This window comes from Miscanthus floridulus, chromosome 4 (genome assembly GCF_019320115.1).
Source record: "Miscanthus floridulus cultivar M001 chromosome 4, ASM1932011v1, whole genome shotgun sequence".
Lineage (NCBI taxonomy): Eukaryota > Viridiplantae > Streptophyta > Magnoliopsida > Poales > Poaceae > Miscanthus > Miscanthus floridulus.
Genome location: NC_089583.1, coordinates 78194585 through 78266673, shown reverse-complemented (window position 1 = coordinate 78266673; position 72089 = coordinate 78194585). Strand labels below are relative to the sequence as shown.

The following is a 72089-nucleotide window of genomic DNA, read 5'->3' as shown; positions in this document are numbered from 1 at the left end:
CTCTACTAGTTTACATCACCGCCACCTCTCGCATTATCAGTATGGCTATTGTTGTTGAACGCAAGGAAACTGGACACGCCTACAAGGTGCAATGTCCGGTCTATTTCATCAGCGAGGTACTTAATGAGCCCAAAACTCATTATCCTTAGGTGCAAAAGCTGTTATATGCAATTTTGATTACCTCGCGCAAGCTCCGACATTACTTCGAATACTACAAGATCGCCATGGTCACAGAGTTCCCTCTGGGGGATATTCTCCGCAATAAAGAGGCCAATGGTCGTATCATCAAGTGGGCTATTGAGCTCGGCACTTACTCCATTGACTTCAGAAGCAGACTGACCATTAAGTCACAGGCGCTTGCTGATTTCATCGCTGAGTGGACCGAGATCCAAGAACCCATTGCCGCCACTTGCCCCAAGCACTGGGTGATGTACTTTGATGGCGCCCTTAACATCAATGGTGCTGGTGCGGGCATTTTGTTCATCACGCCGACAAAGGATAAACTCTGATATGTGTGGCAGAACCTCCTAAGGAATTGGGCCCACATGCACCTATCATTGTCTTAACAGACCTTGGATAGCATTTATGAGTTCCCAACAACTCAATAGGTCTATCAGGTGTCCTCGGGAAACCCAAATCATCCACGATTCTCTTTTTCAAATAGGATCCCAATTACAGACATTGCAGATTACAATAGTTTATTCAAATATATACATTAGAGTAAAAGATAGCAGAAGTCTTAAGGTAACATAGGTTACAAACCAGTTGTTTTCAAACTTACAATACCATAAGTGTTATACAACCATAGTAGCGAGATAATATTACATTAACTTTATTTATCATACAAACTAGTGCCTTGTCCAAAGGCCATTCATCACTCCTCATCGTCATTGACTTCAAACATAGACATGCAGTAGGGATAATGTTCTTCATGCTTCTTGAGTTATCTAGAAGCGTATGCTATGACTCTGCCTTCTTGCATCACAACACAGCCAATACCAATTCTAGATGCATCACAATAGATATCAAATGGCCTCTCGATATTAGGTTGTGCTAATACTGGTGCAGTTGTCAGCAATTTCTTCAATGTCTGAAAGGCCTTCTCACATTCTATTGACCATACAAACTTAGTTTGATTTTTCAACAGTCCAGTAATTGGCTTTGCAATTCTGGAGAAGTCAGGGATGAACCGACAATAATACCCTGCCAACCCTAGAAAACTATGAACTTGATGAATAGTGGTAGGCGCTTTCCAGTTAAGGACTTCTTCCACTTTGCTCGGATCAACAGCTATACCTTCAGCAGATAACACATGACCTAGAAATTGTACTTCCTCGAACCAAAATGCACATTTACTGAATTTGGCATATAGTTGGTGATCTCTTAATCTTTGTAAAACAATACGGAGATGTTCCGCATGTTCCTCTTTGCTCTTAGAATAGATAAGAATGTCATCAATGAACACCATGACAAACTTATCCAACTCGAGCATGAAAACTGAGTTCATCAGGTACATGAAATGAGCCAGGGCATTGGTCAGCCCAAAAGACATGACTAGATACTCATATAGACCATATCAGGTAGTAAATGTTGTCTTCGGCACATCTTCTTATCTGATCTTAATCTGGTGATAGCCTGATCTCAAGTCTATCTTTGAGAACACCTTAGCTCCCACAAGTTGATCAAAAAGCAAATCAATTTGGGGTAAGGGGTATTTGTTCTTTATGGTGACTTCATTTAACGGCCGATAGTCAACACATAACCTTAAGGTTTGGTCCTTCTTCTTCACGAAGATAGCAGGGCATCCCCAAGGTGATGAACTGGGTTGAATGAAACCCTTGTCTAACAACTCTTCTAGTTGCATTTTTAATTCTGCTAGTTCTTTAGGTGGCATCCTATATGCTCTTCTGGATACTAGTGTTGTTCCTAGTTTCAAATCAATTCTAAACTCTACATCTCAGTCTGGTGGCAGACCAGGCAGATCATCAGGAAAGACATCCGTAAATTCACATACCCCTGGAATTTTCTCGGCTTCTTCAACAATAGTTGCACATACTGTTTCCACTGTACTCTTAGGAAAGGGAAGTTGGATGAGAAGTTGGGTTTTGCTGTCGGGTGCATTTACCCTTATGGTTCTACGCAGGACATCTATGATAGCCCCATGTTGAGTTAACCAATTCATACCAAGGATCACATCTATATCTTGATCCTTTAATATCAGCATATTGGTAGGGAACTCATAACCTCCCAAATCAATAGGTACATGCTAAACTACCTCCCTTGTACAGATTTGTCCCCCGGGCGACTGTATATGATAGGGTTCTTTTGTTTCCCCAATAGCTATCCCATGCTTCACAACAAATGTATGATTGATGAATGTATGGGATGCACCAGAATCAAATAAGGTAATTGCAAGATGCTTAGCAATGGGAAACATACCCATCATTACTGGTTCTCCTTTTAAAATAGATTCCACCTGAGTATAGAAGACCCTTCCAGTTTTCTTCTTAGCCTGACCCTTCTGACTGTTCTGAGCATTGCCCTAGTACTGATTTTGAGGTTGAGTAACAGGGGCTTTAGGTGCATCAGGATTGTTCTTCCTGGGATATGGACATTCTCAAGAAAAGTGTCCGGGTTTACCACAATTATAACATGGATAATTGTGATTCTGGGGAGTAGCATTGCGGTTTGCATTATTTGTATTATTTTGCTGCTGCAGTGCTTGATGAGGATAAGGCGTATTAGTTGCAGGGTGAATAAGGATTTGCTACCTGCCTTGGCCTTGTTGTGGGCGGAATGGTGCACGGCCATGATTCTGAGGATGGTAGACTATCTTTTGGCGCTTTCCACTCAATGATCCAAAAGCAGATATCTTCTTTTTCTTTGCCTCCTTGTGTCGGTGGTAATTCTCCTCTGAAGCGATAGCAATGTTGATCGTCTCGTGATAAGTTGCATTACCACAAGTTGCCACCATGGTCTGAAATTTAGTATTTAGTCCTCTAAGAAAATGATTCTTCTTCTTCCTGTCAGTATTCACATACTCTATAGCATACTGCGACAGGTGATTGAAGCACCCAACATAGTGCATCACCGGGTGCTCCCCTTGCTTAAGAGCCAAGAACTCTTCTAACTTCATGGTCATTACCCCATCTAGAATATAGTGTGCCCTGAAGGCATCCTTAAACTCCCTCCAGGTGATCTGGTGACCTGTGGGCTGTACTGCTACCAAATTTGCCCACCAGGCACCAGCAACTCCTCGGAGTTGCTGTGCCGCAAACCTTGGTTTCTGAACCTCGGTACAGTGAATCAGCTCAAACTTTTGCTCTATTGTTCTAAGCCAATCGTCAGCTTCTAAAGGTTCTTCTACTTTAGAGAACACAGGCGGATGGGTGTCAGTAAAATCCACATAGGTTGACTCATCATTTCCATTATTACGACGGCCATGATTAGGGTATGGTGCCTATTGGTTCTGCGTCAATTCCCTTAACAGCCTAGCATTCTCTGCCGTTGCATTGATAAGTGTGGCTATGGCATCCGCCATAGTCAAAGGCATTGGTGGAGGATTTGGGCACTCATCATCGTCATGCAAGCCACTAGCACCAGTTCGGGTGATAGGACGAGGCATCTGTTAGAGAAACACGTTTACTTACATTATTCTTTATTGAAAGCATTTAAAAGGTTTCATGCTACAAAGGGTTACTTATTTAATTACATGTCTTATATCCCATAAGACAACCCTGGTTTACTAGGAAAGCAGTAAAGGAACTATTACTACTCTGAACTCTCAATCATCGGCATCCATGCCTATATCGGACAAAACCTCATCTTCATCTGAGAAGTACACTAACTCCTCAGGATCCTCCTCCTCTTCATTCTCGACCTCTCCTGGATCTACACTCATTTCTTCATCTGTAACTTCACCATCCCCATGAGGTGGATGAAGTTGAGCGTACAGCATGTGGACATTCTCATGAAGAATGGCATTATCCATCTCCAGGTCTTCTATGTAGAACTCCGACTCATGGACGCATTCATTGGCCGCATCCTCTCTTGTCTAGGCTTCATTCCACAGCTCCATGGTCATGGTGATGCCCCTTTGCATTTCTGCCAGCTCTTCTTGATCTATGGCATGAGCTCGACGAAGAGTGTTGAGCTTCTTGGTAAGGTTCTCGATATTGGTGGGGTTGCTTGAAGATCCTTCATCTCCTAGTTTCTTGGAACTTCCTTCACCAAGCTCGTAGTTTCTTGGTGCCAACTGGTGACAAGGGACTCCATGAGGTCCGGTGGACTTGCGTACGGTCACCTTGGTCTTAGCCATAGCCTATAGGATTTAGGGTAGGACTATAAGAATAGCTTGAGGATAATGGAGGTTAGCAAGAATGGGATTGACATTACTTACCCAACCACTATTAAGGGGAATTATTATGCAAGGTGCTCAAGCATGATGCATGAATCGATCTTACGAATCTAAGTACAAAAGATTTATATAATCATAAGTACTAGATTTTTAGTACATAGGACAAACCTAATGATATTATCCACCACGAACTTTCAAATAAGACAGGATTGAGTCTAGATCAAAGGTAAGTAGAAAGAAATTTGAACTTTAAAATATCAAGTTTACTTTCTTTGATCCAAATCAGTTTTGAAGGTTTTCCAAAGTAACCCACAATAATCTTAGATGGGAACTGCTCTGATACTAGCTATGGCAGAACCTCCTAAGGAATCAGGCCCACGTGCACCTATCGTTGTCTTAACAGACCTCGGATAGCGTTCATGAGTTCCCAACAACTCAATAGGTCTGTCGGGTGTCCTTGGGAAACTCAAATCATCCACGATTCTCTTTTCAAACAGGATCCCAATCATAGACATTGCATATTACAACAGTTTATTCAAATATATACATCAGAGTAAAAGATAGCGGAAGTCTTAAGGTAACATAGGTTACAAACCAGTTGTTTTCAAACTTACAATACCATAAGTGTTATACAACCATAGTAGCGGGATAATATTACATTAACTTTATTTATCATACAAACTAGTGCCTTATCCAAAGGCCATTCATCACTCCTCATCATCATTGACTTCAAACACAGACATGCAGCAGGGACCAAAACAAGCCTGCGCATGCGACTCACCTGCAACAAGGGTTAACAAACCCTGAGTACAAAAGTATTCAACAAGACTAACCCGACATAAAGGGGTGTAAGACTTTTAGAGATGTAGGGGTTGGGGCAAGGTAAGGATGTAACAAAATTCAAAGTCCTTTTGCCAAAAGCTTACTATTCTTATCCTATTTTCAAGTTTTACCCCTAAGTCCTTTTAGTTCATTATCTCAAACTAAATGTACTTTTCCCATATTTCAATCCTTCTCATTCCATTCTTTTTCTTATATTTTAGTAATTCACCAGCCCTGCATTGCTTCTGTAATGAATCAAGTCTCCATATCCGCGAAGCACCAACAATTCAAATTGATTCAAGTCCTAGCTGGGGATTCCTTATCACACGACATATGTAGAACTTAATCTTGCAAATATCAACCTCGCTACTGGATCCTCCTATACTAAGCCGTCTCCATGCCACCCGAGAGCACAGCACACCTCAAATCCGGCCACATTCCAGCCACGAGGGTACACGCTACTCCCACCATCTCTCCACTCCCAGTGCATGGGCATTCATCTTAATATCGCATTAGCCAAAGTAGGCTTACCGGAGTATGTGACCAGTACTACAAAGTGTCTCATTCAGAAGATCCACAATGAGTGGCCTTTAAGCGACATAGTCGGCAACATTACCCAACATACAAGATAAGTCACCCGACTAGTCTCTAGTTCATTCTACCTTCTTTCTTTCTTTGGCCAATATGCCATCTTTGATTGTATTGAAACTTTTACTTTGAAAGCCTACCAATAAGCATACTAAGCATTCTACGCCTTTGTAAAAGAAAACATCTTCAAGGATGGTAAACAATTAACAAGGTAGGCAATGCATCAAGTAGGTAACATTTGAAATAATCAACTTAATGCAATAGGTAACATAGGTGATAAACTTTTCAAAGTAAACAAGGTAATGGTTTAATGCATAAACCGGGGCTTGCCTTCGTTGACGATCTCGGGTTTCGGATCAGTACCACAAATATCGAATCCCGTGACAATCGAGGATTCTTCCACAACTTGCTCAACTAGAATCGTTTCTCTCAGATTCTACACAAAATAATAACATATGCTTCAACATGATGATAATGTAAACATGATGCTTTCATGGTGCATGAAATATAACAACACTTCGAATACAACTGTTTTTCACGGTACAGTTGCAAGCCAACAAACCAACTTGCAAATCTATCATCAAGGATCATACATGTGACTTAACCAAACTAGTCTTGAAACCCTACTAGTCACAAAACATGACCAAAACAAGACCAAATACTAATCAAACACTTAGGGTTTGCTTTTATTTATTTTTGAATTAATTTGGAAATAAGCCCAAAAATGAACTTGTTCCAAATGACCTCAAAATTTTATGTGAGCTTCCTCATGACAAATTAGTGTACCAAAACAACATTCATAATTTTTGGAATTATACAGTGGCCTACAAAAATCATGGAAATTACATTTATCAATTAATGGACTGAATATTTGAACATTAAAAATTTATTCAAATTTCAAGTTTCATATTTTTAAACCATACTAGAACATGTAAAAAAGCTACACACAAATTTTTAGAATTTTTGGAGCTATGATTATTTTCCTACAAATTTCCAAAGATTCAGCACTATTCAAAATCAGAAAATACCAAAATACACTATTCTCTCTCTCTCTCTCTCACTGACAGCCGGCCCCCACATGTCATCCCCAACCTCGGGCATTGACCGTGGCATCGACGGTGCTAACCGGCGCTAACTCGCCGACGGTGAGCCCAACAGCAACGGCCAAGGTACTAACATGTTCACAAGAGCTAGGCGCATCGATTAGTGGTACTTTGGAGGTTGATTACGACATGGAACAAGGCTGACACCGGCCATGGCGGACGCGGTGGCACGGCAACATTACGCCGGCGAAACAAGGCTAGTAACGGTGAAACAGAGAGTTCAGGAAGCATCAGTGGCTCACCCCGAATGTGTTGAAGCAACAAGCGAGACCGGAGAAGCTATGGTGACGTGTTTCGACGATGACCGGGATCACGGCGGAGCAAACCTCATCGACGACAGCGTTCTAGCAACTGTAGTGGGCAAAACAAGCAAGCAAGAGTGGAATAAGCACTACAGCATCGAGATGAAGCCAGAGAGTCAACAAGCAAGGGCAACGGCTCACCGGATGATGCTGGCCATGGTGGATCGGAGTTTCCATTGAGGTCGCCGACCACGAGGAAGATGAATGTGGACAGCGAGCTCTCAGCAAAATCAGGCAGTAGCAACAGCTTGGTCGGATGCACAAGGAGCAGGTGGAACGGGAACATGGCTTTTTCGAGGCTAACTTGCGCTGAGGAGATGAGAGAAGCTCGCCAGAGTTGAGACGGCGACGTCGGGAAAACAGAGGGAAGGAAGAAAAGTGAACGGCGATGTCTGGGTCTTATAGCTCGGCCAGGAGCATGTGGACTCGACACACAGTGTAACACCCCAGGTGTTTGCCTTCCACATTTGCACTTGCATTTCATGGACATGAGCATCATTCATTCATTCACAAGCTTATCTCACATGAAACATGTCTCTAAAACATTGCAAGTATCGTTATGTTTCATGTGTATTGTTTCCTTTATGAAATGAAAAGTGTGCAACACTTAAGTGCAACATGTGCCACTCACTTTAGTGAAACAAAGTTAGTTAATACTATGCAACAAGATCATGAAACGTGTGAAACATGACTACGAAACATTTGTAACATTTCATGTGTTTTCATTGTTTCAGTACATACCTTGCTTGATTCTTGTGTGACCAATGTATGGTGTGGCTAAAAACTCTTTTAAGTAACTTAGTTACACCTAGAATGTCATTTGGGACATTGTTCATGCTGATCACTTTGACTAATTAGGTTCTCAAGTCATGGTTTGACCAAATTTGACCCCTGAACCCTTTTGTTTGACTATTTAAAAAGTGTGGCTTAGGATGTTTGCATGTCTGAGCAACCTAAAACAAAGTTGTAGCAAATTTTATAAGGAACAAACTTTGTTTAGAAGCCAAGTCATGAAAATGTGCACAACATGTTCAAAAAGGACCCACAAGTCAGTTTTGGGGTTGTATTTGACACTTAGAAATTTTCTAAGTATAAGGGCTGGATTTCAGTTTCATGTACCCAACTTATTCATCTTGTAGCTCCCAAATCAAGCCGATTTAGCTCATACTCCAATTGGCAAACTTGTAGTACACACTTGGATCTTGAACTTTGTCAATTACACCATGAACTGGATCATCACGGTTGAGGAGTTGTAACTCGATGAAGGTACGCTATCAGGCTCGATAAGGTTAACTCAAATCAGCGTTTCAGTCAAGCTACAGTGATCTCCGTTTCAGAAAACGCCCACCGCGTGGGTGACACGCGTCACCGGTCGCCTGACTGCGTAGGCCACGTGCCGTGGCTGGCCTAACGCCGTTGCCGGTGTCCTCCACTTGAAGCCACGTCCGCCTGCCTGTCTGCTCACTCTTCCTTCCTCCTTCACTTCTCCACCTCGCAGTAGCAGCAGCCAAAGCGCAGCCGCTCCACCATCGTTGCCACAGAGCTTTACCGTTGTCGAGCTCACGCGCCGATGTGAAAACGCGCGCTACGTCTTCACCATAGCTCCGCAGTGTTCCTTGCGACCTTCTCCACCACTTAGCCGGGCCATTGGAGCTTGGGTAAGGTCGATGTGACCATTCCACCACCGCTCGCCATGGCTGAGCCTTGCTAGACTTGGCGCTCACCGTGGCCAGCGCACCACTGCACCCTTCTTCTACCCCTAGCCCTCGTCTCGTCTTCCCCAGCTCGCGTAGTCACTCCGGTGAAGACGCTACCTCCCAGGCCAGTCCAGTCATGCCGAAACACGGCTGCGCACTGCCATGCACCATGGCAGAGCCACCGTGCGCCATGGCCGGCGTGCTTAGGGGCCGTTAGGGTCTAGACTTAGGGGGTCAATCGACGTGTGGGAACTTGGGGAGCACGCCGGTGCCATCGAATTCGTCGGAGGAGCCGCCGTCGGCGAGCTTCGCCGTGTGCCACGCCGTCGTCGCTGCCTCCCCTGTCTCGTCTCGCTGACCAGTGGGTCCGGCTGACAACCGGGTCCCACACGTCAGTGACTGTGTATTCATATGATGGTTCAAAAATTCCAGTTTTGAATGCTGATTTGAGATTTTTGTATCTTCAAATGTGTAGATCCAAATACCGTGATTCAAATTTTGTTAGACTCACAGTGAGGTATAGTATTTAAGAAAAATATGTCTTGAGCACTTTATGTAGAAATTTTGGATGAATTAAATAGGAACTTGAAAAGTGTTTTTGAATGCATGCAAACTTGTTTAAATCATAACTTGAGTTTTTGTGATCCAAAAATTGTGAAATTTTGTGGGTAAGCTAGTATTGCTTAGTAGAAGCTCTAGTTAAAATTTGAGAGTCATTGCATGTGTAGTTTTTGAGTTATATATTTTCCTTTTATCATTTATGGATACTTGTGTGAATTTTTGTAAATTATCTAGGAATCCTATGGCCATGAAACATGGTAGGTAGTATCTTGGTAACTTAAGGATGCTAGGAAAAATATGAAATCTGTTGCTTGACACTTTTCACTAAGGTTTCCTAATTATGCCATTTTAAGCCATTCTGCCTTACCAATTTTGTGTAGGCTGTTATACTTACTGAAATGGTGTGAAATTTTTATGGTAGTCTACTTAGGGTATGTAGTGTCTACTGTAATTTTTGTAGATTTAATGGTGTAGTTTTCATATATGTTTACTATTTCCTCTAATTAAATAAATAAATTAAGAAAGGTATTAGAGGAAATGTTTTGGTGATGAACACCCTACTTTCTGGTGTCCTTGTGATATGTGTGACATATGAGTAGATTTAGTTTTGTCCAATTGAGTGTTTACATCATAAGTTATTAATTATTCGGTTGCATTATGTCCCTCTGGACAGATCTGGGGACTTTAGAAAGCTCCCCATGATATGTTAGTTTTCTGTGATTGTAATGAATACAAGAGTTGTAGATAATTTATGTATCTAGCTCCTGTCAAAATTTGAGGGCATTTGGCCCAGTAGTTTAGAAACTACAACTGTTTAAAGTTAGGTTCCAGTTTTTGCTTATTCTCTGCCTTGTGAGGATAGAGTTCTGTTGATTGATGAATTCGATCTGATAAAAGTTTGAATCATGCTTTGAGGTCTGAAAATGAATTGTAGACAATTTCATAAGCTTTCCAGATTGTCTTGTTGCATGTCATTTGGATTTATAAATCTCTAGTTATAGCTAGTTTACTATACCACTACATAGTCTTCATGTTGTTGAAATACAAATGCTTGAGTGCATGCTTGTGCTATGTTCTCATTGATTGTTTAGGGGTTAGCCTAACTTGAGGATATGCTTAGGTGTAGGTGCTAGGTCATTAACTGAAGATGACCAATTATACATTAGGTTGTATAAACTTGGTAAGTGATTTGAATAGGGCTTAAGTTGGAATATGCAAACTACAGCGAACATGCGCATTCCCCGAGCATCCCTGACATTCGTTCATGTGCATCCATGATATTTATCTTGTGCATTCATGCAATAGGTGTGCCGGAGGGAGTGACGTTGCTGGAGTTGGAAGGAGCCCAAGGTGTAGGAAGCCGACGAAGCAGCCACCGCGGGGGAATTGCCCGAGTGCCCTGACCACCAGCCGTCCTCGTTCCTGAAAGGCAAGCCCCGGAGCATATTAAGCCTCCCATGTTTTTACGAATACATTGAGTATATTTTATTGTTGATGATGCATTAAGTATAGGAATTTGTTGGAACCAATTGCTGCATTATATATCCTTCCTTGTCTAGATATCGCACTAGAATCCTATTTAAGTTCAGGACGGGTTAAATGCTTAGCCATGCTTAGTGCTGTAGAAGTCAGGTGATTTCCTGTCACCCGTGAGCTTTAGGATGAGGTGGATCACGGTTGGCTATATTTGCTATCATGGAAAAGAAGCATGTGAATAATGAATTAAGACCGGGCGGGGTCTTGTGTAGGTTTGGACATAGTGACTCCATCTGAGTCATTTAAGGACCGATACGTTGTATGTCCTCATGTCATGTTGAACACAGCCTAACACTTAGTTGGCCAGATAAGTCGTTCTGACCGCGAAGCCTAGTAGCTTAGTTCAGGCCAGGGACGCGAGCAGGGGTCCACAATCTGGATGGAAGTAAGGATGTGCATGGAACCATTGGCGTAAGCCCAAGGGTGGGTTAAGTCACCGAGCACTCATGGCAGAGTGGTTCTCTAATTTTGTGGCACTGTTCGGACTCGTGACTTCTGAATTGTACCAATGGTGACTTGTTGCGACCCTAACGGGGGAAGCAGAGTTTGTGTTTAGGAATACCCCTCCAGCTAGATAGGAATTGATTCGAATCACCGTCTCTCCCGGATAGTGAGAACTTGATTGAGCAGCGGTAACATAGATTCACTTAATTTAATGATATGGTTAAATGGATGATGATGATAAGGTTGCCACAATGAATACCTGATATGGTTATTAATGTTTGCACCCTAATAAAATGATTGCTTAGTACAGGTGCTAATATAGATGACAGGATAATGGCTAAAAAGTCACTGCTAGTCAGGATAAGAGTTGATCATACTACTTATGCTTTTCTGCAAAAAGAAAGTGTCAGCCAGCTCCACTACATTAAGCTATGCATAATCCTTGGTGTCATTTGTTTGGTTTCCGATGGGTAAGTCTAGCTGAGTACATTCCCGTACTCAGGGTTTATTCCCTCTTGTTGCAGATGACCTTCTATATCAGGGATTCTATAAGTATTGTCTCCACCCGGTGGGTGATGAAGACTAGATCATGGGCATGATCTCCGTTCTCTTATCTAAATGCTTTTGCGGGCCATGATCAGCAAACCAGTATGTGTATTTAACTCGGTGTGTGAGTTAAACTATTTGCTTCTGCATGTTTTACAAGACTTGTTTTGTAATAATGATGACTCTGTGTTGGTGTAATCTAATTGCGAACATCTGCAAAATGTTGTAACGTACGATATGTTATATTGAATTACTATGATCTTGGTTGTATGCAAGTTGGTTTGAAATCCTTCGAGATTTCGGTTGACTACCGGGTTTATATGGGCTCAAGTTCGAGAATTTGATCGTTTCGGCGATTGTTTTTGTACTTGTGCTCTTATAAATTGGTCGGTTCTGTGACACGCAGCGTGCTCCCCATGCCAACGTGAAGCCAAGGACAGTCGTAGGCGCGCCTAGGAGGCCGGAGAAAGGACATCGGCGGTGAGGCGGTGGCGTCCTGTGGTTATCCTGATTTTTGAGGTATTTATAGATTTGCCACTACGTCTATTTTTCAAATTACTCACAATTTTTCTTAAGAAGTTGAAAATCTCCAAAAATGAAAGTTGCTCAACTTTTCAAACTCTATAACTTTGCTTCAAGGAACATTTTCAAATTCTGCCTCCATTTTGAAATTTGAATTTGGGGTGCATTTGAGTATTTGAATCATTTCAAAATTACTCCAAATTTTATATGTAAACTTGAAAAACTTTGAATACCAAAGTTGATCCTTATAAAATAATCTTCAACTTTGCTTTTTGCCTCCACCCCAAATTCCACATGGATTTTGAATTAGACAAAAGGGGCAAAAAGGACCTTTATGATTTGAATTTTGAATTCAAATTTGATTTGTTTACCTTTTACTTTAACTTTGATTTTTGACCAGTAACATGGCCCATTAGGGTTATTTGAGTCAAATGACACATGACCTCACATGATCACATGAAATTTGACCCTTGTGGTCATGATCTTTATTTAGGGTTTTGAATCACATCACATGAAATAACAACATTATGAAATAAAGCTTATTTATTGAATGCATTCAAAATTTTCTACTTTATGAATGCGTTGCAATGCATATGATGACATGGCAAGTTTTAGTGTTAGGTCAAAACACCAGAGGTGTTACATTATGTTCTTCGCATACATTTTCCGGCCTCCAACAACACCGTGGAATACGAAGCATGTCTCCATGGTCTCCGTATAGCCGTCGAGCTCAGCGTCAAACGTCTCATGGTATATGGGGATTCCACGCTGGTTATCAACCAGCTCAATAAGGATTGGTCCTGTTCCAATGAGAAAATGGACACATACTGCGCCAAAATCAGGAAGCTTGAAGGGAAATTCTACGGTATCGAGTACCACCACATGGTATGGGATCAAAACCAGCCAGCCGACCAGCTATCAAAGATAGGATCTTCTCACGTCGTGGTTCCACCGGGGGTTTTTGTTCAAGACCTCCTAGCACTATCTATTAAAGAAGATAAGGAAGTTGTGGAAGTACCCCCTACTGAGCAGTTGGTACTCATGGTACCTTCACCGGTCACCGATTGGAGGGAACAGTTCATCAAATACCTCTCCAGCGACGAAATACCCGCCAACAAAATCAAATCCGAATGACTAATTCGCCAAAGTAAGCATTATGTGCTGGTAGACGGTAGTCTGATGAGGAAAAGTGCCAAGGAAGGGATACTACAAAAGTGCATCATCCAAGACGACGGTGTGAAGCTACTTTCCAAAATTCACTCTGGTTCCTGTGGCAATCACGCGGCTTCGAGAACACTGGTTGGCAAAGCTTTTCGGGCAGGTTTTTACTGGCCCACGGCCATCTCCGATGCAGAAGATCTTGTTTGACGATGTGAGGGTTGTCAGTTTTTTGCCAAGCAAATACATGTACCAGCACAAGAACTATAGACCATTCTAGCTTCCTGGCCATTCGCATGCTGGGGACTGGATATGATCGAGCCTTTCAAATCAGCACCAGGAGGTTTCCGGTATGTGTATGTCGCCATTGATAAGTTCTCCAAGTGGATTGAGTGCAAACCACTCGTCTCAGCTACTGCAAAGAAAGCAGTCGAGCTCTTTGAAGACATCATACACAGATTCGGTCTCCCAAACAGCATCATCACCGACCTCGGGACAACTTTTACCAGCCATCATTTTTGGGACTTCTGCGAAGACCGGTGCATCTCTATTAAATACGTTTCTATTGCTCATCCTAGAGCTAACGGCCAGGTCGAGCGGGCTAATGGTATGATCCTCGATGCCCTTAGAAAAAGGCTCTATCAGAAAGAAGAAAAGCATCTAGGCAGATGGCTCAAAGAACTACCAGCTATGGTCTGGGGACTGCGCACTCAAGCTAGTCGCAGTACTAGCGTATCTCCATATTTTATGGTCTATGGCTCAGAGGCCATACTCCCAGCGGATATTGCTTTCCGAGCACCTAGAGTAGAAAATTACGATGAAGAGCAAGCCACAGCGGTTCAGACAGAAGACATTGATCGGGCTGAGGAAGAACGTCTGATTACTTGCGTTCACACAGCCAAGTACCTCGAAGGTCTATAGAGGTATTACAACCGCAACGTCAGAGGTCGTTCGTTCATGATCGGTGACCTTGTCTTACGTCGGAAACAAAAAACCGAAGGGCTTCACAAGTTGTCTTCCCCCTGGGAGGGCCCTTACGTCGTCAAAGGTGTTACTCGACCAGGGTCTTATCGCTTTTGTGACTTAGATGGACTCGATGTTCCCAACTCCTGGCACATAGAGCACCTTATACGTTTCTACCCCTAAAACAACATAGATATGTATTCTTTACTTTCATATTAATAAAGTTCTGGTCTCCATAATTTTCCTCCATTTTTTCATCCATTATAAGTTTCACTAACCGCTATCGGGCTATACGCCACTCCATGACGATCTCCAATATGTTCGCCAAGCACGCCAAAATTCACCGAACACGTTAACTCCAAAAATCACCGAACACGTTAACTCCAAAAATCGCTGAACACGTTAACTCCAAAAATCGCTGAACACGTTATCTCCAAATCGCCAAACATGATTCCTCCAAATCGCCAAACACGTTAACTCCAAAAATCGATGAACACGATTTCTCCAAAAATCGCCTACTATGTTTTCTCCGGATCACATAAGTTTTTTCCTCCTAAAAACGACGATGATTTTGCACTCCAAATTTTGTAACATAGCTCGCCGATCGTCGAGCAGCACACGTTTTTCTTTTCTATTTTCTATGGAGAAGACCCAGTCTCTGATTACTTCCTACATGTGCTTAGGGGCTCTGCGCTCTACGTTACGGTTGGTCGACTGCGGTTCCTTGGTCATGCCTATTAATCCTACACGTGTCAGGGTCTCTGCGCTCGACGTTATGGACTGTGGGCTAGTCAAGGCCTAGATTGTAGGCATAAACTAACTGCTCGGATGCCACTTTAACTATTTTTCTCGCCAAGTTATTCAAATTGGCCGCTGGGCAGCATGTGTTTTGCTTTGATAATTATGGAGGACACTAAGGCTCTAACATCTCACCACACGTGCTATGGGCTCCGTGCTCTGCGTGTTGGGCGGTAGGCTACGGTCCTATGATAACGCTTGTTTTCCCAACATGCACACGGGCTACGTGCTCTGCGTTACGAATTACGGGCTAGCTAAAGCATCAGGTTTAGTGCAAACTAACTGATTGAACACTGCTTATATTATGCATAATGGCGTCGAGTTATTAATACAAACGATTCTTCATCGCCAAATAAAGTAAGTGGTACAGGCGATAATATCTGAGCAGTTTGTTAAGCTTCGCCACTAGCTTCTGTTTCGCCAAACAGGTCTATATCGCCGACAAGTGTTTTTGCTACATCTTCAACATCATCCTCCAGTTACTGGGTTTGTGCGTTGCTCAGCCCATCGGCGAACCCACCACATATCGATTGGATATCGATAGATGGATAGTGGGACCAAACCACTGCAAGGGCATGAGTAGCGGCGGTCAAAACGGCGTCGCGGTTGAAATTTTTGAAATTCTCCCACGCTGCCTTGCATCTCTGAATGATGGTGACTGGCCCTTGCTGTCAGCTGTCAAGACGGGGTGCCGGTTCAATGTCAACGCAGTCGAGTACTGGTTTTATTGTGGCGGCTATATTGTTGAAATTGTCTTTCTGGACTTTGGCTTTCTGCACCAGCACATCGAAGGTTTTATGGCGATAATCTACAAAAATTACAATGGTTTGTCAGACCAAAAAAGTACAACAACATTACTTCCGATCAGGGGGTATCTACCTTTTAGTTCTTTGGCCAGTTTGTCTGCTCACTCTGACTCTTTCGTTTTCTTTGGTCGAATTTGGTCGACGGTCTAGCAAAGCTGGCTGAGTTCTACGTCTTGCTCTGCAAGCACAACAGTTATCGAAACAGCGGGTTGGCAAACTATTGCAAAGTACATTATGTGATAAGGCATACCGGATTTCTGCATGGATACATCCTCAAACTGTTGGCACTTCCGATCGAGCTGCTTGGATTTATTTTTGAGTTCTCCGGTTTTCTTGCCCAATTGCTCAGACATATTTTTTAGCTCCTCGGATATAATCGCCAGTTGCTCGGATTTCTTCTTCCACTGCTCGGATGCAGCCGTTAGTTGTGTGGACAGAACCCCCTTCTGATGTTCAAGGTCCCGTGAGTTAGACTCTGCAAGGTCCCGCTCACGCTGGGACCTCTTAATATTCTTTTCCAAAAGATTTAATGCCTCCTGGAGTTTATTGTTTTCCTTGGTGAGGGGCACCATCCTCTTCATCAGTTGGTGCCATTGCTCAGCTGTTCGAGCTATCCCCTGTGGATGAACAATGCTAGAGATAAACCATGGTCTCCAACAACATATATCAGTGTTTTAGGTGCGGTACTCACCTCAATTTGAGTCATAACTCCAGCAATGGTGGATTTTAGCCTCTTTATTTCCCTGGTGGTGTCTTCTTCCTCGACAACTACCACCTCTTCCCTGTGTTTTTGGAGAATCCAGATGGACTGGGGTTTGGGTGCGGCACGCTCGATCTCCACAACCTCATCCTCCTCCGCCGTCGCTTGAGGCACCACTAGGGGACTCCGTGGTCGGACAGCTGCTCCGACCACTCCTAGCATCACTGTGGGTGGTGAAGGTTGCTCCTCAGCCATTGACGGAGTTGCATCCTTAGCCTTCGATGCATCAACAACAGCTGCAGTTTTCGCTTGTCGTGTGCGCCAATGATTCACCGTCACCAGGACCGCTGGCAGCGGTAGCTAGCATGTCCTCTGTTTGCCGAGCACTCAGGGACTCCTAGATGGGGGCAGTTGACAATATTATTACTCCAAGGCAAATATACTTACGGTTTGGTCTTTTGTTTAAATTTCTTAAACCGGCGATGCCTGCCTGATCCCCCAAGCACTGCTGCTTGGTCCGCCTAATGGGAGGACTCCTGCTCCTCTACAATAGGGTGTCGCTCTGCTTGGTGCCCCGGGGCCCCCTCTGTGTGCTGCTCTATGGTTATCCCCTCTTGTTGCTCGGGGACTTTGGTCGTTTGTGCTGCCAGGACTTCCGTTGTTGCCCGCACATAACTCCTCCCTGCTTGCTGCTCGGGAGCTTCAGCATCCATCGATGGCTCCTTCATGCTCGACGGATGCGCTGCTTGGTCCTTGTCATTGTCCGACCACTCCAGCACAGTGGTTCTTCGTGGTCGAGTGGTTCGGTCTTCACCAAGCGAGATGCCACCCGATTTGTGTGTAGTAGAGCCTATGGTTTTTCTCCTTTTTTGGACTGGCTCATCTACTGCCGATCTTTTCCCATGGATCTTCTCCGATACTGGGGATGCACTATCCAACGAGGTGCTCGGCTCCTCTTCTTCGGGCTGTAGCGGCCACTAAATGTCTACTCCTTTCGGCCAATCAGCTCTCGACACATTTGAAAAGTATATTGCCCTATCCTACGAATGGATCGTTACATAAGTACATCAGTTCTTTGCTCAGAAATTGATGCCTGAACAATGCAAAGTGAAAGGGTTACCTGAGGAGGTGGATTGGTACAGTTGAAAGCCTTTGTTCCTTTTGGCTAGCTGAATGAGACATTGGAATTAAATAGGTCCATGGCACGGTCTATTACTTCTTTCTTCGTCAGATGGTCTGTGTTTTCCTAGGTACCGTCGTTGTCACCTTTGTAGTCGAACGTCGGGTGGGCCCTCTCTTTGTAGGGCTGGATGCGCCACACTATGAAGCTAGCTACCACCAGTTCACCCCTAAGCTCCATGCCCTTAATCAAGTCCAGAAGTTCCATTACTTGCTCCATGTCAGCATTATTGGGTCTTTTCGACCAGTTACTATGGTTAACCGGGATGTGGTGGATGTCACATCGAATCATTGGGTGACTTTGTTTGATATAGAACCATCTGGCGTTCCAACCTTTTAGGGAGGTATTTAGTGGTATGCTAATGTATTCGCTGGCCATCCCATCCCTGAGTTGCAGGTACATGTCGCCGACCATCTTGGAACCGCTGCCCCCCTTCTTCTTCAGACAGAACAGGTGCCTGAAGAGGTTGAAGTGCGGAAGAACACCGAGAAAAGCCTCGTAGAAATGGATAAAGATCAACACGTGCAGTATGGTGTTGGGGTGCAAATTACAGAGGCTAATCATCCAAAACTCCATAAGATCCCTCAGAAAGGGGTGGACAGGAAACCCTAATCCTCGCCAGAAATAATCTTCAAATACTACAGCCTCATCAGTATGAGGTGTTGGGAAGGGCTCACCACTAGCCGACCACCATCCAGCAGTGAGGTGGTCTAGGAGAATGCCCAACACCACCATCTTATTGAGATCCGCCGCCCCCGTCTTCGATGGCACCCACTCCTCGTCATGGCTGGCTCCGGTGGCTGCCTTCCTTGGCTTTGTGGCTCCTTTTTTCGGCGCCATTCTCTCCAGATTGGTACTAGATTGGAGGCGAGTGCTCATGTTGGTGCGGAATGTGGAGCGTAGGGATTGCGAAGGAAGGAAGAAAGGTAGATTGAGTGAGGTAGGAGGTGATGTATGTGGTGGTGCAGTTATAAAGCACTTCCCCCACCTTTCCTTGCATCTAAGGGTTTTTGGGAAACCGTTCCCGCGATTAGCGCTGCTTCGACTCCACCAACGTGGTTTAATGGGCCGCAAATTGGGCTATCACGTAACAGTAGCCCACGTCGCTCATTTATCGCCGCCAAATATTCACTGATTTCTCCACAATTTAATGAGGCTTAGTACCCGATACTGCACAGCCGTTATTCTGATTTTTTCTCCATGGTTTGATTTATCCGATATCTACGCCCGAAACACGGGGACTGGCTACTTGCTCGGCTGGTTTACTTTTTTCTGAGCCTAGCACCACGTAACTACGTCACCTACTATTAGGCTCGAGGACTAAGTGGGCACACTTCACCTTGCGGTGAATGTGTTTGTTTTTCATCTCGAGGCTACGCTCGGGGACTGGTTACCTGCTCGGCTGGTTTACTATTTTCTGAGCCTGGCACCACGTGACTACGTCACCTACTGTCAGGCTCGGGGACTAAGTGGGCACACTTCACCTTGCGGTGAATGTGTTTGTTTCTTCTGAAAGACTCTAAGCCTCTAAAAGTTCAAACAAGGTATCTTTAACCTCGTGGTCGAACTCTAAGTGGGCACACTTCATTTTACTGCGCAGGAATTTTCAATTTTGGACTTGAGCTCCTTACACCCTTATGTCAAGCCGTGCTCAGAACACACTGCTTGGTGATGTTGCACGCTACTCGGTAGCTGCTCACAACTGTTCGGCGATTCATTATGGTGGTCAGACCATGATTTGGACAGCTCGGTTTTGGTTCGCACCTGCTCGGAAAAGTTCAAGACGGCGTTGCACAACAGGTACAAGGCGCTCGGGGACTAGCTATGGGGGGTACGACCTCGGATACCCATGGCAAGCCACATGGACTACGCCTCCAGGGGCAGCCCAGCCCATGAGAAGGAGCCTTGCGGGGCACGATTCTGCTTGGCGCCTCCCGCAAGGCATAGGGAGGATATCTTGAAGATGTTATGAGATCTGTTAGGATACGCACGATCCCATGATTCTTGTAATTTGTTATTACTTTCCAGTAATCTCTCAGATCTAACCGACTTGTAACCTTGCCCCCGGACTATATAAGGTGGGCAGGGACCCCCTACAAAATCACAGCAAATCATACGATAGCTAATATAAACCAACAGACCATAGGAGTAAGGTATTACGTCATACTGACAGCCTAAACCTGTATAACTCATGTGTCTCTGTTGCCTTCTTGTTCTTGATTACACGCTCCTCTACCAATCAATCTACCATCACAGGATATCCCTCGGTGGACTGCCGACGATATTCTATCGACAAGGAGCCTAAAGTGGCACCATCATTTTGAAGTTGTAGTATTACAACACTTAATATGTTACCTATGCATTGTGCTTATGAATCTCTATCGGCAGTAGGCTGAGGAAGACCTGTGCATTATTTATAATGAAATAATCTCTTGGTTCTACAATTTAAGTCCTCTTCCTAATGTTTACTCCTTCATTTTCATAGGAAGCTATGGAAACTATACGAGTAAAGATGGCAACAGGGCCCCGATACCTGATACCCGACGGGTATTTGATCCATTAGGGGATGGGGACGGGATCATATCTTTACCCACGGGCATCTAAATGGGCAAGAATCCATCCCCGATAGGCCGATAGGTATAGCAGGTATGGGAACATTTCCTGTTTACCCGTCCCCATTACCAATTGGGGAACCTGACTGTTTGAGCTATCATGCGAGTATTAGGCCCATAGAAGCTCAATATAGGTATTTTGGCCCAAATCTGAACAATCATATATATATATTTTGTGTGTTCTAGGAACCCTAGTTTAATTTTTCCTCACCATCTCCGCCAGCAGCACAAGCACGCCTACCTCACGAGCGCTCATGCCCCTTGCTTCCTCAGTTCGGTCTCTCTGCCACATTTGCTCGTCCTCCTCACAACCTCGCTCCTTCTCCTTGGCATCTCCAAGACTCCAACACTTATACCCAGGTGAAGAAGAAATGTCTCCGATTGCAAAGCTACGACCCCAAGTGTCCTTGTTTATCAGGTATGCAGTACCCGTCGGGTATCTGTTACCTGACCGTTGCCCGATGGGTACAGGGATGGGCAAGAATCTATACCTGAGACAGTTAATAGGGACAGGGATAGGATGAATTCCTCGTAGTGGGGAAGAGAATGTTCTAGTGATACCCGACGAGTACATCCCCGTTGCCATCAGGATATATGAGCAGAACCTGTTGCTGATGTTGTTTCCAAGGTCCTCTCCTAGGCTAGCTGTAACACCTTTTCTTTGAAGAATGCTAGTATTAGGACAAGCTGCTCTAGACTTCGGGAATGGCTTGCTGCTCATTAGGAAAGTTTAGCTATCCTCGCTGAACAAGTGGATCAACTGAAGAGGGAGGCAGAAAACACTGATAGGGAGTTTGAGAAGTTCAAGAAACAGAAATAGAAGAAGTACAATAAGCTCCATGAGCATATCATGCTCTTGTTGATGTAGTGAACATGTGGTTTATTTGTTGTTTTGATGTGAAATTTTGGCAGCATGATATGTGAACTCTGTCAGTGGTTTGCTGCTGAGCTAAACTGGTTTTTTTTAATTTAGGTTCAATATAATTATGCATGTTGTCATTTTTTGCAGCAGTGTAGATCTGAAATCATTTTCTCTGATGTAATGATTGGTGTACACATGGTAGATTCAACACAGGCATGTTGATAAATAAGAATCTAACATGTGGACGAACCAGTGAATGACACATGTAACATCCACGATAGGGCCTATGGGCTAATATAAACAAAATACGTGGTACAAATCCATCCTACCATGTGGTCGAATCAGAAAAAGACATGTGGGGTAGCTCAGGGCGCGACATGTGGCCGAATAAAATACTAACACGAGGACATACATCATCGAGGCATGTGGCCGAGTAAAAGAAAGACACATGGGGTATTGTGGTCACGCCATGTGGACCAATAAAAATACGACACTTGATCCAATGAAGAAGTGACATGTGGCCCAACCGCAACCCGACATGTGTGCCAATAGAAAACTAACATGTGGAACAACATGTGGTCTAGTAAGAACCTGAAATGTGCAAGAACCAGAGATGACCATGTTGTGCAATAAGAAGGTGACACATACCCAAACCATGTCCAATGCAGCCAGCTATAGCATGTACACGTGGAAAGCATCTCTAACAGAAGCACCAACCAGCATGGTTGCCCCCTGCCACGCATGCCAAAGCAGTTCTATGACGATCAGTTTTCATCGTAAATCTATCCAATTCTATGATGAATTTCTAGAATCATCATAGAATTGCAAGAATGACATGACTTCTATGACGAACCATTTTTCGTCATAAATTCATCATAAAACTAAAATTATGACAAATTTGGCTCCTTCAGTGATGAAATCTATTCATCATAGAAGTGGATATTTCTAGTAGTGTAATGTAGCTACTGGATCCAATGTTATCAATGGGACACTAACTTTGAGCTTAAGCCAGCGTTAATTATGATGGTGCAAGCTAGTCCGTTTTGTGGGAAAGCCCACGAGGATGCAGATGCTCATCCCCAACACTTTCTAGAGAATTGTAGCATATTTACCATAAAGGGAGTGACCCAAGAGGCTATGTGTCTTCACCTTTTCCCCTTCTCTTTGTTAGGAAAGGCTAAGCAATGGTTTTATTCTAACCACAATGTTGTAGACACATGGGACAAGTGTTCCAACGCTTTCTTAGTCAAGTTCTTCCCAATGGGAAAGACCAATCACTACTACACTTAGACCTTTTATAGCCACATCATAACCCCCATCATAGCTGCATTTCGGCCTCAACAGTAAGCTATCAGTAGTGATGGTCATATCCCTCATTGTCGGCATCTAAGACTGACTACGGTGTACACTACATGGCCATATGGCTATATAATAATGTATCTCTGAAGTTTGCAAAAGAACTAGGCAAAGAGCACAAAAGAATGAGACCCAAATCCTCATCATCATAATCTACCTCCATAGAGTGTAGATCAAAAATAATCTCAAGATCAAGGCACACGGCGCACGATACTGGTCGGCGTGCACCGCAAGTCTTCTAGGAGATATCTTGAAGATAGAGATGTGTTGAGGTTATGATACCCCAGGTATCTCAACACACTAATTAGTTAGCCGCTCGAGCAGCCCACACTAGCCCAACTAGTAGAGGCCCAGCTATCATGGTTCACCTAAGCAACAAAGGCCCTAGGCCAAGTACCATGTTGTTTGGTCCATCATGACCTCTCTCTTCTCCTTCCACCATAGGCAGCACCGCACGACCCCTCCTCTGTCTCAACCTCAAGAAGGTTGAGGAGTGTCGGGCTCCATCAAGTATGCCAACCCTAACAAAGACAAGCACGCTCCACTAATGCCACAAGGATAGAGGGGACAGCCATCCTGGGGATAGGTGCCATCCCTACATGCCCCTGCATAGAAAAGACAACACTGCCAAGTGGTGACGACCGATACAGCATCCCTATCAATGGAATATCATTGATAGTCCACCAAAGGGTATACCCATGATAGAAGATTGTGCGGTGGAGGTGCGTGTGATCCAGAAACAGATGGCAACAAAGACATAGGATTTAGATAGGTTTAGGCTGTCAATGCGACGTAACACCTTACATCCTATGTTCTGTTGGATTGTATTGATTCTATATGAGATGGGATGAATTTGAGGGAGTCCCTACCCACCTTATATAGCTAGTTGTAGGGTTACAAGTCAGCTAGATCTAAACCTAGTCAGTTACATGATAAATATTACAAGGAATATGATATCTAGCACTAATATAGATTGACTTATCACTATCGCGACTTTCACTGCCGTAGCAATAGAAGCGACTGTGTTTCACTTCCACCGTCGGTTGGACCAATAGCGAGGCCTCCTGATAAAGGAAACCGATAGTTGAAACTTCTATCACCCACGGGTTAATAGTAGATGTAGCTATGATATTTTCTTCATCGCATGAAAAGCCGAACCGACTGGATAGGTGTTCTGGCCACCGGCTCTACACGACCATTTGGTCTACCGGCGATAGTAAATTCAGCATGAGTTATTTTCCCATTTCCTAACTACCCACAACATAGTTGCATCACTATCCCACTTATCCATCTTAAAGGTTGGCGCATTGTTCTTTTCTTCATTGCACACCTCGCGCCACGCTGCCACCACCTCCCGCACGGCCAATGCATTGTTCCTCTCAAAATTTGTGTGAACCACTACACGCCTCGCACCATGCCGTCACTAGATCCAAAGCCAAGGGTATGCTTTATAGCCACATCATGGATCTTTGTTGGGTTATTTTCCTCCTTATTGATCTCATTACTAAGGAAGCTCTCATCCTACTGCACAATGATGATCGTAGGCTCTTTGAAATGGAGGTGGCCCCCAAAAATAGGAACACACTGGCTAGCCTCACAGAGGACTTATTTTGGAGATCCTCCGCTACCTCCCCGCTTGCTCCTTGTTCTCCTACAAATATGTCTATAGCTCATGGAAGCGCCTCATCTCTGACAACCGTCAAGTGTTGCCCTAGACTATGGCTGACTTCTTCTACGATAATGAGAACGGCAATCAAAACTTCACCAGCGTCTCTAGTGTATGCCCCCTCCTTTGAATTCTTGCCCTTCAACCCTAACAATATAGCTGTCTCAGATTGCTGCAATAGCCTCATCCTATGCTAGTGCTTTGGGGCAGATGGATACCGCTATGTCATCTGCAATCCAATGACTCAGAAGTTTAATATACTACCACCTAGCACCCATGATGTTGGCCATTCTGTTGGTGAGGCTCGCTTGGGGTTCAATCCGATAGCCTCCTCACACTTCTATGTGATTGAGTATGTGGATGTTGATGGTTTGTGCATAGGTGTGGAGATCTACTCATCTAAAATTGCAGCATGGATCTATAAGGAATCTGAATGGGCGAGGATACTGATGTGACATTTTACAAACAACCAAGTATGTTTCTTAACAGTTGTCTACACATTATGGGGCACTCTAGGGAGTACTCTATGATACTTGTTGTGGATATGGAGGGAAACACATGGAGAAAAATTGATAGGCCTAATGGTCTTCAACACTCCATGCATCAAGCTCAAGGTCACTTGTGTGTATGTACTGTTGCTGGTCCTAATGATTCCAAGCTTTCAATCTAGATCCTTGAAGACTATGGTACTAATGATTGGACATTGAAGCATACGATCAGCACATGGATCCTATTTGGAAGGACTAATATTAGATTTGGTTTTGTGGATTGGGTTGCCGAGTACACAGTGATTATAGTTCACCCAAAATGGAATATGATTTTCTTTGCTGGGGAGGACAGAATAATCATTGCTTATGACATGGATCGTAGAAGAGTTCATGTCATCCCTACCCGTGTATTTCGGTATGAGAGACATAGCGTTAAAAAAGAGTTCAACTGCAGACCATTCTATCTTCCTTATGTTCCCTTATTCTTGGAATCATTAGTAGAGCAGTAAATAAAGCTGCATTTGATGTATCTCTCTGTCATGCATTTTAAATGGACCAAGGTTGTTTGCTTGTCTACGGACATGTTAATTTCCTCCATGATGGATGTTGTCATTATTTTAGCTAAACTAGTGTGCCATCTTTATTTTGTTTGCAAATTGAATTATTTATTTGGTGCACACATGCGTTACGGTGGTGTTACAATAACATTTCAACACCAATGTCTCCTCTACTTGGCTTTTAATAGAGGGGTGTGGTCATGTGTACTGTCTTCTACTTGGCTTTTAATTTAATTCCTCAAAAAATGTGACACGAGACTTGATCGGATGAACTCTGTTATGCGATGAATATGGAATTAGACATTAATTCTCGGTGGTGTGATAGCTCCCATCATCATTTCATACGGTGATTTAGCATTAGTAGCGCGAAGAGTACTATAGTAGAACACTTATATTGAATTACGGAGTAGTTTTCTAACTAATTAGTAGAACACTTATATATTGAATTACGGAGTACTATAGTAGAACACTTATATTGAAGAGTGCTGTAGTAGAACACTTATACAGAAAATCAAAACCTAACTAATAATTCACTCTCGCATGTAAAGAGTGAATTAGTTTTCTATTCCAATTGCCTTTTCAAACAAAATAATTTCACGGTGAAGCCTATGGTCCTCGCTGCAAAACAGAGTCCTTTCTTCCCATCCATTTGGAACTCCACAGTCGCCACCTACGCATGGAAGATCGCCACATTCCTGTGCCGGCAATGGAGGTAGCCACTTGTTGTGCCACCATGTAATTTTGTGGATCACTTTCATGGCTGCCTCACAGCACAGCCGACACCCATTCTTGCTTAGCCGCCTACTCATTGGTCCACCGCTGCCGCCCACCACCATCGCCCATGATTCTTCCTCGCCCTTGACCCGTCTTATGTACCGCCTTGTAGAATTCTCATTGCTGGCATCGCCATTGTTCCTGTAGAGGAATATGGTGACTAGATAGGCCACCACATTGTGCCTGCCATTGGCGATGCAGGTGAGATAGTCGAGGCACGGCGGGGGGCTATGGTTTTTTGTGAATACGGTTTATATCCTGGTGAGCGAGCAAGCCTCCGGGTTGTTGACTTGGGTCAGCCTAGCAAGGAGGGCGAAGTAGTTGACGAGGTCAATCGACGACCTTGCCCCACATCTACACCGATCCACTGCCACGCGCCGACCAACGGTGGGGTCACTGCAGATGCCATGCATGGACGAGCACATCACCTGTATGCTGTAGAGGTTGTCCATGGGCCGCTCCATGGTTGCAGTGAGGTGGCCAGTAATCTCAATTTGCACCTCGACAGGGAGCGCTACCAGCGACATGGGGTGCCGCCTCATCGCCATGATTGCTGACGTCGACAGAGGTATTACAAGTGGATTGCGGTGAGCCAGGGGGCTTGAGAGGCATAGCGGCGTGATGTACATTGATTGAGGAGATTTTTGGGAAATGTAATTTGATTGATTGAGGAGGAGTTATTGTGACAAACTTATTTCTCAGTTATTTAAAGAGTATCGTCCGACCACATAGTGCACTGTGCCACTTGATCTTGGACGTTGGACATGATCTCGACAGCGTAGCCCACAACATCACAGTTGGGTATGGCATGTTCTTATGTGTGAATCGCACTCCTAATTGATGACCATTATGGCGGTTGCATTTCCAATGTTTTTGAACGCTTTGGGTATGCTGCTAGGCCAAGCGACGTGAAATACGTGCCTTGGGAACTTGACGCTGCCAAGTGAATGGTCGCCATTGAATGGACGTGTTGGGTAGGGATGAAAACGGATCAGATATGGACGGATATCACCGATATTACATTTGTTTTCATATTTTTGTCTAGATTCGGATTCTAATACGGATAGTGTCAACTATGTCAAATAGGATACAATTAGATATCGACATCATAAATATGCGATTTGAGTATTCGGATATGGATACGGTATCGGATGTTGGATATTCGGACTCAGATACGGACATATGTCAACCCCTCTAAACAGATTCGGTTTTGAATATGGTTGGAAAATATCTGTACCATTTTCATCCCTAGTGTTGGGTACACAACGAGGTGAATCGACGGGAAATATGTGCCTAGGGAAGTCGATGTTGCCATGCAAATCATCGCCATTGCTTCGTATAAGAAAGGGGTGCGGTGTGTTGCTTTCTCTACTCTGAACTTGCAAAATTTTGTAGTTGATTTTTCTCTTTCTTTCTTCAACTGTCTCTGCAAGCATGGCAGGCCACAGTGACTCTGAGATTGAAAACTCATATTCAGACGAGTCTGAATTCGAAGAGGAGAGTGAGATACTACTTGGCCTCTCCAATGGAGGCGTTAGGTTTTGTGGTCATGGCGAGGGCACCTTTGTGTGTCCTTTTTGCCATGGCAAGAAAGTGCCACCATGGAGTCTTTGTGAGTTGTTGCAGCACGCGAATGGGAAGTCTCACAGAGGTGAGGGGATCTCTAGGCCATAGCATAGTGCTTTGGCCAAGTATATCCTAAGCAACGATGCCATGGCCCGCGACCATGAGCAATCAGGTAGTGAAGGCTTGCAGGGACAAACACAACATGGCTAATAGGGCTAACAAGGAAGCACGCAAGGAGAAGGTACTAAAGAAATAATAACTCTATGTGATGATGTTTTTTGTGATCAACCTTCTTTCATTTTTTATAAGTTACTATGTAGTTCCTATCATGAATCGAAACTAACTATGTCGGGTTCATAAACCCGAGGTCCCTCATGGACTAGCTTCCCAACAAAGGCTTGGCCCAGCAGACAACATTGCAAACGATGTGCAACTCCTGGGCTAGCCCAAAAACCTAAACGATAGGCTGGAAGGGTGATCCAAATCTCTAACCGGAAGGCCTAGCCAAGGAGGAATGGCACCCGCTTCTGACTTTGGCCCGCCTCTCTGACTGGAAGAAGAACAGCGCTCACTTCCAACTCTAGCTCACCTCCGAACGGCCTCTCTGACCAAAAGGCCTGGCCAAAAACACCACTTTTGACTCCAACCCGCTTCTCCGACCAGGAATGCGCTAAACCCCTGCTTATAGCTCCTTTCCAACTGGCACAATCAGAGCTAACTAGGACCAACCGACCGGGGACGCCTGGTCGGTGAGGACCAGGAAACGGACAAAGAAAGTAAGGTAGGGCACTCAAGTAAACCACAATACTAAGGACCATACCCTGTACACCTGCAGGACAGTACCAACAAGGCATGTCAGAAGGGTGCCCTACAACCTTCCTGACATGTTAGGACCCAAGCAGTGTTATGGGCGCCGACATCTTCCCTATAGTGTTGTGAGCGCCATCAACTCCCATGCCAGACAAACACGGTAAGGCTCCCCCCACATGTCTCTGGGCATCAATAGTGTTGTGGGCACCGGCATTTACCATACCAGGCAAACATGGTAAAACTCCCTACATGCCTCCGGGCATCAATAGTATGGCACACACTAATGTCTACCATACCAGAAGAAGATGATGCAACCTCCCACGTGCGTCTGACATTAATAGTATTATGGGCGCCTACCATCAGCTTGTACCTGATGGCATGGGCAACAAGACTTAGCATGTGTACACACACTCTCTCTTGTAAGGCCATCCCGTTCATCTATAATAGGTGGTGCGCTCTCTCCCAAAGAGATCGATCTATCCACAACAACTCGAACAACACACACAATAGGAGAACCACTAGGTTCAAACCTCGAGCACATGCTCAAACACTTAGCACATAGTGGAGCTCTCATCACTCTCGGCCCTTTAGACCAGAGTTTGACCAGACCTCTTGTACCCCCTCCATCTTTCTCCCTTCTGTTTGTAACCCCACAGCAAACTTTGAGCACCTGAGCTTAGGAATAAAGTCACCGATCGACTCAAACTGGACGTAGGGCATGTTGCCTGAACCAGTATAAACCCTATGTCATTGACTACTAGGCCACCTCCGATCACAACATGTAGCAAAACTACAAATATTTACATGTTGGTCACTTTCTGCACTGACAGTTGGCGCCGTCCGTGGGGAAGACATTGTACGTTCACACTTTTGGTCATCGGATGGCCCACTTTTCTGCCACCTTCACCATGGCGGGCTCAAGCAATATGACCCGCTTCAGCTTGCTAGAGTTTCCTACACTCCCACCTACTAGGATGCGTGTTCCACCCATCTTCAAGCTGTCTCAGGCCTTCCTCTTTTGAAGCCTAGATTTTATCACCGACCGGCTCGGCGTACTGCAGCTCCGTGAGGTGGCACTTGTTCTGGTGCCCGTCAGAGGGGCGCCCTCCATTGGCTCCAAAACACATGATGACTTCAACGATGAGGCGCCTACACTTCAATCCGAGCAAACGCTCTGCTCAAACCCTATTGTGAGTAATGTACATGCTGTTATTTACTCGCTATTTACTATCTCCCACCAATTATCTAGAGGGACCGCATTGTCTGCTCCGCGACCACCGTATGACCGGTTCCCCTATGGCCTTGTGTCCCCCACGGACACATGCGCTCAGGGGCTCCGAAGGATGCTAGCATTGCCCCCTCTCATGTCTAAATTTGTGGGGATGGCGAGCTATGCTCCCACCTATTTCCTTGACCTCATGGATGACGATGTCGAGAGTGACGGCTCTAGCATCAATGACATGGCACCTAGCCACCGTCCGTCCTAGGAGTGCCTTATGGCGGATGCTCCAGGACAGCCGTCGGTGGTAGCGGAGTCCTTACAGACTCACACCCCTTTGGACCCTCATGCGGGGGCCCTCATGCTCACACAAAAGCATGGTGAGGAGCTACAACAACGGTGGTAGAACCAGTCGCCACATGCGCTGGCGCACTTTGCGCACCACGTCGCACCCTGTATGCATGACTCAGCGAGAGGAGCCTGGGGTCACGTCCACTAGGTCCAACACAACATCATGGATGGGGGGGATGATCCCCCATAGTTCGCTTGGGCCAGCCAGAACATCACTGCCGTGGTAATGCTTCTACATGGCCTTCCCGAGCCGAACAGCCCCTAGGAATAGGTGATCCATCGAAACCTCTGGGCACTGGTGGAAACCGCTGTCATTCAACAGGTGGAGAGCTCCACATCACGACACCGACTCGCGGCCTCTCTCTCCACTAGGGGAGTAGGGACACACCAAACAAATCGCTCCACTCACTCACTGCTACAACCGCTGAGCGCGTCATAGGAGGTCGCATCTATGCCCTAGCCTGACCTGGCGCCCGCTCCGCACCGACTACCTATACGCAAGCGGCTCGGGCTAAACCAAGACGCTCATAGCATCATTAGCAACCGGTGTTGGTCCCAGCACGATGATGACGTCCATCGAGCGATAGTGATGGCAGGTGACATAGACCCTGGCCAAACCATTGTGAGGAGTGGTGAAATGAACCCCAGGCACGGTCACCGGCCAGATGACCGGAGTCCCAGCCCAGATGGCTCGGGACCACGGGCCTTTGGCCAATGCATCCTAAGAGCGCTATTACCACAACGCTTCAAAGGAGGCCGAGACAAAGGCAAGGCCAAGTGCGATGATCAAGACAAGGGCCCCTCCACGTAGAGGGGCAAAAAGAACAAAAAAGATCATTGCTAACCGGCCAACTCCGCGTTGGTCGCCGTGGCTGATCACACGGGCAAGCAGCCTAGCAGGGCCTTCTAGACCACATCAATGAGCTTATGGAGAGCATGTGCACCAACCATGCCTACTCCATCAAACACCTCTACAAAGACTGTGAGCTCCTCAAGCGCCTTCTACGACAGGTCGGTGGGCCGAAGGTAGGAAAAGGCAAAGACGCAGCGGCCAAGAAAGGGGGCGTAGTGGGCAAGGATCCGGATGACTAAAGGTCCCTATACGGCAACCGAGGTGATCCAACTAGATGCCGACCGACTGAAGGATGACAACGGCAACATTCTCACCAACACTTGGAACAGCGAACAACTATGTCGTCTCTTTCCCTAAAATTCAGTCTTACCATTTTTTACTTAATGTTTGCTCCTATAGAGCACCTTGACCCGAACACTTTTGGCCCAGGTCGCTCGGGAGCTCCACGAGGGTGCAATGCCACCTCTCTTTTACTATCATATGATAAATACATTTTTCCCCGAACGAAAGGATAGTACGTTCCTTTAATTACCTTACATAACTTTGCTTTGAATATTCTGACCGATTGCACCCCGCCTCTACCTATGGTTACGAGTAGCTAAGCCTTGCGGGCCACGCCTAGGCCCTTAAGGTTGTAGCCTATGGTATGAATGGGCAGGTGCAAAAAAGAAAAGAATAAAAAACAAGGTTATGCTAAGATAAAAATAAGGAACGGACGGGACAAGCTTCCCCAAATGAAGTAGTTCATCACAAAAACAAAGTTACTATATTCATGAATACAAAAAAACACTTTACATAGGAGGCTCCCCCACCACATTATCTTTTACACCTACTAAAGTATTTCTACTCTAAAAACTTCTATTACGGCTCCCCGGCGACATTAGCTACTGGCTCGCTCGATGAGGGTAAGGGCTGCTCGTCCTCCAACTGGGCAACATTCGGCTTGATCGGAGGCGGGGCAATGTCCACTTCCAACCCAAGCTCCATGCCATCCATAGGCTGGGTGATGTCCTCCTGACATATGCCTTTGGCCATGTCCGCACGATGAGCATCCATCACCCACTGTGTGGAGACTTGCTCGGCCACCAACTTTGTGTGTGGCAGCAAGCTCTCCCCAAGCGACTGGATGTCCTCTATGCTCTAGACACCGACATACCCGTTGCAGATGGCAGCAAAGTCTAGGTTTGGGTGGTACATCACCATCGAAGTCAACACCCCCAACGTATTGTAGAATAGCCCATCTGTTATGAGGGCCTGAACCTCATCTGGAACCTCTGCCAGCCGAATGGCGGGCGTGCTGGTGCTTGGCACCAACCTAAAGACCTCCAAGACGACGAGCTGGGCAACATTGCATATCTGGTTGAGTTCCCCCTCAAGAGCACATCGCTCTTCAAGGGACTTGGCCAGTGCCTCCGCATTCCGGCCAATCATCATCTTGGCCATCTCTAGGTCCCGCTCCAATGACTCCACCTTTCCACCTAGCTCTAGGAGAAGGGCGACAAGCTCAGAAGCAAGCTAAAGGAAGAAACCAACACATCAAAAAGCAGAAAAGGTATGTACTGAGGTGGGAGTTCTCAAGGATAGAGAGTCCCTCATTCTGCCGAGTCACCTACTCACACAGCCGGGCGTTCGCCTCCTCCGTCCCCATCACCTATCCCCGAAGCACGAGCACTTCCTGGTCGGCCTCCAACCAGGCCTTCCGCTCTAACTCTAGGGCCTTCTTCTCCATCTCTAGAGTCCCTCGGGAACTTTGGAGCGCCATCTCAGTGTCCGCTAGGGACTTATGTAGTGCTGCTTTGATCTCTGCCTGGTGAACCTTCGCCGCCTCAAGCCCCCACTCGGCAGTGGTCGCCTGATCCACCACAAGTTGCTCTGCCGCTTGTGCCTCGGTCACCTCTACCGCTCGGCCTTAGGACTCATGACGGGCAGACTCCAGCTCATGCTTGAGCTTGGCCATCTGGTCGTGCTCCTCCCGGAGGAAAAGAGACTTGTGGCACGACATCCCCTCCAAGCTCTGCAAAGCAAGGAGCTAACACGATGAAGCAACCAGTAAGGAACCAAGGAATCAAGAACAAATCATAGAGAACTTACCTCTGCGGTGCGGGACAGGTCAACCATAACTGCCCGATGGATGGACTTGACCTGCTCCAAGGCCTCGTCAATCCTCACCCTAGTTTGGGTGAGATCGGACTCCATCATCACTTCACTCTCCCCTAGGACGTGCTAGAGCACCACTTCTTTGTCGTCGTGGAGGATGAACCGAGCCTTCCTCGGGTCACTAGGGCAGGGCCACACTAGATTATGGCTCACCCCAAACCTACTGGATGGCCCAGCTGACGATTGGACCACCTCCAGCTCCTGCGATGGTGCCGATAGCTCCACCTCATCACCCGCTTTGCCATCGGAGGGGATCTCCACCACCTCGATTTCATAGGCCATCGATAGGAGTTCTGGCTCTAGCTTGGCCGCATCTTCCCCTGGCACCTCCAGCTCTGATTAGGAGGGTGAGTCATGTGGCCCTTTGCCCAGTGAGACAGGGAGCCCAGTCTCCCTCTCCTCTTCTACCATAGCCGGTGGAGGAGGGGCCACAAGGCTTACCTCTGACATGGCCTCTGCCATCACCACCAGGATCGCTGCCAACGCCGACGCCACCGCTGGCGCCATACTAGCGAACGACCCAAGGGGTGCCACCCCCAGAAGAGAAGGACCCACTGCCAACACCCTACTCTCCTTGTCGCTCGCCATGGCACACTACAAGGTGGGCCTCCAATCCAACCACATGGGAGTTGGGGCGATGCTCAGCCCCGTCAGTATCTGGCCGCTATTGAAAAAGTATAGGTCAGTCATACTCCAAAAAACTCAATAGCGAGATCGAAAAGAAACAAAGAAGGCGTACCGAGCTAGGAGCGGTAGGACTCTAAAGCCCTAGCTTGATAGCAATGGGCCCACCAGGTGAGGATCATTCCCGGGTCATGACCCATGCCCCCTCACTTCAGTCACGGGGGGGAGTCAACCCTACCAGCTCTTGCTTAGCCCGTGAATCACCACGACCTTTAGCTCGGGGCATGTCAACTGGAGCAACTGGCAGGGCATTCCCCCATTGTGGGTCGCACACTGGTGCTAGCCCCAATGATGCATAGGTGCGAGCCCGCTCTCCCAACCACCTAGCCTATCCTGTCATGCCCACAGCAGGTGGGGACAAGGCTGGCGACACCTTAGAAGGGTGTGGTGACTGCGTCCACTTCGCCCCCCATTCGTTGATGGCATTCGCGCTCGTAGCACCCTTCCTTGGCACGGAGACATCACCGTGCCACTCTACCTCCTGCTCGCCACCAGCGGACGTGGCTGTAGGATCATGATGCACCACCAAGGTCGCAACAACCTCCTGGTCTCCCTCCTCCTTAGAGAAGATCATGTCATCACCCACCTCTGTGGGGTCCTCTAACTCGAGCTCTAACTCAACGTCGCTCCTATTTTTGTCGACCCACATGCGTCGGGCGATCTCCATCGCCTTCTCATGTTTCTACCGAGCCTCCTCAACTTTCTTCCTCCTCCTCTCAACCGCCACCTCCTTCTGAGCGGCTTGCCATGCCGTGCCCTCCGGTCCCTTCAGAAGGTGTGGCTGGGACTTGTAAACTCCAAGTCCCTATGAAATAGGTGACTCAAAATAAAAAAATAGGAGAGCATAGGGGAAAAGAACATAGTGTAAGGAGAGGGGAGCATACCAGTTTGGACACTGTCATAGCGTTGAGGGATTTGGGCTTTCCATTGAGGGTCTCTTTAGGCCTCAGCTGCAGCACCCGGTCAACGTGACTCTAGACCTCATTGTTCGGTAGCTCCTCCGGTAATGCATGGTCGAGGTTTGTCTGGCCGTTGTACTTCCACATCAGCCATGTCCTCTCCGCTAGCGGAGCAACCCGATGGTGGAAGAGGGTATGGAACACCCGCACCCCATCAAGGCCGCACCGCATGAGCTTCTAGAGCTCTACCTCGATAATCTCCACATTCTTCTTCTACCGGCTAGTGGGGCCCCACGACTAGCTCTCCTACTTCTTTGGCCTCCCACTGGTGAATGGCGGGAACGGTGCCTCCACTGGGTTCCTGATGTAGAACCATTCCCCGTGCCACCCCCTGATTGGAGTCATAAGGGCTGTACATGGGCTATGAGGCCAACACGCTTGGTTCCTTCTTAAGCACAAAGCCCCCCACCAGTGCGATCATGAGCGGCTTCCCCTTCGACAAAGATTGCCTAGAGAACATCCGCCGAAAAAAGTCCGCGTGCGGCTCATCCCAAGGAAGGCCTCACACACGGTGACAAAGCCGATGATATGCAGCACCCAAGTTAGATTGAGGGGCTGCAGCTCTAGGCCCCACTCATTGAGGAGCCCACACAGGAACCAGTGCCTAGGGTATCCTAACCTGCGCTCATGGAAGGCGAGGAAGGAAACAACCTCACCGGCCTGAGGTTGCTTGAAATCCTCCCTCCTAGTAGCCCTCTAGTGCTCAACCTCCTTCGGTGGCAGAGACCCCATCTTGGCGAAGGCAGCCAGCACCGACTCCCTCATAGTGGATGACCTCCAGCTCAATATTTTGCTACAGGTTTGCAAATGGATTTGTGAGTTTTATCCTCTCCCTTGCTCTCCCCTTTTCTCTCCTAGGAACCACCGAGAACTCAGACGCTCTTGGTGAGAAGGAAGAAAGAGAAGAGACGACAGATGAGGAATGGGGCAAAATCCCCCTCCCTTCCCCTACTTAAAGAAAGAGGCACGACAGTTGGGAAAGACACGGCGATCGGGGAAAGGCAAAACAACGGGGGCAAAAAACCCTCTCCCTTCCCCCATTCAATGTGGATGGGATACAATGGGACGCACCCTGACCGATGGGATGCACCATGCTCGATGAAATGGTGCCTAGTCAGATAGGGCATGGCCTGGGTATGGCCCACCACTACCGCATGCTGGGTGTGAGAAAAAAAGGTGCCACTGTGCGCAGGTGGCCCTCTGCCTTCCTAGGTGGGACTCGGAAAGGCCCAAACGACGAGATCTCCACTAGGAGAGACTAACGAGCTTCCTAAGTCAACTGGATGGCTCAGGCGAACGCCGAGAGAGGGGTAAGGAGCAGAGGGATGCCCCATGTGGGCCATGTAGACTCCATCATGAACGATGAGCACAGATCCTGATCAAACATATCCGATAGGAGCTCCTCAAACCCCATCACTTGAGTCATCAAGGTAACATTACCAAACCCCCACTATTTCTTTATGTAAACATTCATTCATCCATGCATGCATTCATCCATTCCATACATCCAAAAGCATCACATATGTAGTTAAATGCATCACAATGCTCCGTGTTGTGTCATGAAGTGGTAGTTGCCTCATTCAACATGAGCAACGACCGATCGGGGTTCGAAGGCTAGCCCACAATGGGCTCGAGGTCGCCTCGCGTCAAGCAGAGCCAGGGGAGAAAATGCAGATGAGCCCCAAGCGGCCCTCGCCTAGTCAGCCCCGAAGCATATAGGGTCATCTCAACTTTCTCGTTCAATCCTAACCTCCCACCAAATAAATAGAATCTCCATCGAGGAGAGGCCAGTGGGCCACCTGGGTCGATCTCTGGAATGACCCAGGCATCTATCGGGTTGTAGGTTAAGGAGCAGTGGAGTGCCACATGAGGACTATGCTGACACCATCATGAATGATGGACCCGGACTTCACTCAAACGTACCTGTTAGTGAGCTCACCAAGCGCGTCACTCGAGCCATCGAGGCAAGAGACGTTAGCTCAGCCCCTCTGATTCTGAGAAACCATGGATAGGGTAACGCACAGAACTCAACCGATCCCTACCAAGCCCAACGAGGCTCAAGGGCTCAAGACACCCAAAACACCATAGCTATGCCTAGGTCCATGACTCCAACTCACCTGATCCCCCGACGCGCCCAATGCCTAGATCAGTGACTCCGACTCTCGTCCAATCCCATGGCACTCCCGATGCCTGGATCTATAACTCTGACTCGCCTGATTCCTCAGTGCGCCCAACACCTAGATCCATGACTCCAATTCGCCTGACCTCCTAGCACGCTCGGATCTATGAGTCTATCTCGTCCAATCCCTCAGCGCGCCTGACACCTGGATCTGTGACTCTGACATCTCACCCGATCCCTCGACCGCGACCAAACACCTAGGACCATGCTCCCAGAAATGACATGTCAAAAACCAAAAATGAAACTATGCCCGCTAACAAAACCATCAGGCGATTCTGCCCGAATCACCTAGGGGCTCGGGGGATACACCCGCGGGTGCGCTCGCACGCACCCACTGACGAAACAAAAACTTCCCCACCGGCAAACATGAAAAAAACCTAGACAATTCTACCCAAATCGCTCGGGGGCTACACCCGCAGGTGCGCTCGTGTGCACCCGCCGTTAAGACAAAAATCCCCCAGACGACTCTACCCAAATTGCCCAGGGGCTCAGGGGCGCCTGTCGGGTTCATAAACCCAGGGTCCCTCATGGATCAGCTTCCCAACAAAGGCTTGGCCCAGTAGACAATATTGCAAATGATGTCCAACTCCTGGGCCGGCCCAAAAACCTAAACAACAGGCTAGAAGGGCAATCCAAATCTCCAATCAGAAGGCCTAGCTAAGGAGGAATGGCGCCCACTTCTGACTCTAGCTCACCTCTCTGACTGGAAGAAGAATAGCGCTCGCTTCTAACTCTAGCCCGCCTCCGAACCAAAAGGCCTAGCCAAAAACACCACTTCCGACTCCAACTTGCTTCTCTGATGTGAAATGCGTTGAACCCCTACTTACAGCTCCTTTCTGACTGGCACAATCAGTGCTGACTAGGACCAACCAACCAGGGACGCCTGCTCGGTGAGGACTAGGAAACGGATGGAGAAAGTAAGGCAGGGCACTCAAGTCAACCGCAATACCAAGGACCATACCATGTACACCTGCAGGACAGTACCAATAAGGCATGCCAGAACAGTGCCCCGCAGCATGGGCAACAAGACTTAGCATACGTACACTCACACACACACTCTCTCTCTCTTGTAAGGCCATCCCCTTCACCTATAAAAGGGGGTGCGCGCTCTCCCAAAGAGATCGATCAGTCCACAACAACTCAAACAACACACATAATAGGAGAACCACTAGGTTCAAACCTTGAGCACACACTCAAACAATTAGCACATAACGGAGCTTCCGTCACTCTTGGCCCTTCAGACCAGAGTTTGACCGGACCTCTTATACCCCTCATCTTTCTCCCTTCTGTTTGTAACCCCATAGCAAACTTCAAGCACCTAGGCTCAGGAATAAAGTCACTGACTGACTCAAACTAGACAAAGGGCACATTGCCTAAACTAGTATAAACTCTGTGTCATTGAGTGCTAGGCCACCTCCGATCACAACGTATAGCAAAACTATAAATATTTACGTATTGGTCACTTTCTGCACCAACAAACTATATATATTTTAATTAACACAGCGGACCACGCACCGCATGGGAAAGGGCCCCTACCACAAGCCTTGCAAAAGGCCCGATGGAGGGTCATCTGCATCTCGCTGAAGCTAATCTTGTAGTAGGATTTTATTTTGTGTACTGAATTTTTAGCGTAGAATATGTATGTTTTATTTACATGAAATATGAAATGTTCTTAACTTATGTATTTGGGATCTTCCTTATCTTTACTACGATGTTTATTTTGTGTGATGGGAAAGCGGTCTTCTACGACCGGTAGTGTGATGGTAGCCTCCAAGCACCATAGATTTCATGACCATATATCATGTCCGTCGTTAGGTGATATTCGTAACACACAACCACCAACACCGGCAGACTTCATCACCGCTTCTAGATGGTCAGTATGGCATCGCTATCGTCAATTTCCATGCCCACCCACGTCTCCTACGTGTATTTATGAAGTTTTGCTCAAATTTGCATTATTGCGGCCCCGACTTCAGCTTACAAAGACCTCCTCAGTGCCACTATTCCCCGTCATCGCCGCTCACTGACAACAATGTAGTGCTCTATGCCATGGCATCAGTATGCCTCACCGTCCCACACATATCCACCGATGACCAAGGTGGTACTCACCGCCATGCCCACTCGAGCTCACTACTACAAGATCCAAATGCAAGGGTGATGCTTTCACACTTCCCTTATCCATGTTTCTTGGATTTTTATTCCCCTCTTCACTCATGTAAGTAGGAAGCAAGCTTCCATCTAATTAGTGTGTGTCTACCGCTCCAGTAGATCCTTGTCAAGATGGAGGAGGTCCCCAACAAGATGAAGGGAGTGGGCATCCTAACATACCATGTATTGGTCCTCATCCTCCACCACCTCACCTCCTGCTCCATGTGTAGCTACAAGTGTGTCTGCTGCTCCTAGAACCACCTCATCTTGGACGCCGAGTACAGGAAGGAGCTGCCCCAGATTGTTGTTGTATTCTTCTATCGCACCTAGAAAGGCCAACGCCATTTCGCCAGCATCACCAGTGAACACCCCTGCTTGTCCTTCTTGCCCTTCCCCATTCACGATGTCGTTGTCTGAGATTGTTGTGTGGCCTCATCCTCTACTGGTGTTTTGGGTGTCGCTATGTTGTCTATAATTCGGTGACTAACAAATGGTTGCTACTGCCAGATAACATCTGTTCTTGTGGTGAGGCTCGCTTGGGGTTTGATCCGACAGTCTCCTCACACTTCCATGTGTTTGAATATGGGAAGATCAGGGAGGGTGAGTTCGTAGGTGTGAGCATCTACTCATCTAAGAGTGCAGCTTAGATCTTTAAAAGATCTGAATGGGGTGATAGTATTATAGTATTCATATATGCAAGGAGTGTGTTTCTTAATGGTTTTATGCACTAGCTCGAGTTCTCCTAGATCGTTGCTGTTGATATGGATGGAAAGACATGGACAAAAATACAAAAGCCATGTGGTGATGCAATCTCCATCCATGAAGCCCAGGGTTAGTTGTGTTTATGTACTACTGATATTTAGACTATGACTTAGCTTTCAATCTAGATCCTTTAAGACTATGGTAGTAATAGATGGAGATTGAAGCATATAGTGATCATGCTGAAGATATGTGGATAGAATAATATTGAATTTGGTTACAAAGTTTGTGATGCGGAGTATAGAGTGATTGTAGTTCACCTTGAATGGAATTTGATTTTCGTTGTTGGGGATGATAGAACACCGCTTGCATATGACATGAACCATAGAAAAGTTTATGTCCTCCCTACACGGGTTATCTGCTGTCCTAGACCTACCTAGAGTCTATATATCAATGAACCTCACTATCTTCCTTAACATGGAGTCATTAGCAGAGCAGTAAAGGTGCATATGCCATATTTTGTTGTTAGGACATATCTTTGTTCAGGTAGGAAGTTGTTTTGAGTCTATATATAGTCCAATTTTGGCTTGGTAACTAAACTAATGGTATGTTGAATATTATTAATTATTAATTATGCTGCTTTGCATTGTGTAGGTTTTGGAGTCTCAGTGATTTTGAACGATTTTCCTACAATGGCTATGGGAGGAAGAAGACGGGTTCCATCGTGCTTTGGCTGCCAAGCTGATCAAGGAGTGCTAATCTGAAGGAGCAGAGCACATCTACCTTACGTAAGTCTATAGGGAGCAGAACCTTTATTATGTTATCTATATACCGCTTGTGTTAATTCATCAGTTGACACAGTTGTTATGTTAGTGTCGAGCATTGTTATTATAACAAGTACTCTTCATTGTGGACATGATGAATGATGTGTAATGATTTTATCTATATGGTGTGTGTTCAATAAGTTATTAAGGCCTAGCTGAATTAGTAAATACATTATAAAACTAGAAGCAATTCTATCACTGTCAGATGTATGGGCCATTGCTTGTTTTGTCATCACCGCCGTACCAATCACCGTTGGACAAGCAGACGGCCAGTAAGGAAAATAGATCCTAGGCCCATTTACTTTGGATTTTGGTATTTGATGACCAACACAACCAAATTGGACTAATGAATTTGCAAGTGTTTGTTTTGTAGTTCAATAGGGTGCAAGACGTAACTTGGACGAAGGTGATGTGATGATCTAATGATCTAACACCTCAAGCAAGACCTTAGGAGCACAAGAAAAGACCCAAGAGAACAAGCAAGTCCAAGCATGAAGATTGGAACCAAGCCATACGCAAGATTGTGAAGAAATGAGCTCACTGTGGTGACCGAATGCAGGACCGGATGCTGGATAGGTGATCGGACGCTACGACCGGATGCTAGGCGAGTGGCTCGACTGACAGGCGACCAGACACTGGACCGGACACTGGCGGCAACCGACTGGACATAGGACATGAGCGTCCGATCGATTATAGTAAGGTTCTAGAGCGGCACATCTGTGACCGGATGCGTCCGGTGGCAGGCGACTAGATGCTGGCCAGCGTCCAATTAGTACATTGCTAGCTCAATGGTTAGGATGACTGGACATGTCCGGTCAGGACGATTCAGCGTCCGGTCAGAAGCAGTTTCGTGGGAGTTCGACCCCAACGGCTACTTTCTCAGTGGGGCTTATAAATACAACCCCTAACTGGCCATTTGAAGCATGTGGAACTAAGGGAACATACCAAGGGTGTTGATACACCATTTTAGTGATCTCCACATACATAGTGCTTAGTGTTTTATTAGGTGATTAGCATAAGTGCTTTGCGAAGTACTTAGGTTGATTAGACCACTGCTTATGCACTTGCTCTAGGTTTATGCCTAGTGTTTAGTGAGGTTTGCATACCTCTTGCCACCCCGTGCTTGCGAGCACAAGTGTTGTATATCGGAGGGGCTTGAAGTCTTGCGAGATCACACCAACCGTGTTTGTGGTGTGGCCGCCACCGTGTACCGGAGGGAACAAGGCCCGTGGCGTTTCGGCCGGAAGCTTGATAGTGAAGTCGGTGGGGAGCATCTGGGAGAGGCTTGCCTAGAGGCATATCAGAGACCCACTTGCGCATGGGGAAGGCCCAAGGCTATCCACGGAGGTACCGGACCGGGAGCTTGGCCCTTGTGAGGGATTCCTTGCAAGGGGCTCCAACGAGGACTAGGGGGAAGCTTACGCGCTTCTCGATACCTCGGTAAAAATACTGGAGTCATCGATAGGAGTTTGCATATCTCTACCTTGCTCTTTAGCTTCCGCATTTATATTGATTACTTTACTACTTTTATAGTAGAGATAGCAACACACTAGCAAAACCGTAGTTGCACATTTAGATAGTTTATCTTTTGCATAGGTTTTGCTAAGGTTAGAAAAAGAGGCTATAGTTTTGAGTTAGTTTTTTAAGTTGCCTAATTCACCCCTCCCCCTCTTAGGCATCACGGTCCCTTCAATTGGTATCAGAGCCAGTTGGCTTATATTTGGACCTTTGGCTTAACCGTCGTTGAGCCGACGCTATTGTAGAGTGGTTGGGATGGATACCACTAGGCCTCCATAATTTGATGGCACAAACTTCCTCTACTATAAGGCTAGAATGGCTTGCCACCTTGAGGCAGTTGATTTAGGTGTATGGAGAGTCACTCGTGATGAGATGAAACCCATTAAGAATCCCGAGAAGCCCACAAAGAGTGACGAAAAAGAAATGCATTTTAATGCTAGAGCTAAGAATTGCTTGTTTGAATCATTTAGCATGGATGTGTTTAACCAAGTGTTCACCTTAAATACGGCACATGAAATTTGGTTAAAACTCCAAGAGCTCCATGACGGCACAAGTAATATCCGTGAGCAAAAACATTGTCTAGCTAAGCAAAATTATGATTCCTTTGCTATAAATGATGATGAGCTTGTTCGTGATATGTATTCTTGATTGAATCTAATTATCAATGAGCTCCATTCAATAGGATTATTAAAGCTAGATGATGTGGACATGTGAGGAAGATCATCTCTGTTCTACCACAAAAGAAATATGCAAGCATCATCACTATCCTTCACAACATGGAGAACTTGAGCACCATGACCCCGGGCATTGTCATTGGCAAGCTAGTGGCATTTGAAATGTCACGTAAGATGGGTCAAGGAGAAGCATCTTCATCAAGCAAAGGCAAAGCTCTCACTTGTAGCGAGAAGAAAAAGATGAAGGGCAAGAAAGTTGAGTCAAGCTCAAGCTCAAGCTCCTCAAGTGAAGAAGAAGAAGATGAGGATGATGATGATGATGAACAAGAATCAAGTGATGATGATCAATCTTCCTTGTCCACCTCTAACCTTGATGAAGAATCAATCAAACTTATCAAAAAGGTGGAGAAGATGATCATAAGGCTCAATGTCAAGGGTGTGCCCATCCAAATTCAAGACCTTGTTTTCACTAATCAAAGAAACGAGCAAAGAAAGAGAGGAGGCTATGGATGCGGCGAGTTGGAGCACTTTATGGAAGTTTGTCCAAACAAGCCCACACCCAAGGCAAAGAAGAAGGCATGCAAGAACAAAGCCCTTACATCAATAAGGTCTTGGGATGATTCTTCAAGTGAAGAAGATCATCACAAGAGGTGAGGGTGCAAGCACTCATCATCAAGCTCTTCTCGTGTGTGCCTTATGGCACGAGGTAATAAAAGCTCATCCTCTAGTGAAAGCAATAGTGATGATGATTTGCCTTCTTACAATACAATTGTGCAACAAAATCTTAAATATGCTAAAGTTTGCACTAGTCAACAAAAGAAGCTCAAAAATTTAAAAGAAGAGCTAGGTAGTTCACAAGAAGCATACAAGAATTTGCTTGAACAATATGAAAACTTTGCAAATCTCAATGTTGAACTATCTACTAAAATTGAGCAACTTGAGGCTAGTGCAACAACAAATGAATGCACAATCAATGATAAGCAACTTGAAAAGAAAAATGAAAAATTAAAAGAAAAGTTAGCTAGCTCACAAGAAGCATATAATAGTTTGCTTGCTAAAATGGAAACCATGTGCAAACATTGTGATGAGCTAACTAATAAAGTTGCTAATCTTGAAGCCGTTAATTCAACCCTCACCAAGGCATCTAAAAAGAAAAGTTCTATCTCTAACATGTCTAAAAAGGATGCTTCTACTTCTTGTAATGATTTATGTTTAGACTCACCTTTGTGCAACCAAGTTTGTGTTGAGAAAGTTGTTGTAGATACATGCACACAAGAGGTTGCAAAGGAGAATAAGCAACTCAAGCAAGAAGTAGCTCGCCTCACCAAGGACTTGACTCTAGTGAAAGGCAAGGCAAAGCAAACCCAACTTCATCAAGATAACACTGTCAAGGGAGTGAAGAAGCTTGATGAAGGACAAACCGTGGTTTGTTACGTGTGCCACAAGGAAGGTCACAAGTCCTATGAGTGCAAGGTGAAGAATGGGGGAGGAGCAAAGAAGAAGGAGAAAAAGCAAACAAGCAAGCTCTCCAACACCTACACCAACAAGGTGGACAAGAAGGCCTCCACACCTTATCTCTTGAAGAAGAAGAAAAATGACAAGGTGGTGGCCATCAAGGTGAATAAGCAAGCCAACAATGGGGTCAAACACTTTTGGGTGCCAAAGGAAATCATTTCCAACATGAAGAGCACCAAGAAGGTTTGGATCCCGAAAGAGAAGTGAGAAGTCCATCGGACTTTAGGGAATTTGGAGACTTGGCAAAGTATGGGTGCATTTCATGGGGTGCATCATGATGGACAAAGTAATTGCCAAGTAGGTTAGTGAATACAATGGACCAAAATTCCTCTTCCCATGTTAGGTAACTAGATGTCATTACTTTCAATTAGTATTCATTTCAATTGGTATTATTTTTCAATTGATATACTCTTAAAGCATCTAGTTATCTTTCATGCCTATGTTTGCATTTACATACTTAAATCTTTTGTCATGCATTCAATAGGTGTATCATATGGTAGACTTGCTCGGTTTCATTATCAACCCTTGGAGCAAACCTACATGGTTTAAAATTGTTTAGGAGCAAGGCACATAGCTTGTTTAACAATTATTTATCTAATATGTGCCAAAGTCCAAATTGTAGATAATCTCTCCCAAATATCATCCTTCAAGTGGTATTTTGATACTTAAATCAAAGTGCACAAATTTAAGGGGAGCTTAATCTACAACTTGGATGCTTTGAGACTAACACTTGTTCAAATGGTATCAATTCAAACCTATCACACGTGTAGTAGTCTCATTGTAAGGAAAGTGGAGTCCCCGGAGTTAAGCATCATTCTTTAATTGGCATCATCATGTTGATTTCATTTCATATTTATATGCTTCCTCCATGCATTATATAGATTAAACTCTCTTGTGCAATAAATTGCTCTTTATGCATATGCTTTGCTTTCTACCATATGTATGCATACATTTAGGGGGGGCTTAGTCTATATAATGTGAGAGTCAAATTTTGTGATCCATTTCATTCTATACACAAAGGACCACGAAATTTGACCCTCCCTTGTGCTACTAATGACTTTCTTTTTGGTGTTTGATGCCAAAGGGGGAGAATTTGAAGGACCAAAGGCAAGCATCAAGTTGATGTATACAAGTGGTAATGGTCCGAGAAAGGGAGGAAAGTGAATTATGGATTAGTCTAAGTAATGGAAGAATTTTTTTAGAAAGCTAGGCCTTAATCTATAATATCATATGGGGACATTTGTAAGGGCAAGATGGTCTTCAATTTGTATCTAAGTAGTATCTTCTAGCATCATATAACCTTGCCCTTTGCATTGCATCCTAGCAAGTAGGTAGTTTTTAAATTTTCAAAATTTTATTATTTGCTTGCTTTGGTCGTGTTGTCATCAATCACCAAAAAGGGAGAGATTGTAAGGAAAATGGACCCTAGGCCCATTTACTTTGGATTTTGGTGTTTGATGACCAACACAACCAAATTGGACTAATGAATTTGCAAGTGTTTGTTTTGTAGTTCAATAGGGTGCAAGATGTAACTTGGACGAAGGTGACGTGATGATCTAATGATCTAACACCTCAAGCAAGACCTTAGGAGCACAAGAAAAGACCCAAGAGAACAAGCAAGTCCAAGCATGAAGATTGGAACCAAGCCGTACGCAAGATCGTGAAGAAATGAGCTCACTGTGGTGACCGAATGCAGGATCAGATGCTAGACAGGTGACCGGACAATGCAATCGGACGCTAGGCAAGTGGCTTGGCAGATAGGCGACCGGACACTAGACCAGACACTGGCGGCAACCGACCGGACACAGGACATGAGCGTCCGATCAATTACAGTAAGGTTCCAGAGCGACACATCTACGACCGGACGCGTCCGGTGGCAGGCGACCAGACACTGGCCAACGTCCGATCAGTACATTGCCGGCTCAACGGTTGGGACGACCAGACGTGTTCGGTCAGGACGATTCAGTGTCCAGTCAGTAGCAGTTTTGCGGGAGTTCGACCCCAATGGCTACTTTCTCAGTGGGGCTTATAAATACAACCCCTAACCGGCCATTTGAAGCGTGTGGAACTGAGGGAACATACCAAGGGTGTTGATACACCATTTTAGTGATCTCCACATGCATAGTGCTTAGTGTTTTATTAGGTGATTAGCATAAGTGCTTTGCGAAGTGCTTAGGTTGATTAGACCACCGCTTATGCGCTTGCTCTAGGTTTATGCCTAGTGTTTAGTGAGATTTGCATACCTCTTGCCACCCTGTGGTTGTGAGCACAAGTGTTGTACATCAGAGGGGCTTGAAGTCTTGCCAGATCACACCAACCGCGTTTGTGGTGTGGCCGCCACTGTGTATCAGAGGGAACAAGGCTCGCGGCGTTTTAGCCGAAAGCTTGATAGTGAAGTCAGCGGGGAGGATCCGGGAGAGGCTTGCCTAGAGGCACATCAGAGACCCACTTGCGCATGGGGAAGGCATGAGGCTATCCATGGAGGTACCTGACTAGGAGCTTGGCCCTTGTGAGGGATTCCTTGCGAGGGGCTCCAACGAGGATTGGGGGGAAGCTTGCACGCTTCTCGATACCTCAGTAAAAATACCGGAGTCATCGACGGGAGTTTGCATATCTCTACCTTGCTCTTTAGCTTTCGCATTTACATTGATTACTTTACTACTTTTGCGGTAGAGATAGCAACACACTAGCAAAACCATAGTTGCACATTTAGATAGTTTATCTTTTGCATAGGTTTTGCTAAGGTTAGAAAAAGAGGCCATAGTTTTGAGTTAGTTTTTTAAGTTGCCTAATTCACCCCCCCCTCTTAGGCGTCACGGTCCCTTCACGGCCATCACCGCCACTATTCATTTGATGAGACAGGGGTCAATAGTGTATCACTACCGAATTGTTTAGTATCGCGACACTGACTAAATGATCATCATGGGCGGATCATACTGCAACACGATGGTGACGATGCCCTATGACCAGGTGGTTCATTCATTGAAGCGATGGTGATGTTCACCTCAACACAGGCGGGTCATGCTACAATACGTTGAAAACAAGGACCTGATCACGGATAGATCATAAGCCAACATGGCGGTGTTAGTGTACACCTACATAGGAGGGTCGGCCCTCAATGCGATACAATAAGGATCTGATCATGGATGGATAATAAGCCATGCGACGGTGTTAGTGCATATCAACATAGGCGAGCCATGCTCCAATGCGACGGAAGTAAGGACCTTATCATAGACGGATGATAAGCCAAAATGGTGGTGTAGTGAACATCCTAGTCGATCTCATATAGCGATGGCGATAGCTATGACTATAACTGTCGATAGCTTACTATTGGGGTTAAAATCGGACTGTGATAGGGGTTACGATGTGGCTGTGAAAGGTGCGAGTGTAGTTGTGTAGCATATCCGATCAGATCTATCTCCATCTTCAAGATTCCATCCTAAAGCCTTGTGGTGCACGCGAGGCATGCCTTGCACCATGCATCTTGTTCTTATGGGCTGGACCTCGCCTGATGGTGTGGCCCATGTCTTACACTATGGGTACCTAGGGCTATACCCCCACAGCTAGTCCCTGAGCACCTTGTATCCGCTGAGCAAAGCCATCTCGATCATGTCTGAGCAGTTTAGCTTGAAGCTGACCAGTTGAATCGGTAATCCAACCAGTAAAAATGGGTGGCCAACTAGTTTAACTGGTAGACAAGCCTCGAACTTGGTCGAATAAGGCTTGCTAGACGGATGTAAGGAGCTTAAAATTAAATTTGAAAATTTTCCACCTTAGATGAAGTGTACACACTTCGGTGCCATTTGTGATGTCAGATGATTATCAGCTATGACTTAGTAATCCAAGAGACGCGGTATCAGATGATTATCATCTATGACTTAGTCAATAAGGGGGCCTAGGCAATTACCAAGCAGTACACGCACCACAAGGTGAAGTGTACACACTTAGTCCCTGAGCCTAGCTGTAGGTGAAGAATACACCTAGTGTCAGGGTCAAAAGATAGAAAACTTCAGTTGCTTAGCCGACCACACAACCAGTCCACAACTTAGCTGAAAATCATTTAACAGGAAAAAATAGTACACTCACCGTAAGGTGAAGTGTACACACTTATTCCCCAATTCTGCTGTAAAATAGAGAATCATCTTGTAGTAGGGTCAAAGAAAATAAGTCAAAACTTTTGTCGAGACCAAAGAAGTGGAGTGTGCTTAGCACTTGACCACTGTTAGATCACTACGCTAGAAGAAGAGGCGATAGAGTCATCGATCAAGCTGGCCAACGATCTCAACCTGTTCGACGATGAAGATAACAAAGCGGAGTAGATTAGGGTTTAAATTTATCAAAGGATTCTATGTCTCGCTGAGTAGTTCTAGATGAACATTAAGTTTGTTTAAAGGCCCTTATTAGGTATCGATATTAGGGATACCCAAAGCAAGGAAGTTACTACCCACACTGACTTCCCTAGATGGAGAAAGACGTATTAAAAGGTCTCACCTGACCCCAAGGCCATGGGCTCCATCTCGCCCAACCCCTTAGGTACGGGCTCCATCTCGCTCGACCCTAAGGCCATGGGCTTCGCCTCGCTCGACCCTAAGGCCATGGGCTCCATCTTGCCCGACCCCTTGGGCTCATGCTCCATCTTGCTCGACCCCTCGGGTGTGGGCTCCATCTCACTCGACCCCTTGGGCGTGGGCTCCATCTCGTCTGACCCCTTCAGCTCATGCTCTATCTCGCCTAACCCCTTGGGCTTGGGCTCTGTCTCGCTTGACCCCTTGGGCTCATGCTCCATCTCACCTATCCCCTTGGGCTCATGCTCTATCTTGCCCAACCCCTTGGGTGTGGGCTCCATCTCACCCGACACCTTGGGCGTGGGCTCCATCTCACCCGACCACTTCGGCTCATGCTCCGTCTCGCCTGACCCCTTGGGCTTGGGCTCTGTCTCTCCCAACCTCAAGGATGTGGGTTCCATCTCATCTGACAGGGACCCATACTACCACCAACCACTTCAGGTCCAAGCGTATGGGCCTAGGTCAAAACTCGGACACTAGGGAAGAGACTGACATTCCTTGATGTAACATGTGGCCATGACAGGCCATACCTGAGGATTCACTTCAAGAATAGTGTCGGGCGTGCCGGTGCTGTTCTGCCTAACCCTCATACAAACGTTGATAGGTGCCTCAGTTCACCACGAGATCCACTAGGATAGAATGGAATGCCATGACCGGTAGATGACGCCTATGCATGGCGCTAGTGACAAATAGGGCCACGACATGGAGCCATCCCTGTTGACATCTATAGGATTGGCTTGATCCGCATGAAAGAGAAGAAGGACCCGGTGATCCTAGAGGCCTTCTCTCTCTCATTCTTCTCCTTTTCCTCCGCTATAACCACAGCTTTCCCTTCGCCTATAAAAGGGGTAGCAGGGCGCCCCATGAAAGGGAGCCAGACAATGAGCTAGAAACACAAGAGCATGACACGAGCATATAGTTGAGCAGCAATCGAGCTCTCAGCACTGGTTCACTCCTTCCACCAGAGACTTGGGATCCATTCCCTCTCTCACCTATTTGTAACCCCTACTGTAAACCAAGTGCTGGTAGCATGAGCAATAGTGAACTAGACGTAGGGATGTTCTGCCTAAACTAGTATAAACCCTTGTGTCCTCCAAGCACACCATCTGAGACATATGCGTAAATACAAATTCACTCATTAGTGGTCCGAAGACACCAACAGTTGGTGGGCCAGGTAGGGGCTTTTGCGTGTCTTGATGTCCACATCAGTCCTCAGATGGCTAGTCATAGGGTCAGCTGAGTCTCAAGCAGGCACATGCGCTTCAGGAACCTAGACTTGATCATTTCAACAGAGGGAGAGTTGGCGTAAGTTCCTGCCACCATCCAAATGCTCCCTCCACCGGCCTTGATGCGATCACCGAGGCACTTGAGAAGTTGTAGTTGCACACATCGGAGGCTCACGCCCCTAGGAGCGACTAGCTCCTCGACTTCAATTATGGGAGGCTAGAGTGCTAGCTCGACACCTTCCTAGGACCCTGATCATCCCGAGAGAACTTGCACCGCCAAACCTTCTCGTTCACCAATGTCATGATGCAGCTTGCCGAAGGAGAGCCGCTCTCCCTAGAATACCTCATCCAGAGCACCCCGACAGTGCTCCCGTTCGGTCTATGCAACGTCGTAGAGACCATTGGCTACCTTGTGGTGCAATGCACGCCCTCATCCCCTATGAACAACGAGTTCATGGGGATGACCAAAATGTCATGGAATCTTTCCACGACCTCCTCATGGGAGAATCAGGTGCGGGCTCCATCTCACCCGACCCTAAGGACGTGGGTTCCGTCTTGTCTAACGAGGACCCATACTGCCACCAACCACTCTAGGTCCAAGTGTATGGGCATAGGTCAAAACACTGAAACTAGGGAAGAGACTGGTATGCCTCGATATAACCCATGGCCATGATGGGCCATACCTAAGGATTCACATCAAAAATAGTGTTGAGCGTGCCGGTGTAGTTCTGCCTAACCCTCATATGAACACTGATAGGCACGTTAGTTCACCACAGCGTCCTCCAGGATGGAATAGAATGCCATGACCGGTAGATGACACCTACGCATGGTGCTAGTGACGAACAAGGCCATGATGTGGAGCCATCCCTATTGACATCTACCAGATCAGTGGGACCCACATGAAAGAGAAGAAGGACCCAGCGATCCTAGAGGCCTTCTCTCTCTCACTCTTCTCCTATTCCTCCACTGTAACCCATGCTTTACCTTTGACTATAAAAGGGGAAGCAGGGTGCCCCATGAAAGGGGGCCAGATAATGAGCTAGAAACACAAGAGCACAACATGAGCACACAGCTGAGCGGCAATCGAGCTCTCAACACCCATTTACTCCTTCCACCAGAGACTTGGGATCCTTTCCCTCTCTTGTCTATTTATAACCCCTACTGCAAACCAAGTGCCAGTAACATGAGCAGTAGTGAACTAGACGTAGGGACCTTCTACTCGAACTAGTATAAACCCTTGTGTCCTTCGAGCACACCATCCAAGCCAGACACTCAAATACAAATTCACTCATCGGTGGTCCGAAGACACCAATAGTTGGTGCGCCAGGTAGGGGCTTTTTGCGCATCTTGACATTCACATTAGGCCTCAAATAGCTAGTCATAGTGTTAGCTAGGTCCTAGGCACGCACGAGCGCTTTGGGAACTGGGACATCATAATTTCAATGGAGGGAGAGTTGGCACAAGTTCACGCCACCGTCCAAACTCTCCACTCCACTGGCCTCGATGCGATCATTGAGGCGCTTGAGGAGCTATAGCTACATGCACCGGAGGCTCACTCACCCAGGAGCGACCAGCTCCTCAGCTTCAATTATGGGAGGCTAGAGCACTAGCTTGGCGCCTTCCTAGGACCCCGACCATCCTAGGAGGACCTACACTGCCTCACCTTCTTATTCGCCAACATCATGACGTAGCTTGCTAGAGGAGAGCTGCTCTCCCCAGAATACCTCATCTAGAGCGCCCCGATAGCGCTCCCGTTCGGTTTGTGCAACGCCGTAGAGACCATTGTCTACCTTGTGGTGAAACGCATGCCCTCATCCCCTATGAATGATGAGTTTTTGGGGATGACCAAATATGTCATGGAATCATTCCATGACCTCCTCGTGGGAGAATCAGAGTCCACCTCTAACTCTAACTCTAGTAGGGGGAGCCATCACCTCTTACGAGAATGTTTCATGGTAGGTACGCCTGAGGGATACATCGAAAGCATCCATGAGGGAGGGGCTACCCCAATAGATAAACTCGATGATAAGGTCAAGGGGCATGTAGGGGGCCTACCTCACCTACGGGTAGAGCAGTTGAGGGCACAGCACCAAGAGCTCAAAGAAGCACGACTCTAGCTCGAGCAGGAATGCGTGGAGCTTGAGCGAGAGATCGAGCGCCATAGAGACGGTGGGCGTGCACATGCCGTGGCCCACGACATGAACTGGTGGATCATCGAGGATGATGAAGCCCTCCCACACTTCACATAGGTAAGCCAGAACATCGTTGCCGTAGCGGCCTTACTCCAGGGGCTTTCGAAGCCCACGACACCCGAGGATCATCGGGCCCATCATGAGATTCGCACGCTACTCGAGCATGCAACAACGCGGTATGCCAAGAGCTTGCTGTCTCGACAACGTAGGCTCGACACCAGCCAGCGCACGCCCTTAGAGCGACTCGACAAGGACATGTCAGTCCACCAGGCATAGCAAGGTAGTAGGCCATGCATCGTGGCACCAGTGCATGAGTGTCTCGGCCTCCACCGTGATGCGCGTGACACCCTAGATGCCTGTAGGCATGCCCATGGCAATGAGAGGGAGGAGGCTAGCCACGGCTACCACCATTGTCGTGGTGGATGCTACGATAGCGGTGAGGACCGAAGCCCGAGCCCCGACATGTTGGGACCTTAGGCCTTTGGCCGACACATCCTCAACATCGTCTTCCCATCATGGTACTGACCGCGACCAATATCTAGAAATACTCCTAGGTAACAAACCCTGAACTATGGCTCGAGGATTATCAGCTTGCTTGCCAAGCCAGTGGAATGGATAGTGGCAATTTCATTATCCACAACCTTCCATTGTTTCTAGCCGATTTGGCGCGAACATGGTTGGAACATGTTCCACCCAACTAAATCCAAAGTTGGGTGGACCTAAAAGAGATCTTTGTGGAAAACTTCCAGGGCACATATGTGCATCCTAGGAACCCATAGGATCTCAAAAACTACCGACAGAAGTTTGGGGAAACTCTTCATGGATACATCTAGTGCTTCTCCCAGCAGCGCAATGAGCTGCCCAACCTCACCGACATCGACGTCGTAGGAGCTTTCCTGTCTGGGACCACCTACGAGTCCCTGGTTTACAAGCTAGGACGTAAGGGCCCGTGAACAACTAAGGAGCTCCTCGACATCACCACCAGCCACGCCTCAGGTGAGGAGGCGGCCATGGTGATTTTTGACCACCCTAAGGGCAAGGCAAAGTAGGATGAGGACATCAGTGAAGGCACCTCCAACTGCCCCAACAAGAAGAAGAACAAGCAGCGGCGTGAGGGCTTGCTTGTGGTCACTGTCGACCGCAAGGGGATCAAAAGCCTACCAAGAGTACCCTAGACCACTTTGAGAAGCTACTCGAAGGGCCATGCCCGAACCATGCTTTCCCCGTCAAGCACCTATACAGGGACCGCGTCCTCATGAAGCGGTTCTTGTCCAGAGGCTCCAACAAGGGGGAGCATAGGAAGGCACCCAAGCCGACCGCAAATGACACTAAGGGGAAGGATGGTGGATTTCTAGCCCTAGATGGCTGCCTCATGATCTTCGAAGGGTCAACGGCCTATGACTCTAGGCGCTACTAGAAGCTTGCGCGCCACAAGGTCTATTTGGTCGAGCCGATCGCACCTTCCTTCTTCTGATGGTCAGAGTCTGCCATAACCTTTGATTGGACTGACCACCCAGAAAGCGTCCCATAGCTAGGAAGATATCCTCTTATGGTCGACCCAATCATCGGCATGAAGCGGCACACCAAGGTGCTGATGGATGGAGGTAGTGGCCTCAACATCATGTACGCTAAAACTCTCAACGCCATGGGCATTAACCAATCGCGCATCCGATAGAGCAGGGCGTCTTTCCATGTCATCATACCTGGAAAGCAGGCCATACCACTTGGGTAGACCGATCTGCTCGTCACCTTTGGGAATCTGACCAATTATAGGATGGAGACCCTTACCTTCGAGGTGGTCAGTTTCCATGGGACCTACCACGCCATCCTGAGACATACATGCTACACAAAGTTCATGGACATCCCCAACTACACCTATTTGAAGTTGAAGATGTTGGGTCCATGTGGGGTTATCACCATCAGCACCTCCTTCTAGTGCGCCTACGAGTGTGAGGCCGAGTGCTGCGAACACACCGTGGCAATCGTCGCTTCCAAAGAGTTTGTGGCCACCAAGGAGAAGGTCATCGAAGAAGCGCCGACCCCAAGCGGTTGGCTAGGTCCTTCAAGCCTATAGAGGGTGCCAAGGAGGTCCTCATAGACCCCAATGGCTCCAAGGGCAAAGTGCTACACATTATCACCACGCTTTCCTCCAAATAGGAAAGCGCACTCGCCGACTTCCTCCATGCCAATAGAGACATCTTTGTGTGGAGCCCCTTGGACATGCTAGGCATTCCAAGAGAAGTCGTTGAGCATGCCTTAAAGATCAGGCTAGGCTCCAAGCCAGTGAAGTAGTGCCTGCATCGCTTCGATAAGGAGAAATGCAGGGCCATCGGCGAGGAGATTGTGAAGCTTTTGGTGGCTAGGTTCATCAAGGAAGTATACCACCCCCAGTGGTTAGCCAATCCTGTTCTTATATGAAAAAAGAGTGGGAAATGGAGAATGTGTGTTGACTACAAGGGTATCAACAAAGCGTGTCCAAAGGATCCATTTCCTTTGCCACGCATAGACCAAGTAGTCGACTTGACCTCAGGGCGTGAAACCCTTTGCTTCCTTGATGCATACTCTGGGTACCATCAAATCACAATGAAAGAGTCCGACCAGGTCATGACATCTTTCATCACCCCATTCAGATCATACTGCTACATCACAATGTTGTTTGGCCTGAAGAACGCAGGGGCTATGTCCCAACGCTGCATGCTCAAGTGTTTCGGGGATCTCATTAGGTGGACCATTGAGGCCTATGTGGATGACATCGTGGTCAAGTCCAAATGGGCTAACCAAATCATAGGCGACCTAGAGCAAACCTTCGTAAAACTCCGAGCAAACGGCATTAAGCTCAACCTCGAGAAGTGTGTTTTTAGGATCCCAAGGGTATGATGTTGGGTTTTATCATCTCCGAGTGTGGCATCGAAGCTAACCTAGAGAAGATCTTGGCCATCGCGAGGATGGGCCTGATTTAGAACATAAAAGGGGTACAACAAGTTATAGGTGCCTCGCCATGCTCAGCCACTTTATCTCATGCCTAGATGAATGAGGTCTCCCCCTCTATTGGCTTTTGAAAAAGGTTGACTGCTTTGAATGGATGCTCGAGGCCTAGGAGGCACTTGACAAGGTCAAGTAGGTCAAGTAGCTCCTAATAAAGGCCCTGATCCTAGTCCCTCCGACCAACGGGGAACTACTTCTACTCTACATTACGGCCACCACGCAAGTGGTCAGCGTCGCCCTAGTGTTACAGCGAGAAGAAGAGGGACACGCCCTCAAAGTGCAGCGTCCCATGTACTTCATTAGCGAGGTCTTGACCAATTCTAAGACTCGCTACCCCCAAATCTAGAAACTCCTATACGCCATCCTTATCGCCAAGAGGAAGTTGTGTCACTACTTCAAGTCGCATCCAGTGACGGTCATGATGTCTTTCCCTCTCAGCGAGGTTGTCCAAACCTAGGATGCCATAGGAAGAATCTCAAAGTGGGCACTCAAGCTGATGGGTCAAGGCATTTCATATACCCCCTGGATGGCCATCAAGTCCCAAGTGCTGACTGATTTTGTTGCAGAGTGCAGAGTGGACCGAGATCAAAATGCCACCAGCAGTCATCAACCAAGAGTACTAGACGATGTACTTCGATGGATCGCTGATGAAGAAAGGCGCCGACACGGGGCTTGTCTTCCTTTCGCCCCTTGGGGTATGCATGAGGTACATGATTCACATCCATTTCCCCTCCTCCAACAATGTGGTTGAGTATGAGGCACTCATCAACAGCCTATGCACTGCTAGCGAGTTGGGTATCCAATGGCTTGACGTCTGAGATGACTCCTAGCTGGTCATCGACCAAGTCATGAAGGAATCAAGCTGCCATAATGCAAGATGGCTACGTATTGCTAAGAAGTCCACCAGCTAAAGGACAAGTTCAACGGTCTTGAGCTCAATCACATCTCGAGGCGTTTCAATGAGGTAGTCGATGCGCTGGCGAAAATGGTGCCCGGCTGAGAGCCGGTGCCAATGGGTGTCTTCGCCAATGATTAGTACAAGCCCTCGGTCTGCTATGAGGAGCCAGAACAGACCGATGATGGGCCGCCTGCCCTAAGCTCAGGGGCTAACTAGCTGGTGGCTCCATCTGACCCTAAAGTCATGGAGCTTGATGAGGATCCAGCGATAGAGCCTGACCCTCTAGCCGACTGGAGGACACCTTACCACAACTACCTCCTCCATGAGACGCTATCGATGGACAAAATAGAGGCTCGGTGGCTCGCACGTCATTCCAAGTCCTTTATCGTTATTAAGGGTGAGCTCTACAGGCGAAGCCACACTAGGATCCTATAGCACTACATCCCCATCGAACAAGGGAAGCAGTTGCTAGGTGATATCTACAGTGGGGTTAGTGGGCACCATGCCACAGCTAGGACCGTGGTCGAAAACACATTCTGACAAGGCTTCTACTGGCCAACCGCAGTAGTCGACGCTGAACAAATTGTGCACACCTATGAAGGGTGTCAATACTACACTCGGTAGACCCACATGCCGGTCTAGGCACTCCAGACAATCCCCATCACGTGGTCATTTGTGGTCTGGGGGCTCGATCTGGTCAAACCTCTAAAGAGGGCACCCAGGGGCTATATGCACTTGCTTGTCACCATAGACAAGTTTACAAAGTGGATAGAGGCTCGACCGATCTCCGCGATCAAGTTTGAGCAAGAGCAAGCTATGTTATTCTTCCTTGACATTGTCCATTTCTTTAGAGTCTCAAACTCCATTATCACAGACAATGGTACATAGTTCACCGGGAAGAAGTTTCTCTAATTCTACGATGAATACCACATCCGTGTTGATTGGGCCATCGTGGTGCACCACCACACAAATGGGCAGGTCGAGCACACAAATGACATGCTCCTACAAGGCCTCAAGCCTAGGATCTTTAATCGATTGAACAAGTTTGGCAGATGATGGGTCACGGAGCTTGCCATGGTGCTCTGAAGCCTAAGGACGACCCCCAGCTAGGCCACCAGCTACATGCCATTCTTCATGGTCTATAGTTATGAGGCTATCCTCCTAACCAACCTTAATTATGGAGCACAGAGGCTCAGGGCGTATGATGAACAGGGAGCCAAGGCATCCCTTGAGGATGCCATGGACCAGCTAGATAAAGCGCATGACATTGCCCTCCTCCGCTTGACCAAGTACCAGCAAGCATTGCATTGGTACCATAGCCATCGAGTATGGGGTCGAGCCTTCAACATCGGGGACCTAGTGCTCCGCCTTGTCCAAAGCAACAAGAACTGCCACAAGCTCTTCCACTATGGGAGGGACCATACGTCATCGTAGAGGTGCTCCGACTAGGCACCTATAAGCTCAAGACCATCAACGGCAAAGTCTTCATCAATGCCTGGAACATCAAATAGCTACATCGCTTTTACCCTTAAATCCACTCTTGCTTTCTCTTATCGGTTTAGCTATCGACTCCTTGATCTTTAGTGAAACCTGACTCCAGCAATGGCAAAGGGTCGGGCCTCACTTAGGGGCTGATAAGGGTATATATATCCTTTCTAAAACAGTTGTTGTACCTGACCCTTTTTCACATTACAAACATAAAGGCAAGGTTTGCGGAAACAAACGTTGAGTAAAACTGGTCAAACCACAAGAAACCTATGCCCCAGCAACTATGACATTTTTGCTTACAAACATGATCAGAGTTTTTTTGCCCGCACCCCAAGCTTTAGCCTCCGCCTTCCTAGGAAGGGTTTGGAGGGGCCAGATAAGGGTATATATATATCCTTTCTGAAATAGTCACCATGCCTGACCCTTTCTCATGTTAAAAACATAAAGGCAAGGTTTGTGGAAACAAACGTTGAGTAAAACTGGTCGGACCACAAGAAACCTACGCCCCAGCGGCTATGGTGATTTTGCTCACAAGCGTGATCAGAGTGTTTTTGCCTGCACCCCAAGCTTTAGCCTCCACCTTCCCAGGAAGGGTTTGGAGGGGGCCACCGGTGGAATCTCCATCGAGTAGAGGCCAGTTGAAAGCTCTAGTTTGGTTTTAGTGAATTGATGAAACCCTAAGTGCTAACCTAGTTTATCAAGTGATCATGAGATAGGTAGCACATTCCAAGTGGTGAAGCAAATGAAGATCATGACACGATGATGGTGATGCCATGGTGATGATCAAGTGCTTGGACTTAAAAAGAAGAAAGAAAAAAACAAAAGGCTCAAGGCAAAGGTATAAATAGTATGAGCTATTTTGTTTTTGTGGCCAAGACACTTAGAGAGTGTGATCACATTTAGGTTCGATAGCCGTACTATTAAGAGGGGTGAAACTCATATCGGAATGCAGTTATCAAAGTGCCACTAGATGCTCTAACTCATTTCATATGCATTTAGGATCTAGTGGAGTGCTAACACCCTTACAAATGTTTGTGAAAATATGCTAACACATGTGCACAAGGTGATACACTTGGTGGTTGGCACATTTGAACAAGGGTTAGAAACTTCACCGGCAGAGTGTTCGCCCATAGAGTGCGGATAGTCCAATGGTGCCACCAGTGCCCTAAACTTAGGTGAACGTGGCCACTGTAAGTGACCGGACGCTGGTCTTTGAAGGACCTACGTGTCCGGTCAGTAGCAGCAGAAGAAGCATAGCATCGGTCATCGACCGGACACTGGCTGGCTGTGTCCAGTCACACTAACATGATCATGCATAGGGGAAACACCAAGTGACCGGACGTTGGATGAGTCCGGTCGAGCATGACCGGACACGTCCAGTCATGAAAAATCATCTCTGGATGCTTACTGGAAACGACCGGACGCTGAGGTCCAGCGTCTGGTCACTTCGTAGCAGCGCGTCTGGTCATCACTTGATCGTTGAGATCGAGCGCTCAGTATTTGAAGAGAGGGGATACATGGCATGCATTGTGTGAATGGACATTGAGGTCCAGCGTCCAGTCCATATGACTAGAGCATCCGATCACCCCATGTTGTGCCTAGTGAAGGGGTACAATGGCTCTATTTCGTGGGGGCTTCTATTTAAGCCCCATGGTCAGCTCAAGCTCACGCTTTTGGCCATTTGTATTGACATAGCAACCTTGTGAGCTTAGCCAAAGCCCTCCCACTCATCTCCATCATTGATTCATCATCTTTGTGAGATTGGGCGAGAATCCAAGTGCATTGCTTGAGTGTTTGCATCTAGAGGCACTTGGTGTTCATGTTTTGCTACATGATTCGCTTGTTACTCTTAGTGGTTGCCACCACCTAGATGGCTTGGAGCAGCGAGGATCATCGAGCGGAGGGTGGTGATTGTCTCTGGCTCCAATTGTGGTGATTGTGAGGGGTTCTTGACCTTTCCCCAGTGGAGAGCCAAAAGGTACTCTAGTAAATTGCTCATGGCTTATGTGATCCTCATCTTGTGTTGGTTGTGCAGCACTCTATTGAGGGTTTGGCGTGTGATGCCAATTAGCGTGTGAACCTCCAAGTGAGTGAATTGCCACAATGAGGAGTAGCTTGCCAGCAAGCAAGTGAACCTCGGTAAAAAAATCATTGTGTTCATCATTTGATTCTGAGGTGATTGGTCTTCATTGGTATTCATTCTTATGATTGTTTGGCTCCTTCCTTGACACGATGGTATAAATATCTTGCTCACTCTCTTTATATTACCGCAAACTAGTTGTCAAGTTCTTTAGTGTAGCTAGTTGTGAGAGCTTGTTAGTTTAGTCAGTGTGGCTCTTTAGTTAGCTTTTGAGAGCACACTAACTTAGTGTAGTGTCATAGCTATTATGTGGATAGAAACTATATAAACCAGAATTGTGGTACGTGGCTTGCTATTTTAGTAGGCTAGCACAGCACTTGCTTCGCCTCATAATTGTCTAACCAGTTTGTTAAATGTTGTTGTAGATTTTTTAAATAGGCTATTCAACCCCCCCTCTAGCCATTAGGACCTTTCAATAGTGGGTCACCCAAGTCGATCAGATAGCTCGAGCTACTATCGAGAGATGGGTAAGGAGCAGTAGGATGCCTCATGCGGGTTATGTCAACTCCGTCATGAATGACAGACCCAGATTCCACTCGGACATATCCGATAAGAGCTCCCAGAACCCATCACTCAAGCCATCGAGGTAACTTTAACAACCTCCACTTTACTTTTCTAGTGCATGAGTATTCATTCATCCATTCTCATACATCCAAGCATCGCGTATGCAATTATTGCATCACAAGGCTTCACATCGTGTCACGAAGCAGTTGTCGTCTCATTCAACATGAGCGATGACCGACCAAGGTTCGAAGGCCGGCCCACGAAGGGCTTGAGGCCACCTCACATCGAATAGAGCCTAGGGAGAAAACACAGATGAGCCCCAATGGCCATTGCTCGACCTGCTCAAAAGTGGACAGGGTCATCTCAACCTTCTTATTCGATCCTAACCTCAAGCCATACCCATAGAATCTCCATTGAGGGGAGGCCAGCGGGCCACCTGAGTCTCTCTCCGGAACGACCCGAGCATCTGCCGGGAGGTAGGTTAAGGAATAGTGGGATGCCACATGAGGGCTATGCCAACCCCATTATGAACAATGGACCCAGTTTCCACTAGGACATGCCCGTTAGCGAACTCACTGAGCGTGACACTCGAGCCATCGAGGCAAGTGATATTAGCTCAACCCCTCCGGTTGCAGAAACCATGGATGGGGTGACGATCACAAAGACGAGTTGATCCCTCGACAAAACCCTTGCAACACATGGGGGCTCAAGGGAAGTTGGACTCACAAGGAGACCTAATGCATGGTCGTAGAACGATGGCTTGGATCCTAGGGAGGGGGTACGTACAAAAACTAAGAATAACGTTTCTAAAACAAAAAACGCTTTCTCCTACCAGTTTTGCTATTGTCTCCTCAATCTTTAGTGAAACCCGACCCCAGCAACGGCAAGGGGTTGGGTCTCACTCGGGGGCTAATAAAGGTATATATATACCCTTTCTGAAATAGTTGCCATGCCCTACCCTTTCTCATGTTAAAAACCTAGATGCAAGGTTTGCAGAAATGAATGTCGAGTAAAACTGGTCAAACTGCAAGAAACCTACGCCCCAGCGCTAAGGTACTCTTGCTTACCAGTGTGATCAGAGTTTTCCACCCACATCTCAAGCTCTACGGTCTTAACAACAGGAAGGGCCAGAACGCATTAACCCTTTTTGCACATAAAAAGGGAGAAAGAACAAATTTGTACAAACAAAATAAAAGAACAAGCTTGTTTAGACGAAACAGAAGGGTTGGAACTTGTCCGCTTATTACAAGTGCACCAAACTAACCCCTCGAGGGGATGATTTCATCTTCTATCTTGGTAGAAAGGTCATGTGCTAGGGGGGCCACCTCCTTCACGATGTCGTTAGCTCAGCATCGGTATAGACAGGTGCGAAGCCTTGACTCATCGTTGCCAGATCGATGTTCTTGTGAGAGGACTCCTGATAAAGACGGAAGTTTCTGGCCACCACTAGAGTAGTAACCAATAGCATAGACATGGTGTCTATGTTAGAAGCTATCTTTGTTTGTCTCGTATCCCATGGTTGAGGGGTAGGCTGCAGGTGATGATAGCCCTATCTGTCCTTCATAATCCCCCATGTTTGGATACGGCGTAGAGTCGTATGCCGATATCGCCTGACAGATCAGGTGCGCTCTAGTGCCCGAAGTAAGTTTATAGCGACCAAAGCTATCTTAACTTAGGATCGCTACCCTTAGATATTCATGTATTTGTATGACTATCTGCTCATCTTAGCATAGCTATACAAGATATGCCTGCTACAGTTTAGGTTTATTCTTTTATTCTTTATACTTTCTTTTATCTTTGTCATAGGCCTAGTGCAAGCGGTAGAGTCTTACCGCCTATGACCAAAAGGTCCCAGGTTTGAGTCGTGGTCTCCTCACATTGCACAGGCAAGGGTAAGACTTGCCACTGACACCCTTCCCTAGACCCCGCACAGAGCGGGAGCTCTCTGCACTAGGTACACCTTTATACTTTCTTTTATCTTTGTCCTTGAGATTGGCTTAAGTGTGTGTGTCACACTATCCAAAATCTATCCTATATTACCCCTATTATGAACATTCATCTATTATATAGTCATGTTATCTTGTTCATGTCCCTACTAGAAACTTTTATACCATGCCTTTCTTTGGGAAAATATAAATGAACGATACCCGAATACTTCCAGGTGAAATGCTACAATGATATATCTGTGCGCTTGCGGAATTTTTCTGCATGTGTTCAGAAATATCGTCAAGGCATTTCTAGTGCCATTGCTAGAAAACACCAATCCTAGTGGTGACGCTAAGAAACGCTAACAAGCATTTCTGGCACCGTTGCCGAGGATGGACTTAAAAACTCCATACTTGGTGATTGTGCTAAGAAATACCAACAAGTATTTCTGACGTCATTGCTAGGGATAGACTTAAAAACTCCATACTTGGTGATTGCGCAAAAAAATGCCAACAAGCATTTCTGGTGTCGTTGCCGGGGAAAGCACTGGTTAAAAGAATCTATTAGGACATGTTCATGATAATATGCATGTGTAGTACCCATTGCTCATAACAGGATAACTTTGCTTGTTTTCTCCTATTGTGGATGAAAATAGGATAGTGTAAGATGGTTTTGACTTGCCGACAACCTTCACCGAGAATCCAGAGTCATTCCTAAAGAAGGCCAGATCTCGTGTCGATCCTCCTTCCACTACTCCACTAGCAACCGAATCCATCACCCTAGCATCATCTGTATCAAACACCATGGCCGACAAGACGCAGCACGAGTAAGTGTTGCCAACATGCTCGTTGGGCCCGTTGTCGACATGGGCGATGTAAACTTTGAGTTAAAGACCGGCCTAATCATGATGGTGTAGGCAAATCCATTTTATGGATTGCCTAGCAAGGACGCCAATGCACATCTCCAACACTTTCTAGAGCTGTGCGACACCATCATCATGAAGGATGTCGCACCAGAGATAATCAGGGTCCATTTGTTTCCCTTCTCCCTCATGGGGAAGGCGAAGTAGTGGTTTTACAAGGACAAGGAAGTTGTCAGCACGTGGTCTAAAAATGCTCTATGGTGTTCCTCATGAAATTCTTCCCCATGGGCAAAACCAACGCCCTAAGGGGAAGAATTTCAAGTTTCTAGCAGAATACTATGGAATCCATCCCCGAGGCATGGAAGAGGCTACAAGAATACATCTTTGCTTGCCCGCACCACGGGATGGAGAATTGGCTAGTCCTCCAGAACTTCTACAATGGGTTAACCTCCATGTCAAGAGGACACATTGATGTCGCTGCTGGAGGAGCCTTCTTCTCACACACAGTCAGCGGAGCTATGACTCTCATTGAGAAGATGGTCTCCAACCAAGGATGGAGTGAAGACAGACTACAAACTTGGTGATTGCGCTAAGAAATGCCAATAAGCATTTCTGGCGCCATTGCCGGGGATGGACTTATAAACTCCATACTTGGTGATTGCGCTAAGAAATGCCTAGCTCGCCATAGTGTGGCGGTGGTGGGCGAGGGTGCCAGAGTCGGGGAAGATGTGGCTATTGTGTTTCTTTTGCGACTACAAAATGTTGTGCGACGAGGTGTGCGTGCTGAAAGTCCAGATCGTGCACGCACACGCTCTAGCAACGCATGTTAACTAAGGATGTGTTTAGTTCATATGGGATGAGGCGGGATGGAGCCATTCCATCCTAGTTCCCAGAGTGTTTGGTTCATGGATGTAGGAATGGAGCCATCACTAACTAGGAATATTCCTCTAAGATGCTGCACCAACTCACTCCAAAAATTTGATCGAACGTGTTGGTTCCACTTGGATGGCGCTCGCGCCATCTCCTCACACGCGAAAGCACAACAGGGCTGGGTGAGGAAGGAGTCGGCGTGGATGGGGTGGGCGGATGCGGATTTGACGCCGTCGGAGGAGAAGACTTAGGCAACCGAGGTCGGGCAGAGTCGGTGTAGCTGAGAGCGGGCGCGGTCGGAGAGGATGCATGGATCCGACACCAGTGAGGAAGGATGCATGGGCGAGCCGAGCTGACGCAGCCGGAGCGGTGGGCGAGGTCGGGATTGGTGCAGCCTGGGCTTGGCCGACGAGGTTGTTGCGAGGCAGGGGTTGTGCCCTCGGGCGGTTACGGTGCCGCGCGACCGGTTTCCATGAGCCGTGTGCGGCTCTGCGTGAATCTTGCGGAGAAAGAAGAACGAAGAAAGAGGAAGAAGCTCATTTGTATGACATGTGGGTCCCAAGATAAATGGGGTTAACAATCTGTTATCCCATTCATCCCATCCCTTCAACCAAACACGGAAATAGAATCGTCCCATCCTTCCAACCAAACATAGCGTGGAACCGTTCCATTCTTAAAACCTGGGATGGAACCATTCTACGTCTCGCTCTCCAACCAAACACATCCTAAGTAAAATAGTGATATATGATGCGGAATTAAGAAAGAGAGAAGCAATTATGTCTGTACAAGAACAAAGATAAGAGGATGGATAAATGGATGACAGGAGAGAGACATGTAATTAGATAAAATTTATTTAAAAATTTATCTATTAAAAGTATGATTTCTGTGTATTATTACTCCCTCCGTCCACAAAATAATGTAATTCTCACATTTTGAGGAGTCAAAAAAAATTTAAATTTTGACTAAAATTATATAAAAAATGCTAACATACGTGAGGCAAAATATATACTATTAGATTAGTTATAGAATATATTTTTATAATAAATTTATTTAGATATATAAATATTAATACTATCTATTATAAAATTAGTCAAAATTTAGGCTACTTCACCGGTACTGTTTTTATAATTGCATTCTTTCGGCAGTGGGTATGTATCACCTGCTGTTTATAGGTGACTGGCGGCAATCATGCCCGTGGGTCCCACGTATGGGTCCCGCCACGTGAACCAATCGTGGCCCGGCAGCGCACGGCATCCACTTTCCCCACTCATCGAGTCTGCGCTCTTCGTCTTTCTCCGAATTTCCCCTCTCCTCTTCTTGCCGGATCTCGCCACCCCTCCCCACCCGGCCACCCCCATCCACCCCGCCCATGGGAGCCCCCACCCCTCGCCGCTGACCCGTGGTCCCACTGCTCCCTGCTCCCCCCGCCCTCGCTCCCGCTCCCGCTCCTGCTCGCCCACGCGAACCCTAGGCTTTGCTGCTAGAAGAGCTCCAGCGACCGAAGAGGAGAGGAGAATAAAGCTCAAATCTTGGATGCGCCGGAACCGATGGCGACACCTGCCGCGGAGAAGCCGGAAGATGTAGAGATCCGCGAGGTTTGGGCGGACAACCTCGAGGCAGAGTTCGCCGTGATCCGCGACATCGTCGACGACTATCCCTATGTGGCCATGGACACGGAGTTCCCCGGCGTTGTGTGCCGCCCGCTCGGCACTTACAAGACGGCGGCCGAGTTCAACTACGCCACCCTCAAGGCGAACGTTGATATGTTGAAGCTTATTCAGCTCGGGCTCACCTTCTCCGACGAGCATGGTGGGCTGCCGGCGCTCGGCCCAGAGGGTCGACCCTGCGTGTGGCAGTTCAACTTTCGAGGCTTTGACCCTCGGACCGATGTGGCTGCATCAGACTCCATAGATCTGCTGCGTCGTAGTGGTATTGACTTCTCTCGCCATGCTGCTGATGGAGCTGACGCTCGCCGGTTCGCTGAGCTGCTCATGTCCTCCGGTGTAGTATTGAATTCAGATGTTCACTGGGTGACTTTTCATAGTGGCTACGACTTTGGCTACCTGCTCAAGCTACTCACCGGGACAAATCTGCCTGATACAATGTCAGGGTTCTTCGATCTCATCAAGATTTACTTTCCTGTTATCTACGACATCAAACACTTGATGAGGTTCTGCAATAGCCTCCATGGAGGTCTGAACAAGCTTGCTGAGCTGCTTGAGGTCGCAAGGGTTGGAATCTGCCACCAGGCAGGGTCTGATTCGCTTCTTACAGCGCTGTCCTTCAAGAAGCTTAAAGAGGCATACTTCAACGGGTTAACTGAGAAATATGCCGGTGTGTTGTATGGACTTGGCTTTGAGGGTGGAGAGACCACCTCTGCTCACTGAGTAATGGATAGTTAAATAAAAGATGAACTATTTATGAAAATGGAGAAATCTGTTCGGTGACTTCGTCTGATGATTTCCTTTTGCTTGCTGGAAAAGGTACTCTCTTTCCGCTAATTTCTGATTTGCCCTGCAAGTTACCTCCAGCTAAGCTGTTCTATGATTTAGCTTTGTGGCATGATGGAATGTGTTGTTGACTACTCTTTGAGGCCTATATTGATACACTGATCACCAAGTCACCAACTGAAACATTATTGAACTCTATAATGTTGTGGTAATCAAGTTACTGTGCATCAAGTCATCAACTGTGGTGCTAAATGTTATTCAGTTGCAAAAAGAACACTTAACTTGTCTATTGATATGTGAAACCCATCAGTTCTTGTTTTACTACCCTTGTCCCCAAATAAATCAATTCCTAGAATCCGTGCCAGTCAAACTTTTTTTAAGTTTGACTAACTTTATAGAAAAGAATAATAACATCTGTGACATGAAATGAGCATATTATGAAAATATATTCTATGATACATCTAATGATACTAGTTTGATATCATAAATCTTGATGTTGTTTTCTATAAATTCGGTCAAAGTTTAAAAAGTTTGACTTAGGACAACTCCAGGAATTGATTCTTTGAGGGACAGAGGGAGTACATGGTTTCTGGAGTTACCCCTTGAATCTTTGGTGATTGTAGGCACTATTCTGAATTTCTGGTTTCTATACCATTCTATAAAAGCAAGACATTATGCTGGACATCTAGTTGTAATATGTTGTTGTGTGACTTGTGTCTGTGTAGTTTTGTAGTTCCTTAAACACAATGCAACATATTCCTATCGTTTTTGCATCATTTTTTGGAGTTAAACAGGAAGAAAACACAAACCATCTGATAAAAAAAAGCTCATATCACATAACAGGACTTAACTAATCAGTATGAAGAGAAAAGCACAACTTGCATAATGTGATAAGGAAACTCCATGACCTCACATAATGTTAGATGCTTAGATCGCTTATAAAAAATCCATTCTCTGTTTGTTTCAGTTTGGACATCTTGAATATGATCTCTTAGTTGCCTCGAGTTTTATTATGCTGCAGTTCATCAATTCACAGTGTTCTTGCTTTTTCTGCCGCATATTGTACTGATTTGCATACTGCAGAATGTACCGTAAAAGTTTAAATTTCATTATGGGGACATGTTCTTATTATTACTAGATCTCATGATTTCATGCCACATTCTGTTTCTATGTTAACTATGATGAATACATCATGTACAGTGTGCACACTGTTAAATCATAGCAGCTTGATTATACGCTGCCATAGAGAATCTTGCTTCAACGGTACTGCCATGATACGGGCATGTGCCAGTGTATGGTTCTCTGTTTATAGTATTGTTGGTATTGCCAATTTCTTAAGCTTCTATTTTGTATATCGTTACCTCCTCTTTAATGCAGATAATACATGGAGAATCAGTTTTTCTTTTCCTGGCTGGATTCTTCTTTTGGTATTTGCCTCATTGTTTTAGATGGAGGTTCTCTTGTTAATAAATTGAAAGTCTTACTGCATTAGGCCTGGAATGTATCGTTTCACTTCCTTGCACTGAGATACGATACCTGTGCTCATGATTACTGATAAAAAATGAACCATCTTTGAATAATTGAATATTGGAGCAATCTGTTTGATCTTTATTTGTCTGTTGATTTCTTTTTTATTGCTACTGAAAGTATGTCATCTTCTTCCTGAATTGAGATTACCCCTAAAGTCATATTTAGATTGTGAGAGAGTTTCTGCTATCCGATTTTACTCTGTGAATTTGATGGAATGCACTGGGGCAACTTGATACTTATTACTTGAATATGAATCAATACAACAGCTGCAATGGAATTTTTCAAAAGTCAAAGGACTACTTACTTTGTGTGTAAGAAGTAGGGGTGGATAGAAACCGACTGAACTTTTTTTTCGAGTTTTGTTCAAAATTGACATAATCTTTATTTATCATAGTATCCTGAATTGTTTGAGACCCGACTTCATACCGAGCTTAATGAGCCAAGCCAAAGTCAAAAGTAATTCAAAATCAAGTTATTTTTATTTAAAAAGAAAAACGAGTTCAATTAGAGCAAATTTTGAAACGAGTCACCGGTCCAGCTCAATGAGTAATTTTGAAACTAAGAAGTTTATCGATTATATTTAGGGGGTGTTTGGCACGTCTCCTCCCGAGAGGCTCCTCCGGAGGAGACAGAGCCGTTTTAGAGGAGCCACAATTTGTGGCTTCTCCAAAACAACTCCGGCTCCTCTACTTTTTACTGAAAAACGGCTTCTCCTGGAAAACGTTTGGCAGAGCTCCTCTGGAGAAGCCAGAGCTGGAGCCGGAGAGGAGCCCTGCCAAACAGGTCTTTACATAGTTTGTATATTTATTTTCCTTTTTCTATTTCTATTTCTATTTCTTTTCCCTTTTTGTTGGCGGCTCTTGTTGGATTTTGACTCTAGCCTAACCCAACTTGCTTGGGACTACAAGGCTTTGTTGCTGTTGTTACATCCGGTGAATAAACCGGATACTAAACTACTAGTCAACATCTAAGGCTATGCTGTTCTCCAATTTTGTTTGTGATTGGTTCTCCAATTTCTGTTTGCGTTTCTTGGACTCTTACCGTAGCACCTGTGCCAACGCTATGCTGTTCTGCTATGGGGTTGAGTACATTCTGCAAACACTGTTACATCATTATTATTGGTTATGATTGTCAGAGTTGTTGTGGACGACTGGACATGTATATGCCCGTATATATGCATGATCTTGCTGGTATGATGGTGTTGCCAATTTGTCCTTTCCTACGGATTTTTGTTTACCACGTCTTCTCTGTCATTCAGGTTAATGTCATTTTTACTATCTGAAATGATTTCTCTTGCGATGCCTTATTGTTTTAGATGACATATATTATGTATATTAATATTAATAGCTTTGCTGTGGCAAGCATTGGATGTATCCTGTCTCTTGAGCTAGTATTACCCATATACTAGTACCAGACTATTAGGTGTGCATCTGAGCTTGCCCTGGGCATGATGTTACAAGTTGGGGATCTGTGATCTTTTGGTGATGCCATTATCACTTGAAACTACCAACTTTGTAGAGTTGCGGAGGCCATGGAACTGGGTTACTGGCTCCCTGGCCTTGCAGCCTTTTTTTTGTTTGGCGAAATCCATTTGAAGTACAGGATAATTGACTTTAGCACTTCTGTTTGCCTTGCTCTGGAGCACCGGGAAACAGTGGAATGTAGATCAGCAACGTTGTTGCAAAGCGCTACTATATTTACTATCCAGATGACCTTGTCACTATATCAAGTTATTCTGAAACCTTTTGCTACGCTTGATTCACATGTCTACCGTATCCTTCGTAACACTTGTGTGTTAATACTTGAAGTCGTCCGTGTGTAAAACAGAGGGCAGAATCTAGGAAGCAGGTTGATTTGAAATTTGTTTCGTTTGGGCCAATCGTGGGATCTGCTGATCAATTGTCTTCCGGTTGGTGTCAAAAGGAAAATTGTCTTTCGGTTACAGTGCAACCAGTTGCTGGGCCGGTCACACGGCCCACAGCCCACGGGTGGGCCATGGTTTTTGCTGCTGCCGTCCATCAAGGCAGCATTGTCGTCCATCATGGCATGTTCAGCATCGGCTCTCGCCCGGTTGAAGGACGTATCTGCTCTCCCTGCCTCTCACTCAGACTCTCGTTTCACAGGGCTTTCTGCAAGTCTTGCTACGTGCGAAACTGTAGAACGAGTTACTTGGATGCCGTGTCGATCCGTCAAGCCTTTCCTTCCTGTTTCAGTGGTTTCGTGACTGTTTGACATAATGCATCCTTCTGTTCTGTGCTGGGATCGATCGAGTAACGGAGTATCATCAGTAAGACTGTTCCTACTTCCACGCACGCCCGGCATCATCAGTAGGTGCAGGGAGCAGAGGCCCGAGAGCAGCACATGGCCGGGTCCTGGCGTACATTGTATTCACCCCTTCCTGGCTTGTTTTAAAGATTTATCCACAGTACTCCTAGTTCTGGTTCTGGTTCTAGAGCTACTACTCGAGGTCAATCGTCACCGCCGACACGATCTGACCTGATCTCCCGTCGCTTCACTTGAACGACAGCTCAGAATGCGTAGCCCTCTTCGCGGGCTCCAGTGATGGATGCGTTTGACAGCCTGCCATAGTCCATACCCCACATGCTAAAAGCTCTCTTCGCGACGGAGGCCGGGCAGAGGCAAAGGCTCTGGAGTGTGGAACAGCCACGTGGCAACGAAAATGACCGGTGCAAAGAAGTGTGCTATCCCAGCTTGGCGCCCGACTCATGGATCAGACGATCAGCGACTGTGTCTGTGTGCCTATGCTCAAGCCGTGGGTGGCCCCCGGGGCGCACGCAGGTCCCCAACCCACTTGCATATATATATATATATATATATATATATATATATATATATATATATATATATATATATATATGTATATATGTATGTATATACCATTATTCTATGAGTTTTACTAGTATGACAGGATCATGTAGATTGTTATGCTATAGGACTTCGGTAGAAGTCGAGTAATTGTCTGTCACTCGTGAGAGATAGGAAAGATATTATTGTTGTTATTATATTACTATCACATGGAATATATATATATGAATGATAATTGGAGACTAGGTGGAATGGTACTTTGGATCTGGACTTGGTTAGGCATTCGAGCGAGGCTCAGATTGTATTTGTTCTGCCTATGTCGATTGAGGACCGTTCATTGCATTGGATTCTAGTCAGGTCACAAATTTATTATCCTGAGCACATACTTGCTTATGGGAGCGGGAAGGCTCGTTGTTCTCTTATCGTGGGTTCTGGCTCTTTCCGGACCGACGGAATAGAGATGGGGATGGTGGAGGTCTAAGCACCACACTAAGTCTGGGACTCAGGTGTGGGGGCTTAGAGTCTAAGTTTGGACAGGGACCTAGACCCCTTGATAGGAGAGTGGTGGGTTGGTCCTGCTTTTGCCTAGGGTACAAGTGGGGCATGTGTTTCAGGGTACCCAGCTGGGATACATTGGTTCACGAATCACCGTGTGATACGGTATGACTTGGCTATGATCTAGCACCATAGTAAGAACTGGAATATGAAATGTGGTAAAATGGTTCTGATTGCTTACCACCTGCTTGAAAGTAGCATATGTGCTTATATAGAATGGTTAGTTAATGAACTAATGATGACTGCTAATAAAATTGAATATAAGGATGCACGCTTAGTAATGCTTCCTACAGATGCAATAACCCACAAGCCAGATAGCCTTGCATATCCTTGGAGTCTTTTCTTTCCTCCTGACGGGTAAGCCTTGCGGAGTATAATTGAGTACTCAGGGTTTGATCTACCCTGTTGCAGGTGACAGGAACATGTGGAGCTGACACTTGTGTGTGGAAACCTCCTGGTGGGCTCAGCGAGGATTTCCTTAACGTTGCAGACATAGAGTTTATTTGAAACTTTCACCC

General features: G+C 46.3%; 2 protein-coding genes and 1 non-coding gene across 3 annotated transcripts; 1 reads left to right on the top strand and 2 right to left on the bottom strand.

Moving 5' to 3' along the window:
• Window positions 1–16068: 16068 nt before the first annotated feature.
• Window positions 16069–18302, bottom strand: LOC136548672 (uncharacterized). Its single transcript, XM_066540113.1, has 5 exons — window positions 18158–18302; window positions 18024–18072; window positions 16895–16985; window positions 16454–16820; window positions 16069–16205 (listed from the first exon to the last, which is right to left on the bottom strand). Exons 1-5 carry the CDS (start codon window positions 18300–18302, stop codon window positions 16069–16071), a joined length of 789 nt encoding a protein of 262 aa, XP_066396210.1.
• A 45337-nt stretch (window positions 18303–63639) lies between these two features.
• Window positions 63640–63746, bottom strand: LOC136553172 (small nucleolar RNA R71). Its single transcript, XR_010783078.1, has one exon. It is a non-coding gene; the product is annotated as a small nucleolar RNA R71 (small nucleolar RNA).
• A 1806-nt stretch (window positions 63747–65552) lies between these two features.
• LOC136549847 (probable CCR4-associated factor 1 homolog 7) lies at window positions 65553–66657 on the top strand. The gene has a single exon (XM_066541271.1). It carries the CDS (start codon window positions 65758–65760, stop codon window positions 66595–66597), a length of 840 nt encoding a protein of 279 aa, XP_066397368.1. The 5' UTR covers window positions 65553–65757; the 3' UTR covers window positions 66598–66657.
• Window positions 66658–72089: the final 5432 nt, after the last annotated feature.

Bases quoted from the DNA above. Each gene is read 5' to 3' on its own strand.
- LOC136548672 (XM_066540113.1), bottom strand. From the start codon at position 18,302: ATGGAGCAAGTAATGGAACTTCTGGACTTGATTAAGGGCATGGAGCTT. The intron at 16,821-16,894 runs GTGAGTACCGCA...GTTCATCCACAG, and splicing joins GAGTTATGACTCAAATTGAG to GGGATAGCTCGAACAGCTGA. The intron at 16,206-16,453 runs GTATGCCTTATC...TAATTTTTGTAG, and splicing joins TGTATCCATGCAGAAATCCG to ATTATCGCCATAAAACCTTC.
- LOC136549847 (XM_066541271.1), top strand. From the start codon at position 65,758: ATGGCGACACCTGCCGCGGAGAAGCCGGAAGATGTAGAGATCCGCGAG.